Genomic DNA, 72,089 nt, shown 5'->3' with positions numbered 1-72,089 from the left:
ACTGAAGAATGAAGCAGGCATTCCGTTGTGAGATAATGACATCCTCTTCATTTCAGATCTTAAGGAGAGTTTCCTGTGCTCAGACACAGGCTGTCCATGTAACTTGGGTGGGTGTGGTTCTTCATTGGCTGACAATAGTTTCCTGCCTGGGGCAAAGCTGTCTGTGTACTCAGTGGTCAGGTTGGGCTTAGTTAACATTCTTTCTTGTGTTTGTCAACCACCTCCTTTCTGTTCTCTCCTGCACATTCCAGCTGGCCTTCTACTTAGCAGTAAATTATGTTGGCAGACATTTGGAAAACATCCTCTTGATATACCCAAACCACCTACTTCCCCTACAAATGGAAAGAAGAAGACATAAATACAAAATGCATAGCTATTAAGTGGAACAAGAGGAGCTGCCTTATATGGGGTTAGACTGTTGGACCATGTTGTCTAAACCCAGGGTTTCAGGGAAGGGATCTTTCTCAGCCCTACCTGGAGGTTCTGGGCATTGAACCTGGATTTTCTACATTTAAAGCAGATGTTCTACCACTGAGCTATGGGCCCTCCTGAGCGTTCCCACAACTGAGTGGCTCTTGGTGCCTTTGAACCCTTCCTGGTTTTATTATGCAAGAAATAAGCACTTACTGCAGAAAATCAGGAAATCTTCCCACTATCTATATGCCACATCAGTTGCAGAAAAAGTGCACTTTTCCAGCACTGCTGCAGCAAAGTACATAATGGTCCTAGCCTGCTCCGGACCCAGTTAAAAATGCTGGTTTTGACCTTGAAAACCCTTAAAGACCTGGAAGATCTCCACCTTCTGGATATACCTGCCCAAACCTTAAGGGTCCTCTTCAGAGGCTCTGCCCCAGATGTCCCTTCCAAGTGAAATGAAGTGGGTGACTACCAGGGACAGAGACCTCTCAGTGGTGGCACCCTAGCTGTGGACTGCCTTCCTCAGGGAAGCTCACCTGGCACCTTCTTTATGGTCATTTGGCACCAGGTGAAGACATTTTTATTCTCCTTGACCTTTCAAATTTGCGATCTTAAAATCTTGAGTGTTGATCCACTGCTTTTATTGTGCTTATTTTTACTTATTCCATCGACTGGTTTTCTCTCTCTTTCTGCCAAACTCTTTTATGTGGCAATTGCTGTTAACACTGTAACAATGCTAAAAATACAGTCATAAAACAGCTTTGGTGACCTGTATTTAATTTTTATTTTATGTGGTGACTTGCACAGAGAATTATGGTATTGGGCTTCATCCATTAAAAATGCTGGGGAAATGCCATTTCCCTTCTCTTGTCTTCCATCCCTGTGTGTTTACTGAACAGCAAGACAGTGATACAAACAGGAGGATCACAAGGGCACATATTGGGGGTGCCCATCACATCACTGGGTGATGGGATAATGGAGCAATATCTAGGCCAAATTCTAGTTACTGCATGCTTTCCAATGCCTAGGCAGTTGCCAAAGTGTATTTAGAGTTTATGGCACGATTGTCCAAAAAGGTATTTGATAGAGCAGAAATGATTGCAATTATTGGCATTGACTCTTCCATTGACATTGATTACTCCGTAGAGCCAGTTCTAAGAAGCATGTTTGCTGGACTTAACCACTGTGTGAAATTAAAAGGGCAGCTGGATCCAGCTGACCAGCACTGCTGGTTCTAGAGAGGTTATCAAACAATTGATCCTAATTTGATATCAATCCTGAAATATTTTTGGACAGCTTTGAAAGATTGCTTTATAATTAACCCTAAGATTTCCATGTGCTATGAAATGCTCATAAAATTACATTGTTAGCCATACATATAGTGCTTTGCACTGCTTAAGTAGGTCAGGAATTCCAATTACATCATTCCAACATTAACACTTGTACAAATCTAAAACGTGGACAGGCATGTCAATATCTTTGAAAAATAATAAGGGAAGTGGGCCAGAGCTTTTGTTCCTAGAACATGTATGTAGGGCTGAATTTGAGTTGATTTGGAATGTGTAGAAAAATATTTGTTGAAGCAATTAGTGAAATAACAGTAGGGCAGCAAAAGAACCTCTTTGTCCTCTCCCTCTTACACAGACTTCCACACCTTTTTAAGGATCTGATACTGCGTGGTTGGAGGTGTGTGTGTGTGTGTGTGTGTGTGTGTGTGGTGAGGGGACAACCTGCATTAGACCTTGGAATGTTTAACTGCTGGTTGAATCCCAGTCACTAACAAGGTCTCTGCCATTATCACAGCCTGTCATCTCTCATTTAACTGTGCGCTTAAAAGCGCTGGGCATTGCCTCTTGGCTTCATGGCTGTTTCAGGCCTAAAGAACAAGGGAGGTGTTACTGGTGTTGAAAGGAGCTGCTCAAGCATGGTTAGTGAAAACATGAAATTATATCACTTACGGTTGATATTTCAGGGGTTTCAACTCTTCTATTTCCTTCAAAATATGTAATATTCAGTTGTTTGAGGGGACATTGTTGCCATCATATTATTTGGACTACCACGACTTAACAGTGTGCAAAATTCTTTCTGAATGGACAGAGGGAAATATTTATTTATATTGTGTTTACGTAAGGGATTTATACCCAATCCTTCAACAGCTTCCTTGGAGCAGCTTGCACAAAGTTGATTGTACGATCAAATGAACTTAAACAAAAACATTAAAGCAGAAATTTGAAAACAGCACAATATCAAAGAGCAGTATAAAAGCAGCCAGAAGAAATAAAGACAGCAGAAGAGCAATGTATAGCCCAATGGCATTTGGAGGGCCACAGATTCCCCATCCCTGATCCAACAGCTGCATACAGCTCTCATCTAGGTTTGCTTTTTCATCAAAAATGCCATGAAATCTTGGCAGTGGCAGCACTGCCAAGCAGTGGCACTGTTGGAAGTGTCAAGAGTCCACTTGAATTCATTTCCTCACTATCTTGAAACAAAATAAAGCACAAGAGTTGGGTGGTGGGACCTCACTGTAAAGGGTTAAGCATTTGTGCTTATCTTCAGTGATGTAATGGATGATGAAACTGTTTTTCCGCAATAAACAATGGTTGAATGCTAAGCTATGACAAAGGCTACATGTCCCAAGCTCTTTAATCTTTCCTCGCATTTCATGTCCTTCCTATTGTTCAGCCCTTTGCTGTTGGAAAACTGCGCTGGGATGGAAGAACACTGTGATCTTACCCATCTGGCCGGGGAAGTTGATGCTATTTATGTGCCATGCAGTCTTTTGGCCTCCTGACTTGGTTTCCCATTTAAGGAAAGGGGAGGGAGGAAAGAACCAAGATACGGTTATTTTTCCCTTCTCCTCCTCCTTCTCCTCCTCTGCAAAAGCACTCAAGTCCCATCCTTCAGGTTTCTATTACTTGGTATGTGCGGAAAATAGCACCTCGGTGGTTTAAGGAGAGGATGTACCACTGTGGATTCCCACAGTTTATAAGATGAGGCAGGAAGATCTTGATGACTCATAAGCACTGGTCTCTCTTTGTTGTTTATTATCCTTAATGCCATGGTTTTCCTTCTTTTGAGCATGTTTGTGTACTTTAGACCATGTCTTCATTTTGTCAGGACAACGTTGTGTGTGGTTCCCACACATGGGAAATGTTGTTGACTGCATCAAGGCTGTTCTCTATTCACTCGCAGTGAAAATAAAATAAAATAAAGCTCTGGGTGGAAACGAGGGAGGTTTCTAACTACACCACATCCTGACACACTGACTGTGGGTCACTTTTCCATCACATGCATGACAGCATCTAAATTACCCTGCTCCTCCAGAGCTGGGCCCATGGCTGGTGTAACGGAGTCTGGCTTTGCCAACATGCTTTTTTGAAGGCTCTAAGTCTGTGGCCAGGTTTCTTTGGGGGAAGTAAAGACTGTTAAAGTGGTTTAAGAGTGGGTTTCAAGACCAGGATTCAGTTCTGCTGGAGGAAAGGCAGCCTGTGGAGAATTATTGTGAAGGTAAAAACACTGAGCAGGCAAAGAATTCAGAACCCCCTCTCATCCACTGCTTAACCTTCTCTCATGCAACCACTTTGTTGGTATTTAGGTGTGACCCAAATTCAGACATGGGTCTGCTGCCATCATATGCAGCTGTTCATGTGATTTACAACAACAGTTACCCTGTGTTTTAAACCTATGAACTGGCGAGAGATTTACTTGCTACGGGAGCATTATATCATTTGACAGACTCCCCCTGTGCTTCCTAAATGGCACCTCTGACAATAAACACTCATCTGTTGCTCGCTTGATCTCCGCCCCCCCCCAGCCAGTTCTTCTCTTGAGGGGACACTGCATTTTCTCAACCCTCAAAAAGCCGCATTTCACAGGAAGGATCTGAAACCTGTGGGACCAGAGATTCTCAGAGGACTGGAGTCAATATTTGAACTATTTGAAAAGCAATTGTAATAAACAGATTACGCTAGTAGGACTGCAAGAAGTTTTGTAAGGAGGATTATGCGAAACATTGCAGAGAAGATTATGAAGAGAGTTATTAGTTAAGGACAATTAAAAGTAATAGAGAAATTAAGAAATGTAGATTAAGTGATAAATGAGGTTGATGAAAGTTCAAAACATGGTATAAGATAAGAAAGTATGTTATATGATTTTTGGAAATTATTTGTAAAAATCAATTAAAATATTAAAAAACAAAACAAAACAAAAAGCAGCATTTCATCATGAGAAAATGCAGCTTCTGCACCCTTGCATGCAGTTGGCCTGCCCTCCCTGCTTTTTATAGTGATTTTGGCTGGGTGAGTGTTAAGGTCACCTTGTCCTAGTGGAAAGTGTCCTATACATGGCTAGTGATGAGTAGCATAACTCCATCTCCACCCCTCACCCACATGCCTACATTATTCATTTGTGACCTTTTGCAAATGTTAACCCTCCCATATGTATTTGTGATCACAGCAAACCTGAAATAGATACTAAATATATACAGTATACAGTTTTCTTATTGGCCAGTGCTCTTGCATAGTCTATATCGGGGTGCCCTCCCTGTGTTGTCAGGTTTCTTCTAGACGGTTGCTATTTTGGAGGTTGGGATCCATTCATGCACTGGTAAATTCAGGCTGTGCAGTGAATGTGGATTTGGACTCTTACACAAGGAAGCCCTTCTCCAGCATGGAAGATGGAATGCACACCTCCCCTTTAAAACAAGGCATGTCAAAAGAAAACCAGTGGGAGTGGTATCCCCCCCCCCCCCATCTCAGAATGTAAAAGCTGTATCATGACACTAGGATCGCACTGGGGTATGTAATAAAAGGAGCCAAGTATCTTGACTCAGGGACAGAAGGACAGAAGTACGGCATTGTTTGCTTATTACGTATATTTCAAAAACCACCCTTCTTCCCATAGGAACTCAGGGCAGTTTGCAGCAGGATCAAATAAAATACCACTAACAGTTAAAATGTTTAAAACAAGGTGCCAACATTTTTAGGTCAAATTAAACAACAACTATCTCCCCACAGCTTATGCATTTCAAAAATCTACCCTTACACTACTGCTTCAAACATATCTCACCCAATGGATATTAATTCATTAATTTCCTAACATTTATACACTGCTTGATTGTAAAAAAATACAAACAAAAAAACCCCAACCTCAAACCTGTTGAGCATTGAGCAGCTTCACAGAGAGCTAAGTGGAGACAACCACTATTAAGAAAGCAACTGCTAATTCTTGTAGCTAAGAACAATCTCATGATGATTGTCTACGAAGTTGACTATACCTGTGATTTTTCTCTGACCATGTGATGATGTTAATGCATTGCCCAAAGACCACAAGCTTTAAAAGGCAGTTGCTTTGAAATTCTGTTCCCAGTAGGACCCAACCCCTAGGGGCTGAGGCGCCTTTGCCCCCCCAAAATAATTGAGGGGGCTGCCCCCCAAAAAAGTTGATGGGCATTGCTATTCAAATGGGGGTGTGTGTGCCACATAATGTGATCTATTATGCAGGGTGGAGCTTACCTGTGCCCCCAATATTTTATTCAAGTTGGCAGTCCTGTCGGGTCTTATCCTCTGGCTGTTTGACCCTCTCATTTTCATGCTCAGGAATGCTCTCCATATTGTCAAAAACTTTGTATTTTGTTCACTGGAAAGGAAGGAAGGAAGGAAGGAAGGAAGGAAGGAAGGAAGGAAGGAAGGAAGGAAGGAAGTATCATGTGGCATTAGGAAGAACTCCTGCTGCCATTTATATGATGCTAATTTGCTGTGCAAATAAAATCTGCTCCCTTTGTTATTTATAGGCCCCCCCATGCTGATGCTTTTGTTGTCATGTGCTGGCCTCATGTTGATGCACAGTAGTTCCTTGGAATCAGTACTATTGCTGCGGTTCTGGGTCAGAAGATCTGAACAACAGCTGGATTTGGTTGCATCCCCAGGCCTACATGTCTGCAAGAGGAGTGTTAAGTACGGTCCCCTAGTTCACAAGACTCCCCCTTCAGCTTCCTGCCACAACAGGGTACACAACGTCCCTGAGGTACTTACTGAAGAGGTTTGTATGTGTTCAAACATCTCACTGCTCACTTACCAAGGAATTTTACATCATTAAGAAGCAATTTTATCCAATCTTTTTTTAAAAAAATACATATACATAAATAGCTTATTTCCTTTCCATCGCAGCTACGCTGTTATTTATTGCCCGCTTCCTCTCAGCCAGACGGGTTGGAAGAGTTAAAAGTTGCACTTCCCATGGAATGCACAGGATCTTGGTGCTGTCAGGTTCCTGCAATTGTCTCTGTCCATGGGCTTCCGTTGGCAGTTTATGACTCACAGCCAAAATCTGACCTGAAGTGGAAGTGGCCCAGGCTTTGTCAAAGTATACCTGCTGCTTGGGGGGAACCCAACTTTCATGTGCTAATGATGTGCAGCATGTCACAACAGAGGAGAGACAAAGTATGGTAGGAGGTGGACCTCTCTCCTGGCAGTAGCTCAACACCAACGATGCAAAAAAAATTCAGTGCAAGGGCCCTAACACTTGCCACCATTGAAAATATAATCTAAAACATGTACTAATTTGTGTATTTTTTTAAAAAAGGAGGCTAGTGAACTGTCAGACTGGTACTGCACAGTGACAAAACCTTTCCAGTATTCTACTAATTCTGAGCATATCTGTTTCTGAGTACCTGGCTTTATATGCTAACGATGCATTATCCTGAGATATCAAAACACTGAGGAGCTGAATGGGTGGGTATGGCAAGGGTCAGAATTTCAACTACAACAAAAGGAAAGCACCTCAAAGAACTGGCCTGTCTTAAAGATGTACACTGGGTGTGTTCATAAACGTGTTCAGAAACAGGAGGTTAGCAGGAGTGTTCATTGGTAGTGTCCTTTTCTTCTAATACTATTGTGAAACTGCAGTCTATCAAGGAAATAGTATTCTTTGGCGACTACTTGTAGCTGAGTAAGATTATCTTCCATGAACACAGTCTAAACAGTGAGTCTGTAAGTGACTGTGGAGGCCAATTCTGGATCCACACATCCTTCCACAGTGGGGACATAGGTTTCAGGGCAGGAGTTGATCACGGTGAGGGTTTGCCAGGCGTGCCTTCCCCTTAGCACATTTCTCCCCTTCGTCCTGAGTTCGAGGGTCTTCAAAATCCATGAAACCTTTGGTAAAGGCTGTTCTCCAATTGGAGAGTTCGCAGGCCAGTGTTTCCCAATTGTCAGTGTTTATGCTATATTTTTAAAGATTTGCCTTGAGAGAGTCTTTAAACCTCTTTTGTTGAACACCAGCATTAAGCTTTCCATTTTTCAGTTCGGAATAGAGTAGTTGCTTTGGAAGACGATCATCAGGCATCCGCACAACATGACCAGTCCAACAAAGTTGATGTTGAAGAATCATTGCTTCGACACTGGTGATCTTTGCTTCTTCCAGTACACTGATATTAGTTTGCCTGTCTTCCCAAGTGATGTGTACAAATAGTATAGGATGACTTGTTCAACGGAAGCCAGTGATTCTGCTTACATTAATCTGAATTTGCAAAGAAGCAACTGTAAACTAAACTTTTCAACTGGCATTCCTTTCTAGAACATTCTGCCTTGACCTTTAAAAAACACACACACACACACACACACACACACACACACACCACTTACGATTTACTTGTTTTACAAGAAGAAACATTTGCTTTTTAATGCAGCAATTGGTGCTTGCCTTCAGCAGTAGCTGTTACTCCAGATTATTTGACTGAAATCTGTAAAGTTTTATGGCCCCTTTGGGGCAGGAGAGGCTTGGCAATTCCCTGTGTCATGCAGGAGGTTATTGTCATTAGGAAGTAAAGCAAAATGCAAGGGCAATTTATCTCTAGGCAAGCCATTTGGGTGATGCTCCTGGAAGGTTGGGTTCTTTTTCTGTGTGACATATATTGGCCCTCTTGCATTGTCTGAGAGGAGGCCATCATCAGCGCCCAGCATGAAGAATGACTCTCTTCCTTACCTTCTAGCATTAACTGTGTCCCCCTCCTTCCACTCCCTGCCAGGATTCTGGCATTTGCTCTTTCGGCTATAAATTATTTACAGAGGAAATGCTGAGTCAGGAAGCTGATGTTGTAGAAAAACGTTAGTCGAGCTATGAAACTCAATCCAAGCTAATTGAAAGCTTCCTGTGCTGCAGTTTTGCCCACTCTTTTCATTCATGGGTTTGGCTTGTCATTCAGAACCTGACACACTTGGGATGGGGGTACGAAAGTGAGCAAAAGTCATCACTCACAGCGACCTTATCCGGGGAAGCTTGTTCCAGGGCAAGGCAGGAATTGAATGCCTCACCTAGTATAAAACACTGGAGTACGAAATGTTCCCAGCTGCAAAGGGAAGCTGATTTTATTTTGCTGCTGTTGTCATTATTAACATATTTGCATTTAACATTTGACATATTAAAAATAACCATACTACATAGCCTGTAGCTTAGCTTATTTCAACATTTGCCTCCCTTTAATAGATAATGCAAGAAATAGTAGGAGTAGTAGTAGTAAACAGGCTGTTGATTGAAAATGAATCATTGCTCACCCATTGATCCTTTACCTTTAATAATTGTCCTACACTGTACAATGACATTATGTTTCTTTGCATTCATTTTGTCTATATTTCCCCTAATAATGGGTACGGATTAATTGTGCCCTGTGCCTTGTTATTCCAATATAGTATAAGCAGGTTGCATTTCTCAACATAGTTTTTCTCCTGTTGCTTTCTTTCTCCAACCCTAAAAAAATTCATCAACTTAACCATATAGATTATCATTATTAACCATTCTTCTGTAGTGGGGGCTGGGTCTGGCCTCTCCAATTCTTGACAGATGGCTAGTCAGTTAATGGAGGAATAATTATTTCTAGTTCTTCTTGAGGTATCAGTTCTTTACAGTATGCAAATAATACAAGCCAAGGGTCTTTTGGTCATTGGCATCCAATAATGTTTGTTTGTTTTAATTTCTGTCAAGATCTCATCCTAGTAATTAACAATCTTTGAATGGGTCCAAGAAAACTGTGCTGCTATGCCTGCTTTATGTTTTTGTTACAAGGCAATGACAACTCTTGCAGATTCAGTTACGGCATTGGGATATATTGATTGTTCATCCTGGAAGTTGCTAAATGAAAGGGCCGCTTTGATTAAAACTAACTTAAATTAGATGCAGATGTGACCAGATGTAGTAACTTTCTAAAGCTGAGAGCTAATAAAACTTTACTGAATAAAACTTTATGAGGCCAACCTTGAAAGAGATTTTCTGCTCCTATTGATACCAGTCACAACTTATGCCACAGTTCTTGGCATATTGCAGGGGTATTTCTAAAATGAGATTATGACCTACACCTACTTGGCCCCATAAAATTTATCTTCTTCTGTGAATATGGGCCACTGGTGCATGCGGCTGGTATTTTGTCATGAATTAATCTTACATTTTAAAAAACATTCTGGTTCATTTTTGTAAGGGGAAATGTTTCCCTCTGTTTTTCAGGGAACAAAGCTCTCCACCATCAGCTTTTAAAAATATGATTGAGGCTGAGGGGAGAGAGTATTAGCATGTACATTTATTTCTTCACTCTTTTACCATCACCCTACTTTTGTGGGACAGCTGCCTGTTAGGCTTCCTACAATGCACAGTTGCAGGTTTGTTTTTAAACAAACAAACAAACAAACAAACAAATGGTTTAAACTTGGTTGAGACATTATTAGCTTAATAGCTATCTCAGGAAAGCAGCAACAAGATTCAATTGGCAGTAGTCCAACGGTAGCAAGAAGAAAGTTCACATATTTCAAAAGTTTCTGAAACTTTAATATGAGAAACCTTCAGCAGGATTCAGGTTTACATATTTAGCTGGCAATGTTATTTTCATGCTGTACAAGCAGGAGCTCTGTTCAGCTGTTGATGAATTTCAAAATCTGATTTTGATTAAAAAAAAATTAATTTCCTAAATTGATCATTCACAATGTAACTTCTGTTTGTTTGAAGTGAATTTGTGGTTGAGGCTGCTGTCCTGCACTTAACTGGGATTAAGATCCAGTGACACACACTGATAGACATAGGTTGGATTGCAATGTAAGGCTGAAATCCTATACACACATACTGAGGAGTACTGTAATCCCGGCTGGATGCAATGGGACTTAACATACACACACGATTGCGCTGTTCACTACATGCCATCTTCCAATTTAGTGCGCAAAGGATTGCAGCCTCACCCCAGGTTTTGTAACAGAACTGAGTCACTCTCCTAATATATAAATGGCATCTCAAGACTTTCAATGGATAGGCTGGGAATTGCTGGGATGGATTTGCATATGTCCACATGGAGCAACGCAAGGAGAGAAGCTAGGGATGGGAAGGCAGATTTCCTTATTTTTATAAATGGAAGAATCGGAGGGAGGTTTATTTCAAGCCTGTAGTTGCTGAGTGATAATAGAGGTGTCAATGCAGGAAGTTTTTTTCTAATGACATGGGGAAATGAGGAGAATTTTTCATTCATCTCCTGCTTAGCACATACAGATGTATTCATAATTATCCCTTGCCTGAGGGCAGCAGGCACAGGTGGGTTCCAAAAGGGCTTGTATGCCTGCCAGATAGCAGAGCCTGAAAAAATGATATGTAGACAATCGGAATGCCATTTAGTGAGCAAAGCACAATAAAACTCCGGAGCTCTCTTCCTGTCTCCGAAACCCATAAATTATGAAAATCGCACCTGCCTCGGGCCACGTAGATATTGTTTTATTAAAGTGGGAGAATAAGAAACTGCTGGGGGGGGGGAGAGAAAGTGGGAAAGAGGGTGCAAAGCAGCCTAGGGCTTCTCCTCCGGCCCCTGTCACAAAATTGTTGGCTTATATTAATCCCATTTGTCATGACTGTACATTTCAAACTTCTTTCTAGATGAGTTTGGTGTGAGGGCACGTCCTACGGTTTTGATATGGTAACGTGGAGGTGGGAGCGTTAGGGAGAAAGCTGAAAAGCTGGGAAGGCTGCAGAGGTGGGTGGGAATCACCTCAGAATATACCCAGACAGTCCAGATATTTGAGATTTTTGGGTGCCCTGCTTGGTTCCTTCACTACAAGAGAGCATCAGTTGTTCCTGCAAATAAGCCTGAATTTAATGGATGCCTCTAGCGTTATTAGCATTTCTCGTTTAAGATGGTCAGTTATAGCATAGCACTGGATGCGGTGGTGTGGAATGCTTTGGTTCCAAGCCTTTCTGCTTAACTGGCCTGAGTGGGTTGCTTGCTGTGTGAGGCTAAAATGCAGTTCAGAGCTCTCTGAGAAACAGAAGGACACCTTTGCAACATATAAATAACAGTACGGTCCATTTGTGGAGGACAAAATGTGTGGATTTGCTCTCTCTTGTTGACAAGAAATGGAATTCTGTGGTTCTTGTTTGTCATTTTGCTCTCTGCAACATTACAAATAGATGTAGAGGCACAGCCATTTAGGGGCTTATTTTAAAAGAAGTGATTTTTAAAATACTGTAGCATAAGTGTAATGGATAGATTGTTGGACTAGGACCTGGGAGACCAGGGTTCAAATCCCCACTTGGCTATGAAGCTCACTGGGTGACCTCGGTCCAGTCACCATCTCTCAGCCAAACCTACCTCACAGTGTTATTGTGAGGCTAAAATGGGAAGAGGGAGAAACATGTATACCACCATGAGCTTCTTGGATGAATAGTGGACTATAAATGTAATAATAAAAAAGAATTAAAAAGTATAGCATCTTTTGCTTCCAGAGTTTGATGTGTTTTTGTTTTCAAACAGCAAAGATAAACACATAAGAGTATTTTCCAAAAGGTATTTTTCCTGCTGGCTTCTGTAATGTTTCTAATGATTTGTCCTTATGATTCCTTTCCTCCTGTTCTTTAGCTTCTGGCATTTTCTGTCTTACTATTTTCTCCAGAAAGGATGATGAGAATTAGATTCGGGTGAAAGGGTACCTGCCCCATGTGCATACTAGTTATTTTCTCCTCCACCCAATTTGATGTAACCCTGTTGTGCTTGCTTGGAACGTTCCTTTTTAAAGGTGTTAGAACTCTTTCGTTCACTTTAGAGGGATGCAAATGGATCCCAAGGTGATTTCCCAGAAGCTTCTCTCAACATCCAGTAAGGCAGAAGAAACTTGGGCAGGTTTAAATGGAAGAGGATGTCCTGCTACTCAGTTGATTGGAGAGATGCTGAGACCCATTTTAAAAACCTGATTGGAAATGTTTTACTCACAAAACATCCTGACCACTATCTTCAGGGATCAGTGGATGCGGCAGCTGAGCAGTTACATCAGTCTCTGAGGAAGCCGTTCACAAATATTTAATGCTCTCAAATGGGAAGGTTGCACTAGATTCAGTTTAAATCTTCCATATTCTTTAGTATTTTGGTGGTGTGTGTAGTAGGGGCAGCATGCAAGATTAATGTGCCCTGTCTATTAAAACAAGGCTTCACGGGACTATTTACTATTTTATTTACCAGGTGGAAATGGTGGTGGCCATTTTTAAAATAAAAAAGGTGGAGTTTGGAAATTGGTGTCTCAACACAACCATAACAGAGAACATGGCCATTCACTTAATTGATTCAGAAAATGAGAGATATTTCAGAAGGGTTTCTCTTCCTCTCTCCCCACATTCTCAATTATTATTACCTTAAAAAAATTTTTTTGACATGTATTAGAGGGCATAACGAAAGAGTTTTGGAAACATTGTTTAGATTACATATATGGGCACATGTACTTTGGGTAAAAAAGCACAGAAGTGATGGTAGGCCAAGTCCTCTTACAGGGGAATAATACAGACATCATAGTGTTTATTACCAATGCTAATAAACTTGCGAAGTGGCTGATTTTGTTGAAAAGCACTGGCCACAGTACTAAAATTGCAACAGCAGTACAATTACTTTTGCAAAGGAAACAAACACATTGCATGGGCCCAAGCAGTTTTTGAAAAAAGCGTTCTAACCAAATACATGATAGAGTTCAACTTACCAGTCATTGATCTACTGTAAGCATCCTCTTCTGATGCAATCTATGTGCTTACCTACTCCTTTTTGGATTATGGGCTGGATTCAGTTCAGTTGTTCCACTAGCAAAAGCCAGCACGATGAGTCCCTCTAGCCCAATGGGGCTTTCCCCGTTCTCCCCTTGCTGCCCCCCCACCAAATCTGCTTGGAAGTATCAGGGGAAAAACCCCAGAACAGCACAAGGGGTGGGGAGAAATAGTTCCATCTGTCAAGCAGATATGCTTGTGCTGATGTAACAATCTCTTTCATATGATGCTGAATTCTAGCCATCATCATTTATCTATGTGAACATATACAAAGATAGTATGGCTTGTCTGGTAGGGAATATTGAACTGAAATATTAAAGACTACCATGTAGTTTAATGGGACATTAATAGGGGCATTTCTTGACCTATGCCAGGGGTCAGCAACCTTTTTCAGACGTGGGCCACCGTCCCTCAAACCATGTGGTGGGCCGGACTATATTTTGAATAAAATAAATAAATGAATTCCTATGCCCCACAAATAACCCAGAGATGCATTTTAAATAAAAGCACACATTCTACTCATGTAAAAACACCCTGATTCCCAAACCATCCGTGGGCCGGATTGAGAAGGCGATTGGGCCACATCTGGCCCCCAGGCCTTAGGTTGCCTACCCCTGATCTATGCCATACACCTGGCTCAAAATGAGCCGCTATGAGTCTTTATTGAGTGTTGTGCTCTCCTCACCCCAAACCTCAGCCATTTAACTCAGCCTGTTCTCCCATAAGATTTCTCTTCTTGCCCATTTCTTGTGCTATTTTATCGTTCGCCTCAGATAACCAGCTCCACAGTGGTTGTATTCCAACTGAGATTGCTCAGATAGGTGGGTGATGTCAGAGCACACACTTTGGGCTATGCCTTCTTGGGAATTCAAATCGGCAAGTACCCTTTGACGTGCTGCTTCTTAGTTTCAAAACCAAGTTAGTTTATAAACAAAGAAGTGTTCTATGACATTAGGAATTCTGGCCGTAAGTCTCCAGGGAATATCTCTTGCCACCCATGGCCCAGTATGTGCCATTTCACCACTGAGAGTCAAAAAATATTTCAAGAAAGAAGTCACAGGACCTTTGTATATTTAACAATATATATTTTATATATAATTTCTAGATCAGTACATTCAGTTTAACTTGTTTTTTCTTCACAAACAGAAGAACTCTTACAATAGTAGACTTCTAAAATAAATACTATTAAAATAGAGCTTCAAAATAAATATTCTATACAAAGGAAAACGTTTGTGGCAATATTTTTTTTTCAGTTGATGGAAGAAGTAAAGAAGAACCTTGACTGTTTTCTGCAAAACTGAACAAAAATAAACCTAAACATGCACAGTGCTGCAAGACAGACATTTACTAGGGTCAGAAGAGGAAATAGATATTTCACTTTGCTAAAGCAATGAGAAAGAGTTTTCATGAAGGCAAAACAACAACAAGATCAACAATGCTTGAGTGATGGGGTCATCCCCAGGATCCAGCCTGACCTGCTGGGACAATTAAAAAGAAAGATGGTTCATTTTCTGATAAGTTTTTACCCTTGGGGGGGGGGTGCAGCCAGTGCAGCATTCACTCAGTTTCAAATGTATGCAGCCATATTATCCGACCTTTTGAATACTTAGTGTTTTGAACCTGGAGGCAATGTCAAAAGGTGTGTGTGTGTGTGTGTACCTTAAAAGTGGAAGATGGCCTTTAAAAAAAGTAAAAGGAAAAGTGTGTTGGCTTAAGAGGGAGGGATCCTTTGCTACCACAGCAGCCAAGTCCATCTAAAAGGAACAGTGTAATGTTGTCCAGGCTTTTGGGCTGGTCTAATCCGGAAACCTTTCAATGCTCAGTATGAAACTTGTCAACTTTGTTGCTAGGCCTCGAGGAAAGAGCCGGAGAAACATGCTGACTGACTGCTACACCAGAGGGGGGCCTGGACAATACAAGGAGCTTCATTCTGCTACATTTGTGTAGGCTTTCCTTTCACAGCCTTTTAGAGCACATTGATCCACTTACATCAGATTGGCCTTGACAGGTTTAAAATGGGGTGGGGGGGGTAGCCCATGTAGAAATTTCAGTGGTTTAGAGCTATGTACAGTAAAAATTAAAGGCCTGGTTTCATTTTAAAAAAAACAACAACAACACATTAACATTGTATAAGAAATATAGAAATGTTCCGGGTGGGTATGTACATATATAAATTGGCAAAGTGCTGATCCACCAGTTTGCTTACTTGCTATGGACAGCCAAGCCAGCTAGAATCTGTAGTTGCCTGATCAGGGCTGTCCCACATTAACAGGAGCATAAGATACAATAAAGCATATAATTAACCGAGAGTGTTGTGTATGAGGCTGGATGCCCAGCTTGCTTATACTCTGTGAGCCTGGTTTACCATCCCTTGAAAAGCTACGGCGATTTATACATTCAACAGTATTTTGGCTAAGTTTCTCTTTCTTTTCCCCCACTCCCCCATTGCATGGTTCCCTCAAGTTTGTGCAAGAATATATATGTACAACATACTGTGCGCAACCCAACAGGAACTTATGAAACTCTCTCCATTGAAATGGATGGGAGTGGCACCAAAGCCATTCTTGATGCCTCTTCCCATTCACTTCTATGGGCAGATGCTCCCAGTGGATGTGCCCAGTGTGTTCTTGGCAAGGCTAAACTATACAAATCAGTATCTTGACAACGTATGTGTAGCATCCCTTTTTCTGTGAAACACTATATACATAGCCAGCATATTATAAATATAAAAAGGAAGATTAAAAATATTTCCCAATCAATAAATATATACAGTTGTCAAAAAATGAAGTCAACCCCCAATGAGTAAAAGCAAAATGGGGGGGGGGGGATGATGGTTTGCTACTGTCAGTATATTATGTGTTTCATTTCAAATGAGAAATCTGATTTGCTTGGAGAATGACAGTGTGGTTTTGCCTACTGCTTGCCTAATTAAAACAAGGCAGTTTTCACACAATCACTCCAGTACAGGAATTCCAAGTTGAAAAATAAAACCAGCAGAGACATAAGTTCAGCTTTTTGCATGCAACAAATACCCACTCAGTTTGATTTATTATATTGGTGAACTGTTTTCTGTTTAGCACCTTGTGGTTGTCGATAGAATGGGATCAATCCACTTTAAGGGAATGGAACACTGGTCTTGAATAGAGGTGCTTCTGTTCTCTTCCCAACAGGAATTTAACAGTCCCTCATGCAATAATCCTAACCTTGAGTGTATAGATGAGGCGGAAAACTGTTGGCTACTGAAAATCATTGGAAGTTTGTAACAAATATTCACTTCTAAGCTTCCACGTGCTCCTCTAAAAGTACTTAATGCTAAAATAGACTTATTCTTTTCCTTTTTAAAAGAAATTCCTCTGTATTTACTAAGATAATGTTATTTTACAGGAGACAAAAGTTGAGCAGCAGCAATAAAAGTGAGAATTTAAATACTGAGCAAATGTCATTTGGCCAAAACCAAATCCACCTTTCATGTGAGCTTGGGGTTGCACTGATACACTGTGTGTGTGTGAACCCATCCCACATATATGCAAATGAATTGTGCTCAGTTTGCATTGGCCCTGTGAGTGCAAGGTGGAAGAAGGGTAATGTAGGGATAAGGTGATTGCTTGGCTTAGCTTTCACCAACCTGGCTCCCTCCACATGTTGTTGGACCACAACACCCATCAATCCCAGTCAACATCTGGAGGGCACCAGATTGCCAAAGGCTGGTTTAGGCTCATATGCTGTAAGTACTTATGTGTAGCTCAATTAAGCTGAACATAGTTTATTTCAAGGAGAAGAGGGCTGCCACAATTTGACATCGAAGGGTTTATGATATTGGTGCCTTCAAAGCTTTCCTTTTTTTCTTTTTTCTTTTTTGCCTTAGCAAGATCTCGTTGTGCGATACCCTGAATGTGCCGTTTGATTGGGCAACGTAATTTATTGGTGTTAAATGTGTGCTCAGAACCAAATGCATCTGAAACACATGGCTGAAAAGGGGCCTCATCTCTCAAGCACTCCTGTTACTGGAAGCTTTGCTCAGAGAACAGCATTTTAGCTGCCAGGGCTGCCAGCGCACTTTAAGAATCAAAACCTCAAAGAGTAGCCTTACTGAAGGCAGTGGATTATCTCCATATCAGTGATTGCAGGTCAGAGATCTTCCTGTCACTGGCAAAATTGTTCAGGTGGGGGGGGCACACACACCAATAGCATCCAACTGATGTTAAATGAGGGACAGGTCATGTCCCTAGGCAAGATGCATTCTTTGTATACACTCAATGAAGCCAACGAAAAAGAGAGAGAGCAACGAAGAAAAAAATGGCCTTAAGAGGAGGAAACTGGTGGGGTTGCCCACTTTTCCATCTGTGCCTCAACTGTAGCTTGATATGCATCAATCAGCTAAGAGCAACATCCTCTCCATGCTCTAAAATAGTAGCATTTGCTGATTTCTGCCTATCAAGTTCTATCATTTTGGCCCATGGAGGCTGACTGAAAAGGACTTAGGGAATGGATAGAAGGATCCTTTTCAATAACTGCCTTAAAGGGGGTGGAATATTGAGGGGTTGGGCAGGGTCCCTACTAAAGTGTTGAGAACATTAACTCTCGATTGCCAATGGTCTGCAGGTAATAAATAAAAGGTTGGAGTAGTGTGGGGGAGGGGGCTGAAATGGATATCACCTTCTAGGAATAAGAACCCTGTTTCAGCTGTTGATGTACCTGCCAATCCCATCTCTTAATTATTCTTGTGGTATGTAGACTTAGCAAGCAGCCAAGACTAAGAAATGAACAGAAGCAGTCTTCAGATTACCCTATCTAGTAGATTTCTGCCTTTGCTCTGCAAAAAAATATTCAGAAAGATCCTTCAGATCCCTACTGCATAATAAGTACAGATCACCACTTCCACAACCCCCTGAATAATCCCAAAGTGCTTCAGTTCCTGGAAAGAGACATTTCCCTTCGTTTGTTGAAAGCAAAAGGCTGACACGTTACACTCGCAACGCAGGTTATGAAACTCCCTTTCCTGTTGTTTTTCGGCACTTCTCACCCCCACCCCCCCCTTCCTCACTCCAGAGATCAAAATGGCTTCCCTGGCCTGCTGCCAACTTTCCCTTCAGGTGATGCTTTGCAAATCACACTGTTTGTGTTTTTGCACCGGCATCCAGGCCGACTCACTTGGTCGTAGCATCGCTGCGACAGCTTCACGCAGCCGGTGGCCGGCAGGTAGCACAGCAAGCAAGGCAGGACCAGAGAGAGGGCGCTCATGAAAGACCAGCGAGCGCAGCAGTTCGAATGCGAGCAGGAGCAGGGGTGGTCTGCGCAAGAGCCCTCATCGTCCTCGTTGGTACAGTGGTAGAAGACGCCCTTCACCAGACACATGCAGGTGGAGTAGTTGACCAGGTTCTGAGCCGAGCACAGGCACTCCTGGTTGCACACCCAGCAGGAGGGCAAAGTCCTGGGCAGGGCGCACTCCTTGCATTTGCATTTCCCACAGGCTTCGCACAGCAAAAAGTGCTTGTCCATCTCCTGAGAAGCAGGTCCCTTCAGGTCCAAGGGCTTGCAATTAATCGCCTTGGGCTGTATCCGGACAGCCCTCGGGGAGGACTGGTCTGCTACCGGGGCTGGAACCATGTGATCCAAGAGCCTCTGATCCGAAGATGTGCTGCTGCTACTGCTGATGGAACTGGGCCGCCCGCTGAAAGAGATCCACGGGTGGGTGATGTCCTGCTCACATCGCGGGGGGTGGGCGGGCTCGTGGTGGCCCCGGGGATGTTTCTGAGCAGCCAGCTGGGCCAGGGTGGGGTTGTCTATGTAGTCGTTCTCCAGGTGCGTGGTCTTCATTTGGTCAATCGGCAGGATGGTCAGAGGATGCTGCAGCCTGCCATAGGGGATGCGGCTGTCCAGGAGAGGCTGGACCACCACGGTGGAATTGGGAACCCCAGTAATGCTGTGAGGCGTCCGAGGCTCCATTGCTCAGGCTGTCCTTCAGCACCGAGAAACGCGGCTTTTAAGTGTCCTGAAAGAGATTGAGGGAAAGGGAGAAAGGAAGGAGGGGGGGGGGGAAGAGTTCAGACATTAGCTGTTGTTGTCACAGTTCCAACGAAGCCTAATTGCTTCAGCTGTTCCCATGCCAGCACTGGTCAAAGAGCCAGTTGCAGTGTAACTCTTTGTAGTCCCATCCCCGTGGAAGCAATGGTAACATAGACCATGTTACGTGTATTGTGGTGGCATGCCAAGCGATGCTTGCCACCACAAAGGGCAAGGCCAGGCCTTCCGCTAGAGGGCCCTGCTGCAACTGCCACCACCACCTGCCCAGCAAGGCTCTCTTCCTCCATCACTTCCTCCCGTTTTTCAAGAAGGGCCATGGAGGTCCTTCCTCAGAGCGAGGCATTCTGGGAGGGATGGCTGCGAGAGCTCAAGTGACACTCCTGGGGTTTGCTGCCGTGGCGAAAAATGGAATGTTACTGAACTTTGATGCCTATTGTTGCAAGCATTTCATGTAAACCATTTTGTGAGGGCCACCTGAAAAACAGTACAGAAATATCTTAAATAAGTGAATACACCTGCTTTTAGATATGTACTACTTATCTTTGTGAAGTCTCTCCCCCCCCCCCCGCTCAAATCACTCATGCACACAAACACACCAAGGCAACCAATCCAGCAAAAAGCCTAGTGACCGTCCATAAAGAGACCACATGTTCATTCTGAACACTGTTCAGTCTTGCCCATTGCTGGAACTGGGTTTATAAACACTAGCTTTAAAAAAACACAGCATTATCTACCCACTTCCCCCCACTTCAGGGATTGAACTGCCTAACTAGTCATGGAGAAAGAGGAACACTCAGACCTGTTGGGGTGTCTTTGCACATGCCTAGAATTAGATGGTGTCACACTCTTTCCGTTCTTTACCTGGAGAGCCAAATAGTTTCAGACCAACAAATTAGAAGCAGATATTTAAAATATGCACCCATACAAAATGGGGGGATGACGACCTTTAATTTGTGAACTATGAAATAAAACTATTCCCTAAAAGCCTGGTCAGGCTTTGCCATCTTATCATGAAATACACTCATCCTGAACATTAGGGTTAGAAAGATTGGTTATTAATCCACTGAGGAAAGAAAACTAAGAACACACAGACCACCCTAATGCTTACAGCAGCAGTTTTCAACATTTCTTCTGATATGTGGAAATCACATATGAACTCACACCCCAAATATTCACTTAAGTATAACAAATGATCAGAAGCAATCAGCAATTTTGCAACTCAATTTTACTTCGGCTCTGGCCCATTTGCTCTTAAGAGTCAGAACGGTGCACAGATTTGGAGCAATTATATAACGGGTACTTACATTCCTCAAGCATCCATTACTTTCAGATCGGTAAATTCTTGACTAGGACACAGCTGCATCTTCACGCAATATTGTCCCTCCTTTCCTCCAAGACATATTGGAAACTTCCACTTCCATTATAGATTATCCACAATTTACTGCTATGTCCAAACCCTAAACTGAGATTAGCTTTAACTATGCTTTGTTGAAGCAAGTTAGCTTCATAAACAATGGTTTGAAGTTGGCTTGTTTCAACAAGGCATAGCTGAGATTGCATGAAGCCTGAAAGCTAAAGTATGGTAAATCTAAAATAAGAGCAAAAGCTTCTGGTCTCCTACTTCTGACTGTGCTGAAGGAGAAGCAGGGAGTGGTGCATAAGGGAATGCAGGTTTTGTAAGCTGTGATTTAGCATTAAGTTTTTGAACTGCCAACGCTTTCTGCATTTTCACCTTTCTCTTCCCAGTAATAACATAACCAGAATACAAATGTCTTAAAAGCAGATTTCTTAGTTTCAGTCTCTAAAATCATTATTACTAGTCCCCGACATAGGGCTAGAAAAGTAACAGAAGGCAAAAACTAACTTCAGAGAGGATGGATGAAAACAAAGTTTAGTGACCTAGCTGAAAATTGGAGTAGAGGGCATAAAATCCTTTCAAATATTCAGACTATTTTTCATCCAAACACCAAGCAGCATAGTATTTGGTTTAAATGCTGTTTACTAGCTGACCCATCTATTGCTAGTCTCTAATTTCATTGGAAGAGTGCAATTTATACTGGAGCCCATCCAGAGATTCAACTGGAGTGTAGGACATGAAACCACAGGAAGCAACTAAACTTAAATCAAAGAGCGGAAATGGCTTGGTTCAAATTTAGAGAGTACACATTGTTTTCTGGTGGAGCTGCCACTTCCTCACTGTGACCTTTATATCATTTATTAATTATATTTTTAAAAGAACAATTTAAAGAAGCAGCCGACCAAAACCATTCCTAGCTAAGGGTGAGAGGAGAGGCTGTTGAAATCCGTAGAAGGACTGAGAGAGACACAATTAGAGGAGGAAAACTAGAGCTTCAGAAACCCAGAGAAAAATGTGAGGACTGGCACAGTGCGCCTCATCATAAGTAACGCACAGAGAAAAAAATAACTCAAAAGACCAAATATAGACACAGACACACAGCACATTTAGAGTAACAGTGAAATACTATATGCAATCTACTCAGAAATAAGTCCCATGGGGTTCAATGGGCCTCACATGCATCTAGGATTGCAGCCCTATGCTTTTAAAATCTCATTTATTTTAGATAGGAAAGCATGTGCTTAAACACTCTTCCCCATGAAATCAGTGGGACTTGCAGTGCTTTACTTTGGCTAGATTTTGGCTCACAGTCCATCGAGTTAAATCAGGGGTCAGCAACCTTTTTTAGCCGTGGGCCGGTCCCTCAGACCTTGTGGGGGGGGCAGACTATATTTTTTTGGGGGGGCGGAATGAACGAATTCCTATGCCCCACAAATACCCCAGAGATGCATTTTAAATAAAAGGACACATTCTACTTATGTAAAAACACACTGATTCCTGGACTGTCCACAGGCCGGATTGAGAAGGCGATTGGGCCGCTTCAGGCCCTGGGCCTTAGGTTGCCTATCCCTGTTAAACAATAAATTTTAAAAAACAGAGCTCATCTTTTTTTGGCTTGTGGAGTCAGCATTCCTCCTTTGCCCCCTTCTCCATTTCAAAATGCATTGGAGCAGATGTGCTCTTCAGCAATTATAATGCTGATCGCAATTGTCTACCTCGCCCCTTCTCCCAAAATCCTCAGCCAGGCTTTCCAGCTATTTTGTTTTTAAATTATAGTAGGATTAATTTATTTAAACATTTATTTGGCTCTTTTTATTTTATAAAAGAAGAAAGTACATTTTAAAGAGCTACCCAAAACAAGGTGCCACGGTTGGTGGGTTTGTGATGCTGCAAGCACTGGCCAATCAGTGCTGAGCATAATAGGTTTCTACCACAAACGGGCAGAACCAGTTTCTCCTGAGTTTGGTCCTGGATAGGGAATTTTATGCCTCTCTACAGAATGGTGGCCATGCTGTTGCAGTAGCAGCAATAAGCACAGATGACATTCTTAGCTAATCATCAACAAGTACAACTCCTACAAATTTAAGGGACCTCCAGACTGGTGATTGTGATTCCTCCGCACATTCTTGCTCTCTGGAGGGGCTACAGTGCAACAAATGTGGAGCAAAAATAAGCCAGAACCCTTGCTGTATAAAGAGTTACGGGATTTCAGCAGGATGCTACAGGGTACGCACTGACTGGAACCACACCGTGGGACGACCCTGACACTTTTGAAGGTGCATCAGGAGCACAAATCCTCATGAATGTGCAATTAAAAGGACATCTGGAGGAGTCCTTTGTGACATACCGGTGTGAATATGAGAAAAAACCCTAAGAATAAAATTACCGTATTTTTTGCTCTATAAGACGCACCAGACCACAAGATGCACCTAGTTTTTGGAGGAGGAAAACAAGAAAAAAAATATTCTGAAACTCAGAAGCCAGAACAGCAAGAGGGATCGCTGCGCAGTGAAAGCAGCAATCCCTCTTGCTGTTCTGGCTTCTGGGATCGCTGCGCAGCCTGCATTCGCTCCATAAGATGCACACACATTTCTCCTTACTTTTTAGGAGGGAAAAAATGAGTCTTATAGAGCAAAAAATATGGTAATTTTCATGAGCTTCTGTGAGGAACAATAATCCTGCATGACAGGAGCGTGACTTGGTGGAGTCTTCTAGACTGCAGGGTTCCTCAACTCTGAAAAGGGGCCAGAGCAGAGGTTTAAAATGAAACTGAGCTGAGGAACCTCCATCCATGGCCATCTATGGAAACTTGGTAACAGCACGTGCTGTGCAAGTCCAAGAACAAGAGAGACGTTATCTCTAGACTTCTGGTGGCATTGACCTTCATGCCAATGTCAGATTTTAACAATATTTTGAGGAAAATTCAAGCACCTGATATTATTATTATTAATTATTATTATTATTATTATCCTTTAAAAAACAACAACCACCATCCCATTTGTTGTCAATTAATCTTTTAAAGTTAGGAATTTTTGAAACCTGTAAAAAATATGCTAGATCTAAAAACATACACACACAACCAAAACCTGTCAATAAGCATGGATTCAGGGAAATTTGCATTTTCTTTTTGCTCAAAGGCCCAATGTCAGCAGTATTTGCTGAAGGTTAGAATGTATTAGCCATAATAGAACTTAGGGAACTATGCTATGCAGCTTAGAAACATGATTTTTTTTCATTGAGGAGCTAGTTTTCAGCCTTGATTGTTGATGGTACAAATGCTGACAGAAATATATAAAAGGAGTGAGGTTAAGCAAGCCCATCAGTTCCCTTTATTTCGGTGTTGATGGAATCACCAGCCCAGATTTTAAAGGTTGAGCGTATAACCTCAACTGGGACAGAAAACATATATTTTATTTTATAGCTTTTGAAACAAAATGTATAGGTGAACTACAGATAGAGCTCTGGCTGACAAGATATTGAAATAGTTAGATCTATTCACCACCACCTCAGCACACTGGGTTTTCAGAACAGTCATCTATAACTAAATTTCAAATATGCAGCAACTATGTGTCATTCTTCATTGTAGAATATATCACTTTAGAAGGCAAGTGGGAGAATATGTATTTGAATGTTTCCCACTAAAACCTTTTTCTGCTTCACTTGGAAAGGTCAGAGTGCATTTCTCCTTGCCTTCTTCCTGACTTGCTAGCTTTCTGCATGCAGAGATCTTGTCCTGCTTTTTTTAAAGCACTGAATGCTCAGACATACAATTCTCCACCAGCACTCTGGAGAACTGAACTTCATGCTATTCTTGCACATTTGAAATGGCCCTGAACTAAGAAGCATTGCAGACCTATGCACAACGAAAAAAATAGCAAATTACTCCCTACACAACAAATATACATCCATTTTCTTAAAATTAAGTCTTTCCATTTGCTCAGCAACTTTTATGAGGCTGCATCTGAATTCCACTCAACTCTCCAAACTGACCTGAGTGGTTTTGGGGGTGAGGGGGTGTCAGTCATGTGTTCTTTTCCCATTCAAGAACATTCTGCACTAGCTTAGCTTCAAGAGATGCAACTACATCAGATACTTTCCGGACATTGAGTGCAATGATCTAGTGTTAAGATGGGCTTTAACAGTTCATGCCTGATGTGGGGAAACATCAAAGACAGAAAGGGATGCATAAGATAGAAGACATTACAGGTCCTCCTTTAAAGATAATAAAAAAGATACCATAAATAAAATGTTCATGTAGGTGGAATAAGCTTTTCCAATATAAAGTACAAACTAGACATTTTCACCACCTGCATGTTTCAGCTCAGCTGGAAGCCCCCAGCTTTATTCAGGAATTCTAAATCCTGGCATACTGTAAACTGCATTATTGCTAGCTAAACATTTGTTTGCTGATCTAGTAAGTCAGAGGAAGCAGATTTAACATTGCTTGCAGGTTCTGAGTGTTTTAGGTCACCTTGCAAGGTCTGGCAGAGATCTTGGGCTCTGTGTGTGATGCGGGAGACAAAACTGTGTCCCTGCTAGGCACATAGGTCTCCGACACTGAAAGGTATAGAGCACAAGTTGAGAACTAGTGAAATGTTTTAAAAGAGTTCTTCAACAGGGCCATACAGTGCAGTGGTATATTAAAGGCTTTATAAAGATCTATTTGTATACACATCCCTTTAGACCACTGTTAAACCTAATTATGGTTTAAAGGTGAGTGTGCAGTATGAAGGTGCATGGGACTAAAATCACAAGCACTTCACTTCTCATCCGCTCCTGCAGCTGGCATATTTAGGGATGGCATAGCTATTGCAACGGACCACATGGCCACCCATTTTTAAATCACTAGCACTTGGATTCCGTGATTCAAACTTGCTTTGGGGGTTGTCAATGGATTGTTTGTCAGTGCAATGGGGCAAGAAAGGACAGAGTAAACCAGCCACCATCTAAATCATTAGCACCTTGAGTCACTTCTCCAGACTTTGCCACTGCTATCTATACTTACTTTTTCACCTCAGGATTTCAGTCAAGCACATACTCAGCTTCAGCCTGAGCTCAGGTTCAACGCTTGCCCCCATTTGAAATGCGACCCAAGATTCTAGAAGTGTTTCAGACCACATCTGTCTGTCCTTAAGTATTCCAATGCAAGTCTCACTGATTTAAAATGAAATTTGATTGAAAATGGAATCCTAGTACACCTAGAAGAGAGAGAAAGGATCCTGTCCCTAAGAAATGAAATCAGTACAAGTAGCACTATAAACAGGAGTCCAGAAATGATTCTGTTACTTTAACTGTTTTTTTGGTTTTGGTTTTAACTGTTTTAATGGCCATGTTTTTTCCTTAAAAAATAAACTTTAAAGAACAGAATTAGACCAGTTACAACAAATAAAGAACAAAAACAAAATGCCTTGTGAGAATATATCCACTATGACTGGCATGCTTTTTAATTGCTTGTTTTGTTGTATAACTTAATTAAGGATGTTTTAGTGACCCGGTAGAATTGTTGTTGTGTATTTTAATTATATATTGATTTCATAGTTGTAAACTACTTAGTTATAAAGTTGTACCTTGGTTTTCAAATGGCTTAGTTCATGAACAACTTGGAACTCGAATGTCGCAAACCCGGAAGTAGGTGTTCCGGTTTGCAAACTTTGCCTTGGAAGCTGAACGTCTGGCATGACTTCCGTGACTTCTGATTGGCTGCAGGACACTCCTGCAGCCAGTCGGAAGCCATGCCTTTGTTTCTGAAGGTTTTGGAAGTTGAACGGACTTCTGGAACGCATTCTGTTCGAAAACCAAGGTACGACTGTATAAGTGGAAAATACATTTAATAATACATGTAGTTGCTATTTTTTGAACAGAGCTGCCTGTTTGGATTTCCTCCCGCAAAACCTGTAGCACTTGGAGGAGTTGGAAGATCACTTCAAGTAATCTCTTAACTGTTTAAAATCCTTGCTTTCCCATTTTACCCACAAACGTGATTTGATGGCCTGAAGATTTATTGTGTCATAGGAAGGAAACAAAGCAGGATCTTTTACTATATTAGGTTTGTCAGTAGCAAATGACCTAAATCCTCTTCAAATTGCACCAAAGCCAATAATATATTATCTGAAGAAAGAGGGATGGGGGAAGATTAGTTGTTTGTATTTTTCCTGTGTTCTATACATCCAGTAAAATCCTTGGTTCAGGGGGAGCAAACAATATATTCTGATTAAAACACGTAACTCTTCATTAGCCTATAAGGCACGGCAGGGTGGGGTGGGGTGAGAGGATAGAATCCATAGTCATTTTCATTATTTACCCTATACTTCCTTTAGAAAGACTTACATGAGGTATCTCCCCCACCCCCATACAGGCAGGGGTCTAGTTCACACCTCCTTAGCTTCAAGAATGCTACAGTATTTGGTGCTCCCAGGCCTATGACTACAGGGTGCAATAAGAACAGAAGGATAGTGGGTTCCACCACTACTGACATTGCCAGGCTCCTCCCTCAATTGTCACGTAGCAGCAGCCATCTGGTCAGGCTACAGGGATGCAAGCGTTGCACCAGCTCACCTGATAAACCAGCAAATTTCAGCACCTCCTCTCCTTGAGCTCTTTCTGTTCCAGCAGGTCATTCCAAAAACTTCACAAAGAAGGACTAGTCCCTAAGTCTGTTTTTTCCTCCCTCCGAACTCCTTTTCCTTTTGTGACATGCCATTTAAATTGTAAGTCTGTCTTCTTATTGATATTCCATAAGCCGCTATGGGTGAGGTTGGGGGGGGGGGATGCTTTAAATTTTAAAAAGTTTAAAACTACAAATGGAACATTAGCCAAGCGTCAACGTAGCACTAGGATATGGGAGACCTGGGTTCAGATAAGCACTCAGCCATGAATCTCACTGAGTGAGCTTGGGCTAGTTGTTACTTCTCAGCTGAATCTACTCCACAAGGCTGTTGTGAGGATAAAATGGGAGAGACTGTGTTGATGCCTTGAGTTCCCTGAAAGAGAGCTAGGAATAAATAAAGAAGCCTCTGCAGATGGCCAGACCTCAAAAGGGGGGAAAGGGGAGGGGGGCTGACAATAGTAAAGTTACAAAGATGATGGAACCCACCAGGCACACTGCCCTGGAGCCTTGATTCGTTTCCGTGGGTCTTCTGCATATGTGTACTATTGAGACACACTGAGTGTGCAACAGTGGTACCTAGTAGGCTATGCACTGCTTTGAGATGCCTACTGAAATAAAAAGGACTGTCGTCCTGAAATGCCCAAGGCTACGGATGGCTCTGTATGTATGGAAATCTGCCTCTATGCTTGGAGGCAGCAATCCTTCTGAAAACCAGTTGCTGGAGACTATAGGAGTGGCGCCTGCTCTTGCGCTCAGGCCCAGCTAGGTTTCCCATGAGCCACTGTGAGAACAGGATGCTGGACTAGATGGGCCTACAATGGCCTGATCCAGCAGGGTTAATCTTACGTTGTACTACACTAGATGATCCTTGGGATCCCTTCCAACTCTAGAGTTGTATAATTCTAAGTCATGGCAGTGAGCACCAAAGCCCAGAGATCACGAGGAAATTCACCCACTCTTATGCCAGGGGAAGTACAAATGAGAACATCTCAGGCAGATCAGGCTGTGATAACATCTCAGAATGGATGGAGCACTCCATGGTCTGAGATGGATTTTTGAATTAAGAACCTTCCTCCAGGAACGCATCAGTCCACCCACTCCACGCAGTTGCCTTCCGTTCAACAGCTCACCAAAATGGGACTCTGAACACCATATAAACTGTTATGGGACTGCCCTGGATTTCTTCTTACCACCTTTTTTCTTCCAGGAAGGTCAAAGTACTGAAGTAAGGCTGCACTTCCTTGCACCCATACTTGGGGGTAAATACCGTGCAACAGAATGGGATTCATTTCCAAGCAGATAGGAGAGCCAATTGAATGGCAGGGGACATTAGATGTATAGTCTAAAATGAGTGTACATTCACATAGAAGATTAATTTCTTTGGAAACCAGCCCTTTGACCTCTTCCAGAAGCCCAGGAGACATTATTGCATATTCATAATAAAAGGAGTGGACTGTCTAATTATTATTATTATTAGTAGTAGTAGTAGTAGTAGTATCTCAATTTATATCCCACCTTTCCTCCAAGAAGCTCAAGATGGCATACATGGCTCTCCCCCCCCCACTCTGTTTAACATTCACAACAACCCTGTGAGGTAGATTATGCAGAGACAGTGAGTGACCCAATGTGAAGGACATTGCTGGGTGCAGATTTGAACCTGGGTCTTTCTAGCCCAGTGCTCTAAGCTCTACACCACACGGGCTCATCATCCTATCTACGCTTTTCCATCTTGGTCACCCCTTACAGCGAACTATAGCAAGAAGCTAGCATACAGTATTTCGCAGGATACTAGCCAAGAATTATATTTCAAACAACACATGCAGGCATGATTCAGCTAAGGGCTTCCAAGTCCCATTGAGTGTGGTTGGATTGTGCCCTTGGAACAGAGTGCACTGTACCTATGAATGTAAAGCAATGTAAATCGTGGGAAGCTTGGAGAACTTGTAAGTTGTCCCCAAAAAAGAACAGGTCAAGAAAGAGCAGCAGAAGCCTTCTGAACGGAGCAAACATACAATAGCTGTGGAACTTTTAACTGCTCTTGCTGAATGTCCCAGAGAAGCCTGGCAGGAATCGAGAGGGAATAAGAAAGTATTCATTCCTCTTGAACAAAAGAACTTCTGGAAACGAGCAAGGCAACAGGGAAAGAATCTGAAGAGAAGCTCTTTGATTTTCTGAGTAAATGCAGGGTGCAAATTGTTTGTGCGGTCATGAAAACAGAAGACAGCTTACCTGTCAAGAGGGGTCAAGCAATTGTCATGCTGCAGAGAAAAATCAAACTAGAAAGATGATATGGCGAGTTCATTTTTTAAAAAACCCACACACACAACCAAACAGGTGTCACTCCAATAAGCCACAATTCTTGATAGGGTCATGACTGTAGTCTCCCTTCTATGCCTGAGCAGGTAAACCTTCTGGAAGCAAAGCAGAAGGGCCCAGCTTGAAGGTCAGCTGGATTTCCAAGCACATCCCATCTCCCTATATTGCACAGCACTTTGTGTGGTCCTATGAGGAACAGTTGGAGAGCTGGATCTAGTTAGCCTGGGGAAAGAGAAGATTAAGGGGAGACATGATAGCCATTTCTATATCCCTGGAGGGCTGGCATGTGGAAGATGGTGGAGACTCTGCTAACCCAGATGGCAGTACTAGAATGGAAATGGTAATAGGAAGAGATTTTGGTGAAAGCTTAGGAGAAATGTCCTCTTGCCAAGAGCTGATTGCCTCTGGTAGTGGTGGACTCTCCTTTTCTGGAGGTTTTTAAGGAAGGTCAACTGTCAGAGCTGCTGTAGTTGCAGGCTGCACAGAGCAGGGGGTAAGGCTGGATGACCTTCAAGATCCCTCCCAACTCTGATGAGTTATACTGCTGCATGCAGTTATTGTTTTTCCAGTTGCCAGGGGAATGCACCTTTAAGGAGGAGATGGCCCCTGCTGAATCGGACCAAAAGTCTACCTGGAACTACACTGTGATGTGTCATCTGGTGACGCTTATAGCTTTACTAGTTCCAACTGTGAGGACAGGAGCTTGAAAGCTGAAACACGACTATAAAAAGGGGAGAAAACTGAACCACACAGCAGGAAAACCCTAAAGGGCATCAGAAGGATTTCCCAGCTCACCTTCCACTGGAAGGAAGCAGCAGATTCTCAGGAACTGACCAGGCCAGCAGTAGGAAAGGAGCCACTGTTAACAAGACTCAAATTACATGTAAACACTATAGGATAAGGGGAAGGGAGGTTGGGAGGAAAATAGAGCATCCACCTTCACAAAACGTCCCAGAATGTTAAAAAGACTATAAAGCTACATTAAAGCACTTTCTTGAAACGTATCAGCAGGTGTGCATTAAAAGATTTGCTTCCAACCCCACGTATTTTACCAGGTCTAAACAACACCCTACAGCAAAGCAAACTAGCATGAGATTTCTTCATCAACCATTTTTGCAGTTTCCAAGCCCTGCTAAATCAAGGGAATTGAGTGGTCCTTGTGCCCAGCAGCCTTGGCTTCTTGCAGAGAAACTAAACAAATAAGCAAGACCAGAAGGATGAGGTCCTTGAGAAAAGGCACCTGAGTGCTCAATGCAAGACATCAAATGGTTGCTGGCGATTGTGAAATCCTGAAGTGACTGAACAACTCTTTTGGAGAATCATGGCCAACTGTGCATTATTTCAGCTCAAACACGGCTAGACCTTTTTTTTTTTTGGCAGGATATCCAAATCTCTGGGAACTCTTTTTTTTTTTTTTGCCTCTAATATACGCACCAAGCAATACCTGATTTCACATTGGCAAACATCTCTGAGGTTTCGTTTTGTTTAAACTTTTAATTATTGAGATGCCAAAGTACAGGAGACTGTGCTAAGTACACAATCCTAAGCACACTTACCAGGCACATTGAACTCAGTGGTTCTTACTTCTGAGTAAGTGTGTTTGGGATCAAACCTCCAGCAGCCTTTTAAGGTTTCCACAACCTCCACACTCCCATCTGTCAAAAGCGAGAGGCAAATCTAACAAGAATGCAGGCCTGGTTAATGGTGCTCTCAATACCTCTAATGAATTTTATGCTCAATTTGAGCCAGACTTGAGCAAAACTAGATATTGTAATGGGAGAAAAAAGGCTCCTTGCTGCCATTTTATGAAGCCCGATGCTAACAGGCTTCCGAAGATAACATCATCCTGCATAAACAGAGTTAGTCATTACTCAATAGAAACACTTTTGTTTTTTATGCTTTCAAAGATTAGCCACAGGTTTGGTTTTTTCTTCCAGGGAAGGAGACATTCCTTTTAAAAGGTGCTTTTATTTAACGTGGCAATATCAAACTAGGGCTCCTAGTATGAATGGGACACAGCAGGCTGCAGAAAGCAGCACATTTATCAAATGGAGACATCCTCAGAAGGGTTCCAAGAACTTGAGAACTGTCTCTCCCTCGCCAGACACCCATTTTTACCATTCATATACATATGTGTGTGTGAGAGTGTGTGTGTGTGCGCGTTTGGAAGACAAGTGGGTTGGTGAAAAGGAAGCCAGTGGTGGAGATCATGGCCATTCGGTCCACAAGCTGACACTACCTTTAAACACATCAAGGAAGCTATGTTAAATATTGAACATGCTGATTAAAGCTGAGGGGGAGAGGAAGGAGAGCTTTGAAGCCCACTTGGAAATCTCTGCAAACAGCTGGCTTTCCCTTGCGAATTATTTTCTCTGTCGAAATCCTTCGGAGATACTAAAAAGAGGCTCCCTAGCAAAATCACCTCAGAGCGGAAATCAGCTGAGCAAACCGTCCTTTATCCCCCCCCCCCAACTCAGTTTAGCAAGAGGAGATTTTGACATTGACATTTCAGGCCCGATGGGAAGGTTGGGTTGCAGGCGCGTCAGGCTCTCCCTTGCAATGCATTGCATGCTCTCCTCTCAAGGAAAAAAAATGAGGGTGGGGAGGGGGAAAAGAGAGGAGAAGAGATTGATTTCCTCTCCTCCCTCCCTGTAGCATTCATCCCGGTGATGCCCTTCTGCACGCCCACGGACAAGCTCTACAATCCCCGGGCCGGCTCGCCCTCCTCGCTAGCAACCAGGGCTGCTGCCTTCCAGATCCTGGGTGGCCAGAATCTGCGAGGGGTTCTAGGCTCCTCTCGGTTTGCCAGGCGCTGTGACGCCACGGCTGCTTCCAGCACAAGCGCCAGCCTCGCCTATAGATCTGTACTACGCCATAGGTGGAGAAGGCCCTGAGCAAGAGAGCCAGGCGCTATTTTATTTCTTCATACTCCTTTTCTCCCCTCCACATGCACACACACGCACACTCCGGGTTCGCTGCGCACAAGTCCAGGAGAGAGCCCCTTGGCGCACCCAACCTGCGCAGTTTTATTCCAGATCTGACCCCCAGTTTCTCTCCAAGTTCAACATCACAAGATGGACAGAAAGGTGAAGTGAGGCTTTAATATAGCAAAAACAAATCGGTGGGGAGTGGGGTGGGAGGAAGAGAGGCGTAGTCGTCGTTGCAGGGCTGTTGCATGAAATAAAACGCGAGGGAGCAAAGGTCAGGCAGCCAGGAGCCGACACTCCAGCGGCTCGGCTTTCTAAAGTGCCCTATTATGGAGAGAGAGAGAGAGAGAGAGAGAGAGAGAGAGAGAGAGAGAGAGAGAGAGAGAGAAGGCTCCGGAGCCACTGCGCAGCCCGGCGAGGCAGAGGCGCAGGAGGAAGGAGGCGAAGAGCGCCTTCGGCAAGGCGCTCAGGGGCAGCTGCGTTTGTCAAGCCGGGGGCGCGTGGGCTCCGCCAGCCCTGGCCCAGCGAAAGGTTCCCTCGCCACCACTCTGGCACACACGAGCAAGGGACAAACTCAACCGGGAAAGCGGGGGCGGCTAAAATATTTTTAATTTTATTTAACAAGAAGAGAATTCTAAGACGGATCACAACGTCCACTCATACCTTATCTAAATGCCCAAATGCAGATGGCAACGGGAAGAGCAGGCGATGGCCAAGCCAAATTGTACAATCATCATAATCAGATCACAGATATCATTCATATACATATATATGAGATACTTGGCTTTATTTTTAAAAAAGAAAAAAGAGAGAGAGAGAGATACGTGGGTCGATTTTGGCTGAGCTACACACGCCTTCCTCGCAGAAGGTCAGGAAAAGTCAACCAGGAAAGGGAGCAAAATGTTTCCTCTACGGGGCATTATTATTTCCCCCCTCTTTCACCCTGTGCATTTAAATCCACAAAGATGAAATTCCTTACTTACTTGAAATAATCCAGCCAAGATCATCTCTCAACAGGCGAGTTAATCCTAAATCCGAGACAGTTCGCGAGCTGTGCGTGCAAGGGGGGCAGTTTGGCACGGAGCACCCCTGGCTTCTCCGGGAGCGACTTACAAGTGCTGCGCTGTCAGCAGCAGCAGCAGCCGTCGCTTCCCCCTCCGCTTCGCCTCGCTATTGCAACAACTGCTGCCTGGGAAAATGGCTATTTTATGAATGGGAGGGAAAGGCCCTCGTCTGCGCATGCCCGTCCTCTCAATTCTATGAATGGGTGAGCATTGCAGGGCCAAAGCGCATGCTCCGCTCTCATTCATGAATGGGGGGCCGGAAGAGAACTAGTTGCAAGTTAAGGATGGATGGTAGGCTGGGGCTGCCTTTTTTTTAATGAATGAAAGGAGGCAGCTGCAGCCAGCTGCGCATGCACCACACCCCCGCCCCAGCCTTGGGCTTCAAGGTAAAGCAGAACTGCAGCAGAAAGAGGGGGGGGGGGAGGTGGAGTGGATGTACAGTAACCGAGCCAAAGAAAGGGGAGCTCGGGCGTGCGGGAAGGACGTGATTTCTCTCTTGGCTGCAGCCGGAGGCTCCCTGGCGCGTCTCCCGCCCCGATGGCCAGCAAAGGAGCGGGTGCTGGGGATGCGTAAAAGCGCCAGGCTCCGTGCGCTTTTCCCGAGCCCATGCCGGCTGCTTCTGGCAGCTGCTAGGCGGGCGTGCCTCCCTTGCCAGGCTCGCTAGCCCCGGAGTTTGGGGGTGTAAAGGGCAGCCTGCTGCCGGCCGGGGACAACCAAGGGCGACCTCGGGGCCGCTGCGCCGGGGATGCCGCCTGAGTCCGCCCGCTCAAGTGCAGCATTGCTGGGTGTTGGTTCGAAGGAAGGAAAGCGGGGAGAAGACGGCCCGTTCTGCTGGGGTCCTCATCCTGGCCCTGTTTATTTCCCCATGGTCACTGAAGTGACTGGGGTGCAGAGGGGGACCGAACTAGAATTCCCTTGTTTTATGTGGCTGTATCTAAAGAAGTGTGCATGCACACGAAAGCTCATACCTAGAACTAACTCAGTTGGTCTTTAAGGTGCTACTGGAAGGAATTTTTTTATTTTGTTTTGTCCCTTGTTTTATGTCATGGCTTTTTCCTGTCAGGCGCGTGTTCCGAACGTTTTTCAGCCTAACAATCCAGCGCAGTGGCTTTTCTGCATACAGTATAGGCAAATTCGGACATTGTATTAAATGTTCGGACATTGTATTAAACACACACACACCAAGGCTAAAATACCATAGCTGAAAATCCATCTCGCCGTAATCAGCCTGGAGGAATTTCAGGCAGCAAAGCAATTAAGGGGTTCCTGTGTGTGTGTGTGTGTGTGAGAGAGAGAGAGAGAGAGAGAGAGAGAGAGAGAGAGAGAGAGAGAGAGGCAAAATGCATGGAAGAAAAGGAATACTGTACTGTTTCCTTAATCCCCCCCACAAACCTCCCTCTCCCATTTACAGGAGGGCAGATTTGTAATAACTGCTCCCTGGTTGTAGCAAATAAGGAAGAAAGTGGATCTCTGAATTTGGATTGCCTCTATGCCAACTGGGCTGAACTCACTCTCTCCCTCTCTCTCTTTTAAAAAAAATAAATTGGTTTTTTGTAATACACAAAGAAAAAGGAAAAACCCATTACCCCTCTACCACACAGGGCTGAACTCACATATAGCTTAACCTGTGTGTGTGTGTGTGTGTGTGTGTGTATCCTTGTTAACTAATTTCATTGACGACTTACATTGCCCAAATGGACAGTTCCATGTAGACCAGATATAACAAGTAGACCAAACCTGAATGAAACCTAGTGATGTAGTTGCTTCTCCTTTACCCCTATGAAGAGCACCAGCCTTCTCTGGGGAGATCTGGCTTCTGTGTCAGCCCTGGTGCCACTAATAGAACCAGGACTTTCCCATAGCTGATATGGGAAGGAAATACTGTTTTTACTGAGAAGCATGTGGGATAAAGGGTGTCATGAATCTCTTTTTTAGAAAACCAAAACTTAAAAAGCAGTCTGAGGTTTCCAGCCCAATCCAATGCGTGTCTGCAAGGAAATTGAGTCTGACTGTGTCAAATGATGGTTACTCCTAGGAAAGTGTGCACAGGATAGCAGCCTTAATATACTTTCGGCTAATGGAGTGGGGTGTAATGTTCTGCAATTTTAAAAAAGCTGTTTTTATAATCTTTTAATTATATTTTAGGCTGTCTTTGTTATATTTTGTACATTGTCTTGGGACAAATGTGGAGGGCAATGATGTTGATGATGATGATGATGATGATAAACACTCAGAAAGGGTATGTGATAGATTCCCACCCAAGAATACTGACCTTCTGGAAGTCCTCAGAGATCTCCAGCAAACTGTGGTGGTTGTTGTGGCAGTCTGAACCACAGGACTTTGTGCCCAATTCAGTTTCACAATTCAATGAGAGAAAGCCTATTGGCACACACCATCTTCCCACTCCCAGCAGCTCTTTCTGTCATTGCCAGTTGCTTGAAAACACCAGAGGGGAGAGGGTTCTTGTGCTCAAATACTGCTTGCAGGTTTTCTCCAGGCATCTGGTTGGCTCCTGTGATGCTTGACCCTATAGATGGGCTACTGGCTTGATCCAGCAGGCTCTTCTTAGGTCCTTACCAAATGGATTCTGTCATAAGTCAAGGTAACGTACGAATTGGGAAATTCTGGATCATGGCAGCACAGTAGTAACCCCTGTGACCTTTGAGCCTGGAAATGTGCCTCTGATATGGTGTAGTATTGTCTGAACAGCGAAGCAGAGCACTTCCTCCTCTTTATCATAATGTGTGGACCAAGCCTTGAGGGTCTCCTGGGAGGTCACAGAGTTTCGGTTTCCCACATTTAGCTTATGACAAGTTGGTATTTGTTTCACACTCATGTACGTAGATGAAACTTGTGGGTTTTTCCTCCTGCCTCACTTAAACACCTGGTCCTTGTATCCTCCATGTATTACTCATGTCTGATACCTTTTTTTTTTTTGCATAACCAACATCAGCTGTGTGCTTAATTTCCTTCCTTCCCTTGGCACTTCTTTTCTTGGACTTTGCCTAGAGATAAACATGCGCTCAGTACGTTTTCCTTTATCTCATAACTCTTCATCAGAAGTTGGAATGTGAACCTTGCTGTGCCAAAATAACTCCCGGAATTGGGAAACAGATTCTTATCCACCCACCACCATGGTTTACGGGCAAGATGAACTGCATCAGATTTCCACTATCTGCCCCATTTCCTCTCCATCCTTCCAGAATTTGTCTCTGGCCTCTGATCCTCTCTGCAAATTGTCTTCCCCATCCTTCGGCCAAACAACACTCTGATGGGAGGAATTGCTCAACTGCTGGCTTGGCCAAGCTTTGCGAGCGTTTCTCTAGCAGTCAATGTTTAAGTATTGCAGTTATATAATGGAGCGAAGGCATCTTTAGAGGGATTGCAGGGATAGGGAGCCTAAGTACCCTCCAGATCTTGTTGGACTCCAACTCCCATCAGCCCCAGCCATAGAGGCCAAAGGTCAGCGATGATGAAAACTGTTGTCCAGCAACATCTGAAGGGATGCTGGTTCTTTATCCCTGACCTTATTGGGCAGACTTTCCACCATCCTGTTTTGATGGCAGCTTTGTATTGTACAGCTTTAGAGTGAGTGGCTGGTTCAGTTAGTCAGAGCATGGTACTGATGATGCCAAGGCTGCAGGTTTGATTCCCGTATGGGATCCCTATATTCCTGCATCGCCAGGGGTTGGGGGGGTTGGGCTAGATGATCCTCAGGGCACCATCCAACTCTACAGTTCTGTTATTCTCTGATCAAGTACAGGCCATTATTGCTTTCTGGTCTTGAAAGGAGATATATTGCTGTTAACATACTTCTTCACATTTAACAAAATCAGAGGAGAATGTGCCTTCATATTCAAGGCCAGCCAGCCCATGAGGCCCAGTGAGGTTGTCGTCTCAGGCAGAGGGCTCAAGATAGCTAGGAGGCATGGCAGATCTGTGCCTGCAAGCAGAGCTCACTGCCTTCTCTGCTTGTTTCCTGATACAGTGGTACCTCTGGTTGCGAACGGGATCCGTTCCAGAGTCCCGTTCGCAGCATGAGCAGAACGCAACCCGCAGCGGCGCATCACACGCGGGTTGCGATTTGCCGCTTCTGCACTTGCACATGACATCATTTTGCGGGTCTGCGCATGCACGAGGGGCGAAACCCGGAAGTAACCCTTTCTGGTACTTCTGGGTTGCCGCAGGACGCAACCTCAACAAACGTATCATGAAGCAAACGTAACATGAGGTATGACTGTACTGCCTCCTCCTCCCTCTGCAGCGTAGGACTCACACAGGTCCCTGTGCAAAAACAACACCTTGAGCACATGGAGGCCAGGAACATGCTGTGTCCCCACTCCACCCGTGCATTTCCACACCTCCACAGTGCAAGAGTCTGATTTAGGCTGTGCGCACAGAACCCTTTGCTCCAGGTGCAGTGCATTCCCACTGCTGGTGTTTCGAGCAGAGTACACATGACCCACATGACCTTAGCCACAATCCCTATGTATTCTGTAGGTCCTTGAGAAATACTGCATTTCCCCTCCAGCCAGCTGCCATTTGATTTGAAAATGTAAGCCACGGTTAAGTTGAGGTGTGTACTTGAGACATCTGGTGCACATGTGATGATGCCAGCTTTGTGCAATAGAAATGGTGTGGGTGTGTGACAGCTGGGGAAAAACAAACTGGGCAATGTGCATTGGGTTAAAAACACTTATGCCCTCTCTGTGTTGTAAACAGCAACATAAAAATGCAACTTGAAAAGCAGGAGGGGGAAACAGCCTCACTGTGTTTTAAGCCACTAATGTGTACATAGCCTTACATTTCTACACTTCATTCTAGTGCTGCATTGGTTTATAAACTGCATTATATTATTTTCTGTTATTTGTATGCATCTCAGGGAGGTTAAAGGTGCCATTAGGGTTGCCATATGTATGGAATTTCCCAGACTTAGCAGTGTCTGGGTGGAAATGTCCGGAGAAACCCAGATGCATGGCAACCCATGTTGATGGTGCCGTTTTTGGCAATTTCCCTTAAAAATAGCTCAAAAGTTTCATTTTGATGTGTGTGTTTTTGTGTCTGGATTTTCCCTTTTTGAAATATGGCAACCCTAGGTGCCATAGACCCTGTACTCCCTCGCCTCCCCACTTGCCAATTGAAAAAAAATCCAGATTCTGTTAACAGAATAAATTAAGCAGATATTTACAAACTTCACCATTTGCTTTCCATAACAGTGTTTCCAAGGCATGGGCTTCCTAATTTCTCTCTGTGTGTCATGAAACTGGAAACAGGCAGTCCCGGTGGTGGTGGTGGTATTAATTTAATTAACAAATTTATATGCCACTTTATACAAAAATGGGCTCAACAGGAAAATTCAGACAAATGCACATCATACAATCACAACATTAAAAATGAAATAAAAAAAATCCTTCCAGTAGCACCTTAAAGACCAACTAAGTTAGTTCTAGGTATGAGCTTTCGTGTGCATGCATACTTCTTCAGAAAAATAATTCATTAAAAATGAATTAACACAATCCCAGTGAGAACTATTTTGTTAGCCGAACAATGATAAATGTTTGATAGACAATCTAATGCCTTCTGATATATGTATTTTCATACCAATATGCAGTGCTTTTTTGTTGTTGTTAAAAATAAGGTGCTGGTACCCATATTTTTATAAAAGCAGAAAACAGCAGACTCGGGCAGCAAAAAAAGAGGCACCAGCACTTGGTACTGGTGTGAGTACTGTCAGGCACTGTCAATATGTCTCATGTCTCCGTCTCAAAATAAAAATTTAAAAAAACATTCCTTGGAGTACAGCTGAGACTAATATCTAGTGGACTGAGATTGTTTGTTAGAATCCACTCACACACACACACACACACACACTGATTTGCAGACACAAATTTGTTAGATCAGACCTTTGTGCAGAGATGGAAATTCCATGGGCTCGATTCCACAATGCAATTACTCTGATGTATTTCCTTTGCATCTAATGGGAAAGGAAGGTAGTGCAGTGCTGACTGAGGAATATGTTGATAGCAATCTAAACAATGTTGTAGATGTTTTCTGTGTAGATAGCAGTACCACCAGTTCAGCCTCCTAAATCAGTAATTTTTACTTCTGACTCCTCCTGAGTCATCTAGGACCACTGTTATCTTAATGGAGGCACCCTTACTTTGAGTGAGTGGCCTTTGACATAATAAATTCAGCTGGTAAAATGACCCAGATGAGACTGTGGCTCCTTCACGTCTGATTTGCACTTGGCAATTATATTCAACGCAGGAGCGTTGGGCCATCACAAGATGGGAAGGGGTCCCATCCATTACAACCCTACAGCAAGAATTTGTGTCTCTGAGAACTATTCTGTGGGAAAGCCCATCCTTTTAAATTAGCTTATCTAGTTCCTACAACATATTGTGTTACCTGTTCTATTTAGCACTCTCTTCTACTGAATTACAGGTCTCAAAGCAAAATACTTGGGGAGTAATTTTTTCCGCCATTATCCATAAACCTCTTGAGCTGGTAAATTTGGAAGCATTGGCTTGAGGAGCATCCACGTGACATACATGATGGGGATGAAAAGTGTTCATGTAGTCCGTCTAGCAAGACATTTATATGCACCGGGACTTCTCTTTGAGCCAGTCCTATTGGCACATGTCTGAAAGGAGTGACTGCAAGATCAACTTGAGCACTTCTCACTGGCATCTGTGGGAACAGGTTGCTGGACTAGATAGACCTTTGGTCTGAGCCTCTTCTTACGTTCTCAAATGTGGGGCAGTGCAATCTGCTGTTGCCATGAGGTCTTACCATCCAAAAAACATACTTGGAACCCAAGCAATGCAAACCCAGAAGTACGTAAGTAAGTTTGCAAACATTTTTCGGAATCTGAACTTGCTCTGTTTTGAGTGTTACACTTCCGATTTGAGTGCCTCACTTCCGTTTTGAGTACCACACTTCCGTTTTGAGTGTCACGCTGAGGTCTGTCTGTTTTTGCTATTTATTTTGCGTTGTTGAGGCAATTTTGTTGTTTTTGTGACTGTGTGGAACCCAGTTCAGCTACTGATTGATTGATTTGTGACCGCAGTACATTGTTTATTGCTTTCATTTTATGGATCAATGGTCTTGTTAGACAGTAAAATTCATGTTAAATTGCTGTTTTAGGTTGTTTTTAAAAGTTTGGAATGGATTAATCCATTTTGCATTACTTTCTATAGGAAAGTGCGCCTTGGTTTTAGAATGCTTTGGTTTTGGAAGGGACTTCTGGAACAGATTAAGTTTGAGAACCAAGGTACCACTGTATGCACATTGGTCTGGGAGTAAGTTCCATTGAACTCAATGGGACTTACATTCTGAGTACATGTGCGTAGGATCACACTAAGTCTTAATGGCCACAAGGTGTAAAAACAAAACTGATTTTAAATCGCCTTGAGCAATTTGAGTGGTGCATAAGCCACACAATGTGTGGGTTCTATAGGATGGCCCTGCTGCAAAATGTGGTCTTCCAAGCCTCTTAATCTGGCCCTTAGGACTCTGGTCCAAGCCACAGCCCTTTCCCTAATCTCAACCCTAAGTGCTTTTGCTGAGCTGGAAAGTGTCCTTGATCTGTGATGATGCTTCTAGTTCACCTGGATGGAGTTGTACATTGTGTAGAAACCTCTGTACAAATGAGTCACAACCATTGTTCCTCTCACATTTGCCTATAGCTCTGTCTACCACTAGTATGCGACCTACAAAATGTTACCCCCACAAGAATGTAACCCTTGGACAAAAGAAAATGAAAAAGAGGTTCCCTTCCCTCACGCAGGATGTAAATTCGTAGGACCAGGGTCCTGTTATATTACACGTAAAGAAAGTTACTGCTCTTATTCCGCAGAACAGAACTCAACACCTGGAACAAGTCGGCTGTTTCTAATGAGTTCTTAAGATTCCTGTGAGAGATAATTATCTCTTTTCACTGGAGTTTTCAGGAGCTAGTATAAAACAACAAAAAGGCAGGAATAAGTTTCAGTCAATTATCATTCCTTAGTAAACACTTAAACACAATTGAGGAAGTGGAATCTTTTGCATGTGTAAGTAAAGGGGGAGGTAAAGCTTCTGGAAAGCAACAATCAATATTGCTACTAGTAAAGAGGACCTGCAAGATATATATATAGCCACATCTAGCTGGCCTCTGGGCGTTGGATAAGCCAATCAGACAGATTTCTGGGCAAGTACACATTAGTTTGCATACTTCCTCCTTTTCTACCATTGATTTTTGAACTAAGGCTGCGAAACCAGAAACTGGAAGTGTACTGGTGAAGGGCCACAAACTGCAGCCAGCCCAGCCATGGTCACATCCACACCATACATTTAAGTCCCCCTTATAGACCATTTGACAGTCATGGCATCCCTCCAAAGAATATTGGGAATGGATATTGGGAATTATAGCTCTGCTAGACATAAACTACAGTATTCCCACTGTAGTCGCAACATAGATTTGCATCATCATCCTTATCATTAATTGAATCTATATACCACCCTATATCCTGTTTATTGACAGTTTTATTTTCGATCCCAGCTCTAGATGATGCATAACATCTGCAAGATTCACACCGGGCAGGCAAGTCACCGGGAAGCCCTGTAGAACCAGCAATCTATGTATCTAATATCCAAGTCACCCACTACCAGAAATACCCATGGCACGGGAGGATATTTTTCATCCCCAAGGAATGGGTCCCTTCTAAGGGATCGTTTCCCTTTTCTGCAAAGTGATCCATTCTTTCCCTGAAATCCTAATTCTCCATGACATGAGGGAGTTGTCACTCTGGGAGCGAGACATCCCTATCACACCTATGAAGATTTCATCCTCTACCCTGACTCACCCTGCTTCTCCAGTTCAGCTCCTTTGGCCTCAAGAGCAATTACCCATTTTTTGTAAGATGCTCTTATTAAAAAAAAAAAAGTTCAACGCTCCTTTGGTTATGAATGTAATAGGCTCTTTGGATCCCAGCCATTGATAATCTCTTTTGCAGATATTAGAGATCTGATAATAGAGAATACTCAGCTTTTCATAATGTCTAAAATATTCCCCAAGGGGTGAACTTTTATTTTTTGGGAGGTGCCAACCTGGCTTAACCCTGGCCATTAAGAATCTGCACGACTAAGAGATAGAAATATAGTAGGCTCAAAACTTACATGGGGGTTACATTCCAGGGATCCATGTGCAAAGGCAATATCATGTAAAGTCAGGAAGATCCCTGGAACCGCTCCCCAAGACCCCTGCCTGATTGAAGCCAGCACACTGAGTGAATGAGATCTTGGGAGTCTCGCACGACCTTCCTAAAGACTGCTAAGCAAGGCGTAGGACTTTAAAAGCTTTTTCCTCACCAGGTTTTCCAACTGCAGAAAGAGCTTTTAAATCCCTTTGCCTTTCTTAGCAGAAGAAGTACCCCACTTTCTCTACCCTGAATCTACCACCAGTCAATTTCAGCGGGTGAACTCTTAGTATGATGAGGCGAGGGGGAAAAAGTTCAGTCCAAGGGTAACATTTCAACTTGGGACTCATATTCTTTAATTTTCCTATTGCATTTTGCTTTTTTTGCTCTTGCATGTTACCACTGAGTCCTTTAGGTTGGAAAACACAGAAGCAGAAGGGAACAGATTTAACTACAAAGCAACTACTTATAGTACATTTGATGCTAAGACTTTATAATTCGGCCATTTTATTGGAAATACTTGTCTATGATTTGCAATTAGCCAAGTGGGTATGCAGATGTAAAAAGGCCTTTTAAAAGTACTTTTTTTAAAAAAATATGATAAAGAAATTTGATATAGTGCAGTCTGAATCCATTGCAGTTAACAGAGTTTCTCCCCTTCGAGTTGTAAAACTCTGCTGGATTTTCCAACATTTTAAAAATAGATTAAGACTGGGAGTAAGAATGGAAAACAAGAGATATTGTATTCCAAAGTAAATGTGGTTAGGATTGGGCAGTAAAGTAGCTATCCAGAGAACACTCACTTGGTAGTAAATTCCACAAAATCAATGAAGTCTTCTTTCAAGTAACTATGCTTAGGATCAAGGTTAATCAGGAGGATAATATATAATTCACTCTGACCTTAGGCAACCTGGAAAATAAGTTTGCCTGACTGGAGGTTTTTTTGAAAAAGATAGCAGTATTTGAAGGGTTGGGGAAGTCACACATTGATTTGGGTTAACTGGAAGATAATGCCTCATTTGAAATGAGGATTCATGTTTACAGATGGGAATAATCCACTATTTAGCCACGTTTACTTCAAATTAAGGTCCACTGAGTTCAACAGAATTTACCTGCATTCAACAATGCATATTGACTAGGGATAAAATCCCACTGATCAAAACTAATTTATTTGTATGCAAAGCAGATGCATAGAGTCAGGATGTTAAAAAATACAAAGGTAGCCAATCTGGCCCATGGTGGTGGTGGGGACTCGGTGTGCGTTGGGGGGTGTACCCTCCAAAGCTGGGCAATGCATTTATCAGGACAATGCAAAAAGCCACAAAAATGAGCTTTTGAATTCTCCGGAACTTTTCCTCAAGCAACATGTTAATGGGGTGGTTGGATCCAGATGAAAGATGATAGTATCCCGATCCATTTCGGGTGGCGTTCACTTCCTACTAAACCTGCATAGGACCAGCCTGGCGAGAAGGAAACTGCTCTGTTTGAACTTAAGCGCTCTCTCCACATTCTGCAGTCCTGCTTTGTTTAATGAAGAGATTCCACTCGGGGTCTCCTGAGCTCCATTTTTTCGCTCTGCAGCCCTATGCAGCTTTAACTGCGGCAGGCCTTACTTCCTGGGTAAATATCCTGGGGACTCCTCATCTCCATAACCAAGCAGAGCGCTAATCCCCCTAATGGCATGCTATGCTTAGAGCAAGTCCGGAGGGGGCATCCTCTCTAGCAAGGATCTTTAGGGCTGCAGGCGAAAGATCCCTGGGCCTAGCGCACTCGGGGAGACCTTTCCACGACTCCCCACTCGACCCGGCCCTGTAGGCGCGCGCGTCCGGGGCGGCGGAGGTTTCCCAGGTCCCCCTGGGCGGGGCCCCCGAGCAAGGGGGGACTTGGCTGCCCCAGCGCCCCGCTTCCCGCGTCCTCTGTTGGCCACCGAGCAGGCAGGTGTGCCGGGGGAGGGAAGGAAGCCCGCGATCGGAGCGAGATTTCTGTGTTATTCTGCAGCGCCCAAGGCGGGCCGGTGCTTTGGCTGCCGCCGCTGCGATTGCTTTAAGGGAGCGAGGCCATCCGTCTGGCAGACGCCTTTGAGCCTCACAAAAGAACAGGATGTTGTTGATTTGTAACCAAACCACAGAGAGGAAATGATTGTAAATTTCCTCTAAACATCCCCACTGTCTGCCTCCCTCGCTTCCGCCTCCTCCTCCTCTTCCACCCCCGCAGCAAAGGAGCTGCTGCAGTTTCCATAAGGGGGAATCTCTCCTGCGCAAATGGCTTTCCACCTCGGATTCTCTTTCTCCCTTCTTCATTTCAGCATCACGATTTCTCTCCTCCACCACCACCCCTTTCCCCATCCGCCTTTTGTCTTTTCAATTTAAGCAGAGTTTACTTAGCAGTCCGCAGCTCCCGCTTGCTTGGCCGGGTGAGAATTGGTTTACAGCTGTAACACCTACCCTGCAAATCCAGAACAACCCGTCCCGGGGTGGGGGGCTGGGAGGAGGGGAGAGAGAGGGGGGGAGGCGCGGCATGAGTTCATTGTGTAACTTTCTCTCCCCTTCGCGAATGAGTTGCATTATTTACCCGTCATATTTGCTCATCCTTAATCCGTCTGCGAGCCGGCAAGACTGCAGGAAATCGCGCGGGAGTCCAAACCAACCCCTTCCGCTCCGAATTCTTTAAAAAACAAATCTGACCCTATAGAGTTCTTATCATTAGAGCCCTCTCTCTGTGCTTAATTGCAGCTTTCTAAACGGCACACCGCGGTCGCCTACCAGATGTCCCTATATTTTAAGGGGTTGTGCTCTTAGCTTTTCGTTGCCACGGGTTATGGCTTTCTCCGTGACAAATGAGATACAGCAAGCAACTATGTCCCTGGAATATGGATGGATTGATAGGTTGAAATATTCCCTAATTCACATCTGGATGTGGTCTGTACTCTCAGATCCTTCTGTTATATACAGCCTGATCCAGTTAAAGTTGGGAGTATGTGGATTCAAGCTCCTCCAGTCCCCCCCCCTCTCTCTCTCTCTCACACACACACACACACACGCTTGCCAATGATTGTAGGTTTAACTTTAGGAGTAAGCCCAGTTGATACCATTACAACTGATATACATAGAAGTGTGCTTAAACCACAGCCTTGCTGACGAATCTCCTGCAAATCAGAATTAAGTCTATATTTCTTCATTCAGGTGGCCCCATGTGCGTCTGTAAAAATACAACTAAAAATCATACAGCATCTAGCACAGCACAGTACAATCGTGACAACAGGCAGAGAAATCATTAAGTGGTTCCCAAGACCCACAGTAATTTTCAAGTGGGCCACGGGGAAATTTTGTTGGTAGCCACTGTTTGTTGTTGGCATCTGTTTATGTCGAGAGACAGTGGGGTGCACATCCAGGGGTGAAGTCAAACCTCTGCATTAGTAGCACCAAAGTAACCTTTCCAGGGTGCAAGCCTGGTTAGTGTGTATGGAGATCCTGGGATACAAGATTCTTGTCACTGTATAAGACCAATGGTAAAAATGGCCTGCCTGGCTAACCTACAAAGGGATATTTTGCTTTGTTTCAACACTGCTAACATATGTACCTTTTAAATCAATAATATGAAACGCTCACTATAGTGTGAAAATTGTCAAATGGGAGGGTGGGGGAGAAATGAGAAGAAGGAAAAGGATATAAATCATATGCCTACTTTGTCATAAAAAACCAACCAAACGCACACGAAACACAGTGATATTTTCAGCATGAATTCAAATGTGCCATTTGCAGAACAGGAAATATTCCTGAAAGCTTCTTCTTGTCCCCATTAAAAATAGTTGCAAACAGTTGAATCAACGTGGGCGATGCTGGCATCAAACTTCCCAAAGCAGAATATGAGAAAGAGGAAATCCCTGCACTGGACAGGAAATGAGAAATGATGAGCTATATCTGCGCTGCGGACCAATTTGGAGAAGACGTGATCTCTAGTGTATTGTCAAGCCCATTGCCTGTGCTGTCACAGGACTCCTTTCTTTATTGCTAACTAAGCCCAGGGGCTGCTCTGATTACAGATATACTGTAAGCAGCTGCTTAAGACGATAGCTATGGGGAGAAGACAATGTCGATGAATCTTTAGGGGAACCGCTGCCGAGCAGTGACATTCGCTCACCTTTGGAAGGTTTGTGCATAATCTTTAGCTAAGATAAGGTCTATAGTCATAGACTTGAAGCCCCAAGGTTGATGGGTCCTCCTTGATGGCTATGCATCCCAACGTCTCCCTCTCAAGTAATGCTGCACAATCATAATTTGCTGTGGATGAAAGAAAAACCCTCACGATTTCTGGTGCCTGATTTGTAGCCAGAGGAGAGGTTTTGGGATTATATTCAGTGGTTCTGTTAGGGCTAGATTTCAGAGCCCGGGTCCAGGAGCCCACCCCTCCCCAAATGAGCAGCAACAGATGATGGGGCCAATAGCGGCAGGCCAATAGCGGCAGGTGTGGTGTTCACTTCCTAGCATCACACAAGCCATGTGAGGTCCAGAGACACTGAGGATATGAAAGTGGCAATTCACTGCACAACCCATTAAATCTGTTTGCTTTTTTTTTTTTTTTTTTTAGTGAATGCTTCCCCCCCCCCCACCTGGCAAAGTGGGCCAGGTGGAGGGCAGCAGAGCAACCAGGGGAGAGGAGAAAGCAGAGCAGCCAGAGTAATATGCAGGAGGCAGCCAGGAGGCCTCTCCCCCTCCTCCCTGCCATCTTACTAAGAGTTTCCCCGAACTTGCCAGGGCCAGTGATGGAATATGTCAACATCACTTGAAATAAATAAAGAAAAGCTTATCTTTCTTAAATGGTTACAATGGTGGAGTCATCAGAGGACGGTGAGTGAAAGCATTTTGTGCCTTACCATAAAACACTTTTCTTTTGAATCTTCTTATAAGGGCATGGAAGTTGCTGTATAGCTATCCAGATGCTTTACAGAGACAATACAGGCAAGCAGCAGCAGTCAGGGTTAGGCATCCATCTCCTCCATTTTTGAACATTTTCAGAGGTCTGACAATAGATTGCCTTCCTAGAACTGTGCTGCTTGCAAAAGATTTGATCCAGAAACATTTACTGATGGTTAGCTTAATAAATGTGTCAGTGGAAGTGGTAAAATCGCCCTGCCTGAAACCTTCCTGAGGGATTGTGGGGCTTGCAGGTGGCATGAAAGTACAAACACTTTCCTCTCTTTTCCAACAGCCCAGTTGGGTGTGAACATTAGGCCAGAAGCGCTCTGTGCACCTAATTATAATGTTGTTGATTGATGGTGTTGGGGTGAGGATGGAGCAATAGAGCACCTGTTTTCCACAAGCCTTTAAGTTGCTTTTATTTATCCTCTATTGGTGCTTTATCATCTGTAGGGCATGTAGTTCTCCCCGCCCGCCACACTTACAATTTAGTCTGCCTCTGCACAGACCAAGATAAAGTGCACACATATGCCTGTCTGTTCAAAAGTAAGCCTACAGAGTTCAAAATGTAGGCACTTACTGTCGGGATGCATGGATTAACACTGCCACCCAAGGCTGCGTAAACACCATATGTTTAAAGCACATTATTTCCCCCAAATAATCCTGAGAACCATAGTGTACCTTCACAGAGCTCCAGTCCCCGGTGCCCTTCACAAACTGCAGTTCTCAGGATTCTGTGGGGAAAACAATGTGCTTTCAATGTACTGTGTGTCTATTTATGAAGCTCGAGCCAAGAGGCCTCCTTTACCTGGCTATGAAACGGTGTGCTCAGACTTCTTTTGAAAAAGAATTGAGACCCTCCAATGATATACAGTATGCGAATGTAAACTTCATGTGTTACATGTGCCCCATGGGTGATATGCATTGAGAGCACTGATGAAACTACAGAGGTGTGGACCTTGCAATCAACTTTTACAATGCGTTTAATATCACACTTACAAAATTGCAGATGGCAGGTACCTCTTAGAAAAGCCATGCCCCTTTCTCTCACAGGAAGAAATGCCTCCCCCCACCCTCAGCCACAAATAATGCTGGTTATGACATATGCCCATATTATTTGAAAGCAAAGTGCGCTTTTTCCCCAAAGAGAGCATTCTTAATTAACATAAAAGCATATGCAGACTGAGTAATCAAGGTTTCTTTAATTGGATGGCAGCCCTAATAAGACACATAAATAAAATTAAACCCAAATCTCTTGAGCTGCAGAATTCAGATTCAAGCATCTTTTAAAGAATCTAGACTCCAAAGTCAATGTAAAGTTGTTTCTACCTTGAGTAAGACTATTCATTTATTGCTGTGCTATAGTCCCTAGGAAATTGCAGCCCTTATCTTCAGGGCTGCAGATACTACTACATAGCAAAAGTTATTAGCCTGCAATCTTGTGTACATTTACCTGAGAGTAAGTCTCATTGAACTAAGTGGGACTTACTTCATAGGACTGTGCTGTAATTCCAGGGGATTGAACTAGGGCCGAATCAGCACTAAGCAAGGAAGCTGCATTTCTGAGTGGCTCAAAAAAGACTGAGCCAGCCAAACAGTCTCCAGCATCTCCCTGGTACTCCTAGGTGACCTCACAGCTGATTCGGAGCCAAGGAAAATAATGAGCGATTGAAACAAATTGCACAGAAGGGTGACATAGGAAATTGCCTCCTGAAGGCAAATGAACAATATAGGATATATAGAAATGAAATAGCACGGATGACACTGTAGGTTTTTTCAGTTACAGTATGTGAATATTTCGATTCTGTTTATTCTTTAAAAGTGGCACAACTCACTGTTTTTCTTCTTCTTCAATAATTCAGTTTATTTTCCCTTTCTTGCAAATTAATGTAGACATTTTCAAGTACTGTACTACACGTTTAATCTAAAAGCTATACACTAATCAGTTCCTGGTGTAATTTTCTAGGTAGAAACAGCAGGATGTTGAAAAAGAAAATCGGGTGAGTTTCAGGTAAGCAGTTTTGCACCTTTGATTGCCTTAGGAATGCCTGGAATTTTTCCAGTCACTTAAAATTTTTCACATTAGTTATAATACAGCTATCCCACAAAATTGCTGGTTGCAATCCGGCCATGGAATGCACGGAATAGCTGTTGCCCTGCCCTCAGCCAAGTCCTATCTAGGTAAATAACAGCACCACCAGTGTTATTTTATTTAATTTTGTGAATTTATATACTGCCCTATACCCGGAGGTCTCAGGGCAGTTCACAGTGTTAGGAGGACAGCTCTATGGATCACCTGCCCCATGAGCCGCCACTGTTTGGATGCTCTGCCATGGGACTGACACACAATGAACTACCTCCTAGTGATAAGGCTGAGAGATAATGTATATGGACAATGCTCGCTGAGGAATCTGTGCCTCTGTACATGTACTGACATAGGTCTCCATCAGACTGACATTGATGGGACACTGGCTAGGTGGCATGGCGGATGCACAGGTCAACATCTAGCAGGTGGACTAGTCTCCATGTTCTCAATGGCACCTTCACAAATACAGTATTTATTAAAAAAAACCTTTTGAGTGTAGGAATAAAATCCTGACAACAATTTTTGTGATCATGCTGTCCTATTGTGCTTCTAGGATGTAGGTGGATGTTGAGGATGAGCAACACTACCCATTCTGAGGTGTGTGTGTGTTTGTGTGTGTGTCCATTTCTCATCCAGTGGTTCTAGTATAATCTAGGTTATTGAGTGAGGACATGTAGTCCCATGTAGGCTGTTGCATTCAACAGGGATGAATGGGAGTGTGCAGCTGAGATCCTTTTCTTGCCTCAACTGGAAAAGGAAGACCTTGCATTTTATCACTTTATCACAGCTGTTTCTATCAGTCAGCACTAGGCAAAGAAAGTGCCTTAGGCAGTGGGTGTTAATTGGCAATCTACGTCCTTCCTGTCATGAAGTGTTACTTTGAGGTATTACCAGCTTCTGCTAACACTTGAGTCCTTGAATAAAGGAAGCAAATATGCAAGAGGGTGTATGTGTGTGTGGCAATTGCTTGACTCAGTTGAGTTGTGTGTGTGTTTTCAATATAAGTAGTCGCCTATGTTGTGCTTGGGGTTAATTTTGAAAGTGGGATTAGGGAGGCTTGTCGTGCCTGACCACAAACTGCAATTGCTAGTAACTGTGCTGCTTCCTATCAAAGGTGCTGCACTAAGATTGTCAGAAGGACCTTTAAAAATATTTGATCATGCACCTGCAGCAGCAGGGTGTTGTGCAGAGAACAAGCAATTCAGTGCAGTTCCTCCATGCAGCTTTACAGTCTAAAGGAGCCTTCCACAACCTGGTTCCCTTCAGAGGATTTGGACTGTAACTCCCACTTTGTGATAGGAAGCACTCTGCCTGGGACTGAAAGGAGTTTCAGTCTAAGCATCTGCAAAGGCAGCAGGCTGGGGATAACCGGTCTAGAGCATGTTACATGAAGAAAATAAGGGAGAGAAGGGGAAGAGGAATTAAAGTAGGAAACAAGGGGCTGAGCCCAAGAGCAGAGAGAAAAAAGAAAGTTTGATTATAATTGTTTTCTGTAATTCTCTCCAGAAATAATTCTTACATCTATGAGGATCTGAGCCTAATGTCCAACTTTGTAAATAACCTCAGATACAGAGTGGCAGGAATCTAGAAATCTTTTGGCATAGTTCTTGTTTTGCTTTTTGGTGTTTGCCACAGGGGCTCCTTTGGGAAGAAGAGCAGGATAAAAATGGAATAAATAAAATGAAATTAAAACTTTGGTTACCAAAACTACTTCTTCCATGGTGTAGACAAGCCATGGAGCTTAGAGAAGGAATTCCATATTTTGTCTGTGTTCCCGTACCAGAGTCCTTTAGAGGAACTTTTTTTTTTTTAATCCAGCAAGAGGATAAAACCATGGGTAGGCAAACTAAGGCCCAGGGGCCGGATCACCCACGGATGGTCCAGGAATCAGTGTGTTTTTACATGAGTAAAAGGTAAAGGTACCCCTGCCCGTACGGGCCAGTCGTGTCCGACTCTAGGGTTGTGCGCTCATCTCACTTAAGAGGCCGGGAGCCAGCGTTGTCTGAAGACACTTCCGGGTCACGTGGTCAGCGTGATGAAGCTGCTCTGGCGAGCCAGCACCAGCGCAGCACACGGAAACGCCGTTTACCTTCCCGCTATAAAGCGGTACCTATTTATCTACTTGCACTTAGGGGTGCTTTCGAACTGCTAGGTGGGCAGGAGCTGGGACCGAAAGACGGGAGCTCACCCCGCCACGGGGATTCGAACCGCCGACCATACGATCGGCAAGTCCTAGGCACTGAGGTTTTACCCACAGTGCTACATGAGTAGAATGTGTCTATTTATTTAAAATACATCTCTGGGTTATTTGTGGGGCACAGGAATTCATTTCCCCTCAAAAAATATAGTCCAGCCCCCCACAAGGTCTGAAGGACAGTGGACCAGCCCCCTGCTGAAAAAGTTTGCTGACCCCTGGATAAAACTATAGATGTGGTGACCATTTGGAACAAATTTTGAACTCGGTGAGGATGGTAGTTTTGGTCTTGTCCAGGGTCTGCATATGAATGGAATGCCTGTCTGAGCAGGAGAGGAAGGGGGTTCTCTAAAGTCACTTCTCTGAAACTACTCAAAAGCCATTTTTGAACTGGATTAAGATTTTTAATGAATGCTTCAAGGTCTACTCTCTGCAGGGAGCATCAAAGAGTACAAGAGGGTTCTTTTGTGGTTTACTGTTTCTTTATATAGGATTTTTTCCCCGGGGCTAGCTTTTCTTCCTTTTTAAAAAAATATGACCACAAGTTACATAAAACATGGATTACGGAGTCAACGAGTTACATGACTTTTCATTTTCTTCTTTCTAAAGTATAGTCTTAGGAGGTTACATATGACCCACCTAGTCTGGATTCTGGTAGAGAGGAGAAACCAGCCTTTCTACAGCAATAAGTCGTAAGATAGTCTTCATGCATTGAATAACATCCAGTCCCTAGAATTTGGAGAATAGATTGACAGATCACAAGTCATTCATGTTTACTACCCTTCCTTAAAATCCTTACTTTCAGCTTTCTTTGGCAAATGTATTGATATCCAATCCACCTTTGACTCTCACTACATCCTTGGCTTCCCTTGCATCCTGTGGCAGTGAGGCCGCAGTCCAAATATCTGCGGTGTAATAAACATTTGTGCCGAGCACAAATTAATGCTATTGATCTTGGAGAGGGCTGGAGCTTGCTTCTGGTCTTTTCTCACTCTGGGACCTCTTGTTCTTCCTTCAGTTTTCAATTTAATTCCTCTTGTGTGGCTCTTGACCCCGCATAATCCGGAGTCCTTGGTTCTTGCCTGGATGTGGCTACAATTCCCCTACCCACGAGTCCTCTATCCAAGCAACATATGCTATTTCTGCAAAGCACATTCACCACTGAATTAGCATAGCTAATATGCAGAGGTTGCAGCAGGTGCTCTAGTTCTGTCTTAGGTGCCGGAAGCAATGAGGCAGTTTGAAATCACTATCAAAGAGGAGACTTTTCCCACCAGGGCGAACTGTCTTCTCTCAGAGTACAGTAATATATGCAAGAAATTAGTGATAATGACTGCATGCTGGACTCTATGTTCCAGACAACCAACATGCTCTGAACATGTTGGAAATAAACATGTTTACTCAGAAGTAAACAACAACCTTGCTCCAATCATAAAACCATAGCATTACAGGAGGCTTTGTAGATCTCCAGAACCGAGCGGTAAAGTTTTACATGAAATGTACCTATTTTACCTTTAAAATTGTCAGTCTTCTTTCTTTCTTTCTTCCTTCCTCCTTCCTTCCTTCCTTCCTTCCTTCCTTCCTTCCTTCCTTCCTTCCTTCCTTCCTTCCTTCTCTCTATTTGCACTCAAGTTCCTTGGGAACAGGGATTGATTGTTAAACTAATTGTACCCCTGTGAGGAGAAGTGGGGTCTCCTAACAACTCTCAGCATCCTTAAACTACAGTTCCTGTGATTCTTGGAGGGAAGCCATGATTGTTCAATGTGGGATGATAGTGCTTTAAACATATAGTGCACATGGGGCCTCACAAAGTGACTTTTCCTCCTAACATGGGCCTACCTAGTAAAGTTGATCCTTGGTATATCTTAAACTTGATGTTTTGTCCATAGTTTGCCCTGTTGCTGTAATTATTGATATTTACTACGCAGTGGTGCCTTTAGAAGAAAACATCACTGTGTGAGAATAACTTGGAAGTGGCAGCTCTGTAAACCAGATTACATTTGACTTATGTGGCTCCACAGGTGGAAAAGTTCAAGAAACCGGGCTGTGCGGTAATAATTGTAATCACATGAATGGCATGGAAGTCTGAATCCAACCTGAGCAGAATCTGAAACCTGATCCACTGTTCTGGCATGAGCTGGTCCATGGCTAATAGCAAAGCATTAATGGAAAAACTTTAATACAACATTTTAGAAGTGGGCATGATTGCAGAGGGCAACTATTTTGTCACGATGAAGGGGTTTGTTTTTAGTTCATTCCAGGAGCGCCTCACAATGTTTTAATACTATAATTGCCAGTTTTCTCCTTTTCCACCTGCTAACAATGGAACAGTCCATTGTTAGGGAAGCCTTTGTTCTCCAGCATTAAATCTGTTCTCTGCTGAAAATTAGAGGGCAAATGGTGAACTGGTGTGGAACGCTGTGATACTTTTAAAAGGTGCTTATTACAAGGAATTACTCGGTATCAATAAGCACATTCTGTCACCGTTTGGGTACCTGATGGTTGCATTCAAAGGATCACCTGAAAAAAGCTGGTTTCTCCCCCTACACAAAAAATAGAGAGAGAATTATCCATACTTGGAATTAATTCTCACGGGAGCTTGGTAAGATGTGAAAACAAGCCCTTTTGAATGGCTTGACATAAATGAAAGTGTAAACGAAAAGCATTTTATTCAGTTTTCGAGGCAGTCTTTTGGGAGTCAGTGTGCCACGTGGTCTGGAACCAAATGTTATGGATAGCAGATCAGAACAAGGAGCACTGTGAATGCTGAACAAAAAAGGAAAGGAAAGGGAAAGAATGGCCCAGCCTAAGCTGGAACAGCTGAAAAGCAAGGAAACAACGAGTCTTCTCATGAAAAGCAAATAGCCAGGGAGAAGCCACCTTCAAAAACAATGTTGCCTGAGCTGCATATAACTCTCTTTTTCTTTAATTGCACATTTTACTTATCTAGTCCTCTTGCTTCTCGGTCTTGATGGCAATGCCTTCTTTTTTACCCACCTGTTTTCTGCATATTCTAAAATAATTTAACTTCGCTGATGTGATGAAGGCTGAGGGGCGGGGGGCGGGTGACGTGTTGCTCTCAGACTGCTGCCTGTTTGGGTGCCTGCCAAGAGAGCGCAGTGGGGCTTGCTTCAGTAGCATTTCGTTTCAAGCGGAGAAAAGTTGCCTTTCCTCTCAGACAAAGCAGAAGGGAATCCGTAAAAGGACTGCGCATAGGCAAAGGATATGAGAGGAAGAGAGAGATTTCTTCTTCAGCTGCTTATTTAATTTGACACTGTCCTCGGACATAAGGTCATTTTATTGCCGGCCTGATGCCTGCCAAACTGAGGAAGTCACCTTTTAAGGAAAAAGCTGGACCGTACTGTCTAGTTGTAAATGCTATATTGAATGAAGGCCATAGCTTGGAATATCTAGAGAGTAGTTCTTTGTGCCACAGTTTTCACTCTGCCAAAGCACTTTCCATAATCAGACCTAAGGCATGTTTACATTCCTGTTGTCTTTGGTACTGGGCACATTCTCTCGCTCTATGCTCCCTCTCTGTGCAGTACACATCCATCTTTCAAACATGCATATCTGGGGTGCTCAGGCTAACTCTGTCTCATAATAATAATAATAATAATAATAATAATAATAATAATAATAATAAAATTATTTGTACCCTGTCCATCTGACTGGGTTGCCCCAGCCACTGTGGGCTGCTTCCAATATATATAAAAACATAATAAATCATTAATGATTTTTTTTTTTTAAAAAAACCTTCCCTATACAGGGCTGCCTTCAGATATCTCCTAAAGGTTGCTATAGTTGCATATCTCATTGACCTCCGATGGGGTGGGCCAACTTTGTCTGGGCCAACTAAAGGCCCATCAGAGAGGTGAACATCACCATTTCTACAGTGTACCTTGGTGGCCCTGTGTTCTACTTGACAGTGGACAGTCCTCTATTTTGAGGGCTGTCAGGGGACAGCTGTTATTGAAGGGCTGTCTAGCTGAAGGCTAGTTTAAAAAGAAAGAACCGCAAGGAGGGACAGCAGGAATTGGCTGCCGGTTGCTTTCACCTGAAGAGAAGACTTAGCAGGCACACAGGTCACAGTTCCCCCCGCCACAGTGAGATAGAATGGGTGGAATTCAACATTGGGCTCTTCCTTTTTTTAAAAAAATAATTTTTATTAACCGACCAATCAAATCGCATCACATCACATAAATTCCGAATTACAAAGCCGAATTTTAAATTTTTTGTTGGGGGTACCCATATTTCAAGTTCCGAAGGGGATTCCAATCATCTTCTTGCTGCTGCGTTAATATCCACAAATCTGTCCAAATAATGTTCATAATTCTATTCAGTCCTATCTTGCTGTTCCCACATCTCATCTTATTCATATATTTTTCTTTTTTCTTTATGATCTCTTCTGATAATCTCCTTAAGCAGGTAAACACCGATTATAATCCTGTGTGAATTTTTCCGTTCATCCGATCACCATATCAAGATGGTTTCCATATATCATCACTTCCATAAATAAAAGCACTCTTTCCCTCATTAATCTTCGCAAATCTGTCGCCTTCTTTAGTCCCTCTGAGGAGGCTCGCCCACAGTATGAAAACAGATCCATTCCTCCTCCCAGACATAAGTCTTTCGACAGAACTTGCCAAAATGGTGACGCTGTTTTTTACAGCGTCATCCCAAAGCTCTTATACTTTCCACAATCTCCTTAAAACATGCTTTTGGTTAGAAAATTACCTCCACACAGTCTTAAATCATCAGCTTAGGTCATTTAAGCGGCATTTCTGACTTGTGGGGGGGGGGGATTCTTGGTTGATCACATAGATAAAAGAAAGGAAGGTCCCCCCCCCCATCCAGTCCCATTGCCGACATACCGAGCCTTGGTGTGTCTTCTCATGATATATTCCTGTTTATCCGACCCGTCTTCTTTCTCAGAGATCTCTTCAATTAGCAGTCTTTACTCCCCTTTCTTCCTTGAAATATGTGCATTAGCACCCTCCTAATTGTTTCTTTTGAAGTTGCTGCAGCTAGAGGCGTGAATCAGAGACAGCGTCCAGGAGTGCCGAGATCCGCACAAGGGCTTTCTGCCTAGTGCCCCCACCCCCTCAAATTCGGGGGTGGTATAGGGCACAGCAGGCAAGGGCAGTCCCCCCCCCACTCGCTTGGGGGGGCCGGGAGGCTGCTTACTCCCATCACAGCCTCTTAATTACCTCATGTGGGTCAGAGAGATGTTATTGTCGGCCATCTTCCAATGCTCCCCTAGTGCCCCCCCAACATTGGGCTCTTCCACTCGGTCCATCTGTGCAAGCATTCCAGCTTGCCAGAAGGAAAGATTCCCCCCACTCCTCTCCCTGCCCCATGCACTGGTCCAGGGTTTTCCTGACCCCACCCAGAGCCAATGGAGTTTGCATAAATGTGTACATTAGTCAAAACTGCATTCAGAAATATGCTTATTGGGATAAATTCACCCTAAAACGCTGAAGAATTTTAACGAGGTTTTTAAAGATTCACAAATTGCTGCAAGAATATTGAGAACTGAATTTAAGACAGGAAAAGTGAGAAACTAAGAAGGCTGAAATCAACAGAGCCTTCCACCCCTGGTGGGGATTGTAATTGTATTTAGAACTGTATCCTTGAAGAAGAATATTCTTTGACACGTGATCAGACTTTTTTTCCAGTAGAATATTTCAGTCTTTGGTGCTTTCCATATAAGATGCTACAGTAAGTGCTCAAGTTCACAAAAGAAAAGAGTGTATTCAAGGTTTATGTGATGTCAAACATAAGCTAATGAGATAATTTGTCTGGGAAATGCTCAGGAGCCTTGTAGAAATTTCCAAATATTTGGTCACAGCAGCCTTGTGTGAGAGGAACGGTATCTCACAAGAAGCATCAAGGTTCTTGGTCCCTCTTCTGTCAGTTTATTTCCTTCATTCATCTGGGAAATGTTTTGGTATTACATTGTTAATATCGGCCTTGATTAAAAAAAAACCGTTGTGTAAAAGACAAGTGGGCCCTATTAGACAAGGGGTGGGTAATACTTTCCCCCCTCAGGTTTGTGTGCTGGTACTGGGTGGGGCCAGATCCAAACATGAGCGGAGCAAGTGAAAGATGGGAGAAGGGTGGGAATCATCCCACACTCTTTCCTTCTTATTCACACACAATCCACACAACTATTCACACACACACAAGCATGCACCCCAGTCCCCCATTCATTCTCTCTTTCTCACATACCTTTCACCCTCATTGTTTCATTCACACACAGCATTCCATCACTATCCACCCACCTCCCCCCCCCCAAAGATATACATACACTTTTTAAAGTTTAGGCTAGTGTCCTGTTTCTAACAACAGCCACTTCAACCCTTTCAGTGCCATTTGCATAGCAGGAATTCATTTGTTGTGGATGATGTGGAAGAAGGTCCACTATTCTGCATGTTCCTTTTTATTTGGTGCATTAAACACACACACACACACAGCAGAGACATATTTGTGGCGACCTGGATTTCTCCATGAGTCATCATTCCTCTCTACAGCTTAGTTTATTAGAGTTCTTATACTCCTATGTCTCAAAGCGACTCAAGGCATCTTACAGCAGATTAAAACAGACAAAAGTTAAAACAAGGCAGCAGTACAAAACAGTATCAACAACGTCTTAGTATCACAACCAGACAAAACAACAGAGATAATCTGTGCTCAAAAGAGGCATAAAAGCAGCCGTCTGATCCCAACAAACGCCTGGGAGTAGAGAAACGTCTTGACCTAGTGCCGAAAAGATGTCTGAAGTTGTTTACTTGGATAAGAACTTAGGATGATTCCTGCTGGATCAGAACAAAAGTTTATTTAGTCCAGCATTCTGTTCCCACAGCTGCCAATCAGATGCCTGTGGGAAACCTGCAAGCAAGACCTGAGCGCAACTCTGCTCTTCCCAGTTGCAGTCTACAGCAACTGGTATTCAGAGTCATACTGCCTTGGACAATGGACGGCATGGCTAGTAATGATAGCCTTATCCTCCATGGATTTTTCTAATCTTCTTTTAAAGCTCTCCATGTTGGTGGCCATGGATGTTGTGGGAGTAAATTCCATAGTTTAACTATGTGCTGTGTGAAGTATTTTGTCTGTCCTGAATCCTTCATCTTCACTGGATGACCCTGAGTTCTAGTATTATAAGAGAGAAAGAAAAATGCCTCCTTTGCCACTTTCTCCAAACCTTACATAATTTTAGACACCTTATCTCTCCACCCCCCCCCCCGCACCAGTGCCTTTTATTTAAACATCCCCTCACTGAGACATCCCCTAAAACCCCAGCCCTATGGGTGATTTCTTGGAAACATGTCAGTGTGTTCTGTGTCCTGCCACATGAGGGCCAAGCTACACGATGCAAGAGCATTTGTGTGTGTGTGTGTGGGGGGGGAATAGCTTCATAGTATCATAGAGCTGGAAGGGACTTCAAGGGTCATCTAGTCCAACCCCTTACAATGCAGGAGCCTCAACTAAGGCATCCATGACAGATGGCCATCCAACCTTTGCTTAGAAACCTCCAAGGAGGGAGAGTCCTCAACCTCCCGAGGGAGTCCATTTCATTGTCAAACAGCTCTTACTGTCAGAAAGTTCTTCCTCATGTTTTGTGGGAATCTCATTGTAACATGAATTCATTGATACGAGTCCTGCTGTCCAGAACAGCAGAAAACTCATCTTCCATGTGACAGCCCTTTAGATACTGGAAGATGGCTATCATATCTCTTCCTAGTTTCCTCTTTACCAGGCTAAATATGACTAACTCTCTCAGCCGTTTCTCATACGGTTTGGTTTCCAGACCCTTGATCATCTTAGCCCCTCCTCTGCACACGTTCCAGCTTGTCAATATCCTTCTTAAATTGTGGTGCCCAGAACAGGATACAGCACACCAGGGGTGGTCCAACCAAGGCGAAGTAGAGTGGTACTATTACTTCCCTTGATCTGGAATTATAATTCTGTGATGCAAACTAGAATAGCATTAGCTTTTCTTTTCTTTTTTTTGCTTTGGTGCAGAGCAGGAAGGGTTAAGCATCTCTTCCCCAAGCTGATATCTTAATTCCAAACTCTACCCCTGCCAAACAGCAAGCTTTTATTCCATAGGTATATATTACCATGTACATTTTTGGCCCTAGTGTACGTCGGAGTTCAGCCTTGGTACAGAGGTTGCCATTTAGTTAATCAATCTCCGCCGGCATCCTTCTCCTGCCTGCGAAAGAGCACTGGGTGCTGTTTCTTTAAAACACTACTGATTACATCTGACCCTTGAAGCAGCGCTGACACAGTTTTCTCAAGGTTTTGTACACAGAGCTACAGGAGTGTTGTTTCAGGCTGACAGATATATGTATTTTTACTCGCAGCTCTTTGCTCAGGAGTCCCAGATGTTTATGCCACTTTTAACTTGACCTAAGGTCCTTTTGTGGCGCGCTTGCCTTCTGAAGACTAACCCAGATCCCAGCTTGGCCCATATGGCTGCATTTGTACAGCTGACAGACTCCAGAGCGGTTTTTGCCTGCACCTGGCTATCATCGCTATGGACGATGGGTGCGGGGAGGTGGAGCAGGGAATGGGGAGTGAAGCAAAAGCAGGATGACTAATTCTCAGGGTGTTAAATGAAACAGCTGCACAAAGTGCAAAAGGGAAGGGGGGGGGGCAGGAATCAGGAATTTAAGTGGGCTTTAAATTCCAAAGAGCAACTTGCTTTGCTTTCCTGTCCACCATGTGGTTTTTCCCTGTTCATGCTGTGTGCTCAGCAGTATGCTGGGGCAAGAGGCTTCCAATAAATTCAGCCTTACCAAATGTCAGAGTTTGATCCAGGCAGTTTGAGCTGGTGCCGTTTTTCTCACTAGCAAAGAAAAACGGGCTGAAGACTGGATTAAGGACACTGGGCTAGTGACAAACTGGCAACTCAAAGGGAAATGTCTCAGGCCTTGCATCTGTACACACAGGCAGGGGAGTTTGCAGTAGTTTGAGGCTGGCTGGATTAGTGCTGTGAGAAACCATGGTGGAAAAGTAGCAGCTGGACCAGCACTGAAAACTTTTGCCGGGCTTGCAACCAAGGAAATCCATCCTATAATTATAAAGTTCCTGGTACTATTTTCAGCTATGTAGAATTGGATTACCCTTTCGCTTGCTGTGTGTGTTGAACATCGACTCTTGTTGGTACATTCTGTTCAATATAGGGTTTGTCAGATTTATTTATTATTATATTTTTTAAAAAACAAGAGGGAATTCAAACTATTAATTTTAAAGATGGACATAGTTGTTTTGCCAAAGCATGAGTGAAGTGACATTCTTTCCGGAATCAGAGTTTTGTGATGTTTTTGGCCTTGCCTTAGTTTCTACTTGAAGACCATTACTGATATTTATTTCTTCAGTAATAAGCATTTCTTTCCTTTAGCTCATTTTGAGGGAAGCCTGCTTTTGTTTCTTGCTGCATGGAGTTTTTGTTTCTTGGCAAGGAGTTCCACAGGGCAAGGTCTGCCACACTAAAGGCTAGCCGAGTCCAAAATGCCCGATCAGGAATTCTCAGTGATCTTTGTGAAGACTACAGCTCAGGAGGGAAGAATGAATCCTGCCATTCACTGCAATCTCCATGAAGATCAACCACCACCCTGCCCAGGCTTGCAATTAAATTTGAGAGAAGTTCCTGTTATTATTTTTCAAATCTGATAGCTTTATGTTTGTGTGTGTACACACACACACACATGTATGAACGGAGACGTATGTGTGTGTGTGTATGACAGCATGAGTGGCCTCGCCCCCTTTTTTATATAGCTCAGTTGGATGAGGGCCTGGGGACCTCATCCTGCAAAATGTCCCCTGTCCTTGACTTAGAGCATTATGAACTCTTGTGAATCTGGTTTGGCCAGAGCTGGTGGTGAGACCCCAAAAATGAGCATGAGGATTCTGCTGGTGACGACAACCCTGCAGTATGGCTTCCTGTTCTTTTTGAGCGCCACTGTACAACGAAAAAAATGGAAGGTGTTTTTTTTTTAAAAAAAGACAAGAGTGGCCTATTTTTTAAATGGGCCACAGTCACTGACTTGACCTAATTGCATCAGCACATTCTTGAGGCTGACTCTCTCTGCTCTGTGAAGCGGTTGCATCTAGTTCCTCCACTGAATGCTAAACTTGCTAGAGTAATTTCCTCGGGCAATTCTGGCCTTCATACCAGTGGAGGCCACGACCAAGATGACAATTTCCTCAATGGGGATCATCTCCTCATGCAGGAAAAAAAATGTGTTCTTTGTCTTTCCCTGTGTCTACTTCCAAGTCATTATGCTTGCAAATAATAATAATAAAAAAAACATTCAGGCTGCAGTCCAAGAGATTTCAGAGCACACTCCCCCCCCCCCACTTTTTACATGGGGATTGATATTTTGGTAGGAAATCATAATGACGGAAGTGGCTCTGAGACAGGTTATTATTTTGTAAAATAGCTTCAGGGTTATGCTGTGACAAATGTTCAGTCTGGGCAAGCTTATCACCTTGCCTAACGGAAAGATCTCCCCTCCCCTCCCCTCCATGTACTGTTCCTGATGCCACCCAGAGCCAATTTTGGGAGATACTCTCACACAGTGTGTGCAGTTAGGGAGGGGGGAGCCTCATTCTTGTCATCAGTAGCTTTTTAAAAATGTTGATTTTATTTACTTTTGCACATTTTACTGGTGAAGCAGTGAGATTTTGGAAGTTTTGCCACTGGATTTCTTCCATTGTTATTATTTTTGAAAAGTGGACCACCCACTGTGACGCGGCAGCTAAAAAAGCCAATGCAATTCTGGGCTGCATCAATAGGAGTATAGCATCTAGATCAAGGGAAGTAATATTGCCACTGTATTCTGCTCTGGTCAGACCTCACCTGGAGTACTTTGTCCAGTTCTGGGCACCACAGTTCAAGAAGGACGCTAACAAACTGGAAGGTGTCCAGAGGAGGGCAACCAAAATGGTCAAAGGCCTGGAAACGATGCCTTATGAGGAACGGCTAAGGGAGCTGGGCATGTTTAGCCTGGAGAAGAGGAGGTTAAGGGGTGATATGATAGCCATGTTCAAATATATAAAAGGATGTCACATAGAGGAGGGAGAAAGGTTGTTTTCTGCTGCTTCAGAGAAGCGGACACGGAGCAATGGATCCAAACTACAAGAAAGAAGATTCCACCTAAACATTAGGAAAAACTTCCTGACAGTAAGAGCTGTTCGACAGTGGAATTTTCTGCCAAGGAGTGTGGTGGAGTCTCCTTCTTTGGAGGTCTTTAAGCAGAGGCTTGACAACCATATGTCAGGAGTGCTCTGATGGTGTTTCCTGCTTGGCAGGGGGTTGGACTCGATGGCCCTTGTGGTCTCTTCCAACTCTATGATTCTATGATTCTATGATTGGTAGATTCGGTGGTGTAAAACGTACATGTCGTCATGACTCTGAGCTACAGTGTTGTGGGAGCATTTCGTGTTTCCAAGCCCTACTCCTACGTGGATTGAATGGGGAGCTTATAGTGAATGCACAAGAGCCAGAGGGCAAGAACCTGCTAGGTAGGAACTTCCCAATTCCTCTCCACCAATCCATGAAGGAGACAGACTGGGGATGATGTTGAGCTCCCATCCTGCTGGGGACCTGGCAAGGCAATCTTCTGGCTTTTCCCAAGGCCCTGTCTTGAAGGTTCAGGGAGGATAGTTCTACTTCTCTACTGTGGGCTCTGCTGGCTTAGACTCTCTTTGTTCCAAGTGGCTTTTCATACTGGGCAGGGGATAGAAAACCTTTCCAGTATGCCTTTAGCTTTTAGTGAACACCAATCATGGGCTGTTTTGTCCATACATTATTTATTATTATTATTATTATTATTATTATTATTATTATTATTCAGACATCTGCTTGTTGGCCACAATGCAAATGTACCAGGAGATTTTAAAGGGATGGGTTGCAGTGAGCCTGCATGCCTCTGAAGAGCATAGAGTGAAGAAAATTTAATTACGCATGTGTACTGATGTTACTGACGTTGATTTAAGGAAGAAAGTATGAATTGTGCATTCCTTACACTGCACAGTCTTATCATTCCTTCATTGGATGGGCTTCAAAGCTGGGCTTAGAGTTTTAATGGAAAGATTTGTATTCCTGCCCCCCTCTCTCAAGAAAATGAAGGAAGGCTCTTAAATAAAGCCTTGTCTTGTTCCATGTTTGGCAGCCAGGCACATTCGCAGTCGTAACAGCCGGGGGTGGGGGGTGGGATGAGATGGGAGAGTAACCAAACCCCCATCTACTGATCACAGGAACTGGCTAGCTGATCCTTTGATATCAGGCTACAAGAGGACAAAACAGTGTGACATGGGACACTTCCTGTCCCAAATGGGGGCAGTGATACTGGACACCTGAAACAACAAGTGCACAAAAGCTTCATAGTCCTGGTCCAGGAATGTCCTATCTGGGTTGAAGTTGTTTCTCCCGGAACCTGCATCAAGGAATCAGGTCCTGCACATAGATGTGGGAGAGAGGAATTTTTTCCCCAAGCAAAATGAATTGAGGTGGACCTGACTGGAATTTTTGCATCACAATCAGAAGATTGCTGAAGGCAAGGGTAGGGAGGCCGGATTTTTGGCTTGTAGGAGCAGAGTGACATTTTTGTCTTTCCAAAAGGAAAGGAAATGGAAGGAAAACCAGATAAAAGATAAGAGTTTTGACTTCCTGTATCTGATAGATAATAGAACAGATAATAGAATTATAGAGTGGGAAGAGACTTTTTAAAAACTGCTGGCTTGTTTCAAGAAGTTTGTCACTTTTGATTGAATTAAAAAATGCATTGAAAAGCACCAACAATGATTTTTGCCCTTATTTGTAAATGTGGGACAGAGACATATGCTGATAGCTTCTCCAAAATGAGGGCCTTGAGAAATGTAATATGGACACGGGTGGTGCTGTGGTCTAAACCTAGGGCTTGCCAATCGGAAGGTCGGTGGTTCGAATCCCTGCAACGGGGTGAACTCCCGTTGCTCGGTCCCTGCTCCTGCCAACCTAGCAGTTCAAAAGCACGCCAAAAAGTACAAGTAGATAAATAGGTACTGCTCTGGCAGGAAGGTAAACAGCGTTTCCATGTGCTGCTCTGGTTCGCCAGAAGCGGCTTAGTCATGCTGGCCACATGACCTGGAAGCTGTACGCCGGCTCCCTCGGCCAATAAAGCGAGATGAGCGCTGCAACCTCAGAGTCGTCCGTGACTGGACCTAATGGTCAGGGGTCCCTTTACCCTTTACCTTTAAGCACACTTGCTCTAGAGTAGGTCCTATTGAAATTAAGTGGACAGTTCTGAGTAAACCTGGATAAAAATGGGATGTACAAGTAATTCATGAAAGTTTACAGATCCTATAAAGGAATACAGTGGTACCTCGGGTTACATACACTTCAGGTTACATACGCTTCAGGTTACAGACTCCGCTAACCCAGAAATAGTACCTCGGGTTAAGAACTTTACCTCAGGATGAGAACAGAAATTGTGCTCCGGTGACGCGGCGGCAGCGGGAGGCCCCATTAGCTAAAGTGGTCTTCAGGTTAAGAACAGTTTCAGGTTAAGAACAGACCTCCAGAACGAATTAAGTTCTTAACCCGAGGTACCACTGTAGTGGCAACTCCAGTTTTTCAGTAGCTGGAAGGACATAAGCAACAGAGAAAATTCTTTTAACCTCTAGAAGTGGGATGATTACCTCTCACCCCTCCCTCTCTCTGTAGATCTGTTCTCCCTTGAACTGCAGTGACTTCAAGAAATACAATAGGATGGGGATAGGAGACAAAGATGGTATGCTGGTTTCCCCCCTCCCTGTTGACATCCAAAGGCATCTGAGGAGCATGAGGTCTTTCCTGTTTCTAAGAAAACAGTTTCCCAGGAGGACACCTGAAACAACAACCGCCTTCTTCTCTTCTCTCTGTATCTTTGGTGAGAGTCACAAATCACCTCCCCCTCCTTTTATATCCCTCTCATTTATCAAGTCAGTTTTGTGTTTTGCTTTGTTTTCATTCCTCTGTGCCAGAACAAATCTCTGTGAGAGGCAGGTGCCAGGAAGTGCAGTAATCAGAGGAATGTGTTTCTAACTTTAGTTCTTTCAACTGCAGTGACAATTACTGTGTTATTTTATTTAAATAAACACAAGTCTTTTACTGGAAATGTGAATTAGCTTCTGTATCAGGAGCTGCGCGGTGGAAAGAGGTGTGTCAGTAGACACTTGCTGCTGAATGGCGGAACTATGGCAGAGAGTATCAGCGCTCCCCTTGCATTCTGGATGGCCCAAATGCCACAAGGAGAAGATCGCACCATTGTTCTCTTGTCAATGACATTGGGGACACAATAAGTTCTCCTGGGTGAGCCCCATTGGGTCAAATACAGTTGTGGCTATGGAGGAGCAATTAGGCAATCTTAAATAAAAGGACAACTAGAATTCGTTTTTATTAACGAGTTTCATTTCCCTAACTGGAAGAAATGGGGGGGGGGGCAAGAAAATGATGTGGATTATGTGCTTGGTGAGATAATTAACGTCCTTTGGTGCAAATATTCAAGGTCTGCCCATGTATTAAGAATTGCTGTAGAGTAGAGTCCCTTCCCCAAGTCCTTTAGCAAAGGTATGTCATGCATTCAAAAAAGGAAAGAGTCTTTTCTGTGGTGGTGTACCCAACTTTGGAATGTCCTCACTAAAGAGACATATGTAGCACCAACATTACAGAGCCAGGTGAAGAGCCAAACATTTTAGATTATTTGTGCAGTTGGAATCACCTTACTATTTAGTTTTAAATCTTTTTTTAGTCTGTCTCTTATCTTGACGTGTGTTTTATGTTTGTTGTTGGTTTTTGCTTGTTGGTGTACATGGTTTTTATATGGCGTTGTGACTAACTTTATTCACACTTTTGCACACTATCCTGGAATCTTTAGATGAAGAGTGGGTATGAAATATTTCCACCAGGCTCTTTTGATTTTGATTTCTCATTCTGCCTGGTCAAGAAGTTCAGAAGCACCCTTTGATATTCAGTAGAAGTGCCCATGTTCATTAGTGGTTGCCTCACTTAGGGTACTTCGATGTCTTAACCAGGGCTTTACCAAGACATTTTGCTACTTTTGACGACATGCAGAAGGCATCTGGCCATACTGGCAGCTGCATCAGCATTGGGGCAGCATCCTCCACCACACCTGAGGGCAGCAGGCTAATTTAGGGGGTCATATGACACACAGAGAGCTCTGTCCTCTATCATCTTGTCACCGCTCCACTTGGTGCCTGCTCAGTATCTGCTTAAACAAACACCACAGTGTAGTGGTGGCAGCACCAGCATGCATTGGCCGAGCAGAGCAACACATTCACAAGCAAGATGGCGGCTGGAGTGTGAGGCCCAGACAGGCCTCTTTGCCTGTTCAATGAGTCAGGGGCCTTTCCCAGTGGCACCATAAGTGACGTGTTGGAAGAAGACAGTCAGGACTGGAGGGACAACCAGACAGCCAAGGCCAGCAAGCAAGCTTATTGGCCTAGGTGCTGATTCCCCCAGCATCTACAGTGATACCTTGGTTCTTGAACGGCTTAGCTCTCGAACAAATCGGCTCCTGGACACTGCAAACCTGGAAGTGAGTGTTTGTGAACGTTTTTCGGAAGCCGAACGTCTGGCGCGGCTTCTGTGGCTTCCAATTGAGTGCAGGAAGCTCCTGCAGCCAATCGGAAGCCACGCCTTTTGTTTTCGAACCGTTTCGGGAGCCGAACAGACTCCCAGAACAGATTAAGTTTGAGAACCAAGATACCACTGTACTGGCTCCTTCTGCCTAGTGGTAAGGCTGGCTTTGGATTGCTAGTTGATTATGAAATTGTTTCCTTTCCCTGCCCTGTCAGCCGCATGTTGACAGGTAGAAATCCAGCCTTTCTCAGCAGGAAGATGAAGTGCTTGTACTGGGAAAGGGCTTCTGTTAATTTATGCCTGTTGTAAGAGGTTAAAGGCACAGGCTCTTTGCCAAAAGAGAACAGCAAACTCTATTTGGAAATGTTGTCTAATTAGACCCTTGTGTGTCATGGGAAGACTGCCCTATCTGGAGCATCAGACAGGAAGCATGATTAGATGGGAGTGTGAGCCTGTACTGCTATTGACTTCATCACTGTGGTGTTTAGGATTGCAATTTTTCTTTCTTTCTGTTTTTTTTAAAAAAGAATTCTGGCAGGGTTCCTGTGCCATTTAACAGCTGCATAACCATCAGAGATTCAGCAGCTGAATTAAGCTTTTCCTGACTTGGAGATGCAGTCATGGGAAAAGCGTTGGCTGCTGAATTTATACTTGCCATGCAGCTGTTAAAGGTACAGGAGCCTTGCCAGAAATAAAAGTGGCAACTTTAATTGCATTTGGTCTTTATAAAATATGGAGGGTGGTCTGCAGTTAGTAGTGTACGGTCACACATTTCACTTAAGCACTATGGGCTGCTTTTATGCACATCACATAATATAGAGACCAAGTCCTTTAGGCTGCAAGTTTCTTTTCAGTCTCTATGCACACGTACTTGTAAAACTTGTTGAACTCTGTGGGCTTGCTTCTGAGTAAACAAGCGTAGGACTGGACTCCAAAAATGAAGATGAAGGTCAATGACTTTAATGGAAAAGTCACTGGAAACCCAGCCAAATGGGCAGGGTATAATTAATAAAATTCTTATTATTATTAATGGTTCTAACCAAAAACAGGATTACCTGTTCTCTCCTGATCAGGTGGCATGATTAACTTTGTGACAGGCCTAACATTTGGGCCAGACACAATGGGGATGGTTTCATGCCCACGCCACCCAGGTATGTTTCACCCATTCATAATGCTAGTCAACCCCACCAGCATTCTGCATCTTCTTTGGTTGCTAGGAAACGAGACAATGTGAAATGCTCAGTCATTACAGATGGGGAAGCTTTCCTGTAATTATTATATAATTTCCCACCTGGCTACTGCATCCTTTTCACCAAGCATGCTGTTGCCACTTCCTCCTCATGATTATTTTATCTATTACTTCTATTGCACCTTTTATTGTGCTTGGCAACCAAGGAGGGAAGTTAAAATGTATGGGGGAAGAGGCCCCACTGTGAGATGCTTTCAATCTAAATTAGACTGACAGTAGTACGCTGAAAGCCATAGCTCAATGACAGATGGGGAGGTGGGTGGATTTGGGAAGGCACGGACAGAAAACAATGAAAAAGGGATGTTGGTCTCAGTTAAGCTTGGTTTAGACTCTGAAAAGCAGTTCTATGTTTCACAGTAGCTAAAAAGGAAACAGACTCATCGTAAGCAGAAAAGGAATTGTAAGTTGCTAGGAAGAAATTAAAAGTTTCCTTGTTCTCAGATAAAAGTAAGGGCTCCCAATTAATGCTCTCTGCTTTGTTAAACTAGATTTATGAGCTGTGTCAGAGTATGGAATGATGGTACATTTTTTTGTTTTACACTGTAACCTGCCTTGATAATATTAGGCTGTTTAAACAGGGTACGTGCAGGTGTTTGCATATTCATATTCAAGATTTATATGCAGACCTTCAGTGGAGTTTTGAGGGTAAGTTTACAAAAACACGATAAATACAAAAATAAAACAAAATAACATGTTAAGTGTGTGTGTGTGTGTGTGTGTGTGTGTGTGTGTGATGCCCACACTACCCTAAGTAAGAGATGGAGTGGGGCTCCTGGGTGCTTGATGAAGTGCTACTCATGTGACACTCTTTGGTGCTCTCCTGCTTATGAGTGACTCTGATTCTTCATTTTGCTAATTGATACTATCATTGATCTTTTCCTGCTCAACGAAGAGGCAGGCTGGGCAGAGCAGGTCTGACCTAGATTTGCCCCTCAGAGTACTCCATGCAGCATCAACATGGGCTGGGGCCACAGGGCAAGGCATGGTGGTTCATAGGGTGACAATCTTACTCACCTGGAAGCACCTTTGTCTTGGGGATGGGCCTGGGAGGACCTGCATATGTTGCTGGGACATTGAATGGGGATGCTGTTGGTGTACTACTCTCCTTACTGTCCAACTGCTCAGTGTATAGAGCACAGCATACCCCTGGTTTGGTCTTTGTAGCTTGGGAGGACTCTTAGCTGCATCACTCACTGAAGGCAGTGCTTTTCCCCAGCTTTGGCTTGTATGCCAGATGTGTACGTTTCTGAACAAGGATAGCTTGGCCACAGTGGTGCAACCTTTGGTAACCCAGCTCATTGCCAATTCCAGGCGCTGACCAGGTCAGCACTTCCTCTGCCTCACCCGAATCCTAGAAGAGAGATAGAGGTGGGTGTTGCCAGCATCCTGATGATATTTCGCCCCACATCCTTCAATGACCTCTCTTAGCAGCTTCGTGTAAATGTTAAAGGCATGGGGCACAAGATAGATCTGTGCACAACTACCATAGCACAAATACCATGTGCTGAACATGAGTTCCAAAAAGGCACAGGAAAATGAGCCCCCACCCACTTTTACTGCACATAGGACCCAGATGTAAATCTTGAAAAAGTTGCTAGTGTTCATGATTTTTCAGAACATCTTGTATCTAGGATGTCAGTGCTTCATAAATTAAAGGACAAAAAGAAAAGGAAAAAAACCCAACAACTCCGATGTCATCCAAAAGTATAATTATTTTTTAATATCAGGCTTTCAATTTAGCTCATACTTTTATAAATCTGATTTATAACATGGAGTTGAAGGTACATGAACTTTTGCTTACCCCAGTTATCTAGCAGAATAATTCATGAGCTTTTAAAATTGTTCTCTGGTTTTGCTGCTGTTGTTACTGAGTTTCCCACTCCGGTCATAAAATAAAAGATAGAAAGGGTGTTTCTATACTCAAGAGTAGACCCATGGAATCAATAGGCTGAGACTGAGGAGAAGGCTTTGGCAGGCAGTGCTTTGGACTGGGTATACACAACAATTAAAGGTCCAAGAATTCATCTTCTGGTCCCTGAATGTGCAAACACTGGGAAAACACATAAACATTTCTCAAGCATTTTAACCTGCATAACATCTGCCACTTATCTGCTGGGCTGGCTAATGTGCACCAGTTTTCTCTGTGTACCAATTACCAACATAATATAGTCATGCTAGTGAACAACACATTTCTTTAAGTAAGTGCATGTGGCGAATATTTAAGCTCCACCTCCAGAATTTTGGTAGGATATTTATTTATTGCATTCATATCCCACCTTTCCTTCAAGAGGCTCAAGCCCTTCGTCATTTAATCCCCACAACAACCCAGGTAAGTAGGTTAGCTGAGAGAGTGTGACTGGCCCAAGGGAACCCTGTGAGTTTCATGGCTGAGTGGGGAGATTTGAACCCTCTTCTCTCACATCTTAGACCCATATTCTAACCACTATACCATACTGGCTCTTTGGACCAAAGAAAACGTGACAGTGGGATATCGGATCCTCCCTTAGAGGGAGCACGTATTGCGGTGAGACCTGGATGACCAACACCCTGTGTTGTGGGTGGGTACATTCGGTAAGCCACAACACCTGATTGGTAGGTCCCTAAAAGCTGGGTACAATCTGGCCAATGGGAAGCAGTCCAAACAGTTTGAGGGACCTATTTATGCCCATTCAAGTGACCCAGAGCTTCCTCTTTCGGCGCGTGCATTCGAAACACCCGCCCACCTCTCCCTACTTTTGTTGCACTTGCCTTTGCTATGCCATTGTGTGTCATCTGTCGTTGGGACAGGGGCATGGCAGGAATTTCCCCCACTTGGCTGATTGGCTGTTGCCATTTGGGTTTCACCTGCCGCGTAGCAAATTGTCACAACTTGTAAGGTTGCAGACAGGCTCTGGTTCAGGTGATAGGAATGGGAGAATGCTCTCGCCATCCCTATGTGAAGGGTATTCCATTACAGGAATCCAGGGACTCGATGGTTTGGTCAACCACTGTGAGGGAGTTGTGCCCGTGCCTGAGTCCAGGGGGATATTTGGGTGGCGGAGTGAGCCCATGCCCGGCTTTCCGCCTATC

At 43.6% G+C, this 72,089-nt stretch overlaps 1 protein-coding gene and 1 long non-coding RNA gene across 4 annotated transcripts; one reads left to right on the top strand and one right to left on the bottom strand.

Annotated features, from left to right (window-relative positions):
- Positions 1 to 15,566: 15,566 nt before the first annotated feature.
- On the bottom strand, positions 15,567 to 33,873 carry SPRY4 (sprouty RTK signaling antagonist 4). Its single transcript, XM_081852180.1, has 2 exons — positions 33,679 to 33,873; positions 15,567 to 19,456 (listed from the first exon to the last, which is right to left on the bottom strand). Exon 2 carries the CDS (start codon positions 19,408 to 19,410, stop codon positions 18,517 to 18,519), a length of 894 nt encoding a protein of 297 aa, XP_081708306.1. The 5' UTR covers positions 19,411 to 19,456; positions 33,679 to 33,873; the 3' UTR covers positions 15,567 to 18,516.
- Positions 33,874 to 34,019: 146 nt separating this feature from the next.
- LOC309336467 lies at positions 34,020 to 66,224 on the top strand. Of its 3 annotated transcripts, XR_014154037.1 has the most exons (4): positions 47,040 to 47,087; positions 47,693 to 47,785; positions 49,821 to 49,865; positions 65,855 to 66,224. It is a non-coding gene; the product is annotated as an uncharacterized lncRNA (long non-coding RNA). The 3 variants fall into 3 exon arrangements; XR_014154035.1 differs by lacking the exons at positions 47,040 to 47,087; positions 47,693 to 47,785 and adding an exon at positions 34,020 to 34,145; XR_014154036.1 differs by lacking the exon at positions 47,693 to 47,785 and having other exon boundaries at positions 46,640 to 47,087.
- Positions 66,225 to 72,089: the final 5,865 nt, after the last annotated feature.

The sequence above is a fragment of the Podarcis erhardii genome, assembly GCF_964252035.2.
Source record: "Podarcis erhardii genome assembly, chromosome: 2".
In the NCBI taxonomy this organism is placed as follows: Eukaryota; Metazoa; Chordata; class Lepidosauria; order Squamata; family Lacertidae; genus Podarcis; species Podarcis erhardii.
Note: the sequence above shows the minus strand (reverse complement) of the source record. Positions and strands in the feature narration are given on the sequence as shown.

What these genes read in the sequence shown, in the direction of transcription:
- SPRY4 (XM_081852180.1), bottom strand. Translation starts at nt 19,410, where the DNA reads ATGGAGCCTCGGACGCCTCACAGCATTACTGGGGTTCCCAATTCCACC.